Source organism: Panicum virgatum, chromosome 9K (genome assembly GCF_016808335.1).
Source record: "Panicum virgatum strain AP13 chromosome 9K, P.virgatum_v5, whole genome shotgun sequence".
In the NCBI taxonomy this organism is placed as follows: domain Eukaryota; kingdom Viridiplantae; phylum Streptophyta; class Magnoliopsida; order Poales; family Poaceae; genus Panicum; species Panicum virgatum.
Genome location: NC_053144.1, coordinates 69,731,228 through 69,800,908, shown reverse-complemented (window position 1 = coordinate 69,800,908; position 69,681 = coordinate 69,731,228). Strand labels below are relative to the sequence as shown.

At 48.0% G+C, this 69,681-nt stretch overlaps 5 protein-coding genes and 1 long non-coding RNA gene across 9 annotated transcripts; 2 read left to right on the top strand and 4 right to left on the bottom strand.

Moving 5' to 3' along the window:
* Window positions 1-12,573: 12,573 nt before the first annotated feature.
* Window positions 12,574-28,402, bottom strand: LOC120647512 (MADS-box transcription factor 50-like). 3 transcript variants are annotated; one of them, XM_039924328.1, is made up of 8 exons: window positions 28,255-28,402; window positions 27,867-28,148; window positions 14,258-14,336; window positions 13,670-13,731; window positions 13,498-13,597; window positions 13,360-13,401; window positions 13,216-13,257; window positions 12,574-12,977 (listed from the first exon to the last, which is right to left on the bottom strand). In XM_039924328.1, the coding sequence occupies exons 2-8, from the start codon at window positions 28,046-28,048 to the stop codon at window positions 12,804-12,806; spliced, it is 681 nt and encodes a 226-aa protein (XP_039780262.1). In that variant the 5' UTR covers window positions 28,049-28,148; window positions 28,255-28,402; the 3' UTR covers window positions 12,574-12,803. The 3 variants fall into 3 exon arrangements, with proteins under 3 accessions (XP_039780262.1, XP_039780263.1, XP_039780261.1); XM_039924329.1 differs by having other exon boundaries at window positions 27,867-28,169; window positions 28,255-28,372; XM_039924327.1 differs by having other exon boundaries at window positions 27,867-28,383.
* A 7,392-nt stretch (window positions 28,403-35,794) lies between these two features.
* Window positions 35,795-36,505, bottom strand: LOC120647511. Its single transcript, XR_005664826.1, has 2 exons — window positions 36,183-36,505; window positions 35,795-36,108 (listed from the first exon to the last, which is right to left on the bottom strand). It is a non-coding gene; the product is annotated as an uncharacterized LOC120647511 (long non-coding RNA).
* A 13-nt stretch (window positions 36,506-36,518) lies between these two features.
* LOC120647510 lies at window positions 36,519-40,030 on the bottom strand. Its single transcript, XM_039924326.1, has 5 exons — window positions 39,381-40,030; window positions 38,473-39,107; window positions 38,141-38,397; window positions 37,362-38,058; window positions 36,519-36,969 (listed from the first exon to the last, which is right to left on the bottom strand). Exons 2-5 carry the CDS (start codon window positions 39,101-39,103, stop codon window positions 36,956-36,958), a joined length of 1,599 nt encoding a protein of 532 aa, XP_039780260.1. The 5' UTR covers window positions 39,104-39,107; window positions 39,381-40,030; the 3' UTR covers window positions 36,519-36,955.
* A 1,942-nt stretch (window positions 40,031-41,972) lies between these two features.
* Window positions 41,973-44,641, top strand: LOC120647509 (SUMO-conjugating enzyme SCE1-like). Its single transcript, XM_039924325.1, has 5 exons — window positions 41,973-42,158; window positions 42,272-42,355; window positions 43,861-44,013; window positions 44,097-44,210; window positions 44,340-44,641. Exons 1-5 carry the CDS (start codon window positions 42,090-42,092, stop codon window positions 44,400-44,402), a joined length of 483 nt encoding a protein of 160 aa, XP_039780259.1. The 5' UTR covers window positions 41,973-42,089; the 3' UTR covers window positions 44,403-44,641.
* A 426-nt stretch (window positions 44,642-45,067) lies between these two features.
* On the top strand, window positions 45,068-46,983 carry LOC120647508 (nucleolin 1-like). The gene is made up of 3 exons (XM_039924324.1): window positions 45,068-45,554; window positions 46,142-46,188; window positions 46,281-46,983. The coding sequence occupies exons 1-3, from the start codon at window positions 45,198-45,200 to the stop codon at window positions 46,624-46,626; spliced, it is 750 nt and encodes a 249-aa protein (XP_039780258.1). The 5' UTR covers window positions 45,068-45,197; the 3' UTR covers window positions 46,627-46,983.
* Window positions 46,984-51,674: 4,691 nt separating this feature from the next.
* On the bottom strand, window positions 51,675-58,656 carry LOC120647507. 2 transcript variants are annotated; one of them, XM_039924323.1, is made up of 2 exons: window positions 55,811-58,656; window positions 51,675-51,928 (listed from the first exon to the last, which is right to left on the bottom strand). In XM_039924323.1, exons 1-2 carry the CDS (start codon window positions 58,593-58,595, stop codon window positions 51,876-51,878), a joined length of 2,838 nt encoding a protein of 945 aa, XP_039780257.1. In that variant the 5' UTR covers window positions 58,596-58,656; the 3' UTR covers window positions 51,675-51,875. The 2 variants fall into 2 exon arrangements, with proteins under 2 accessions (XP_039780257.1, XP_039780255.1); XM_039924321.1 differs by having other exon boundaries at window positions 51,831-51,917.
* Between the last annotated feature and the right edge of the window lie 11,025 nt (window positions 58,657-69,681).

Genomic DNA, 69,681 nt, shown 5'->3' with positions numbered 1-69,681 from the left:
CGCACCCTAGCTACAGTAATCCCGCGTGATACAGGACCGCGGCCCAACACTATTCATTTTGGCACACTGGGCCACTTAACAAGGCTGGGATGTCACACTCAGCTCCTTTGGTCAACAGCTTTCGTTGATTCATTCATGTTATTACGCCTAATTTGGTCATCGGGTCCTTCATTGTCGTTGAATTTTCATAAGCTGTCAGGAGTTTTCTTCTGTCAGACGGCGGCTCTGAAAGTTTGAATTCAAATCACTCTTGCAGTCTTCCTGTCTGCTAATGAAGGAAGCTTCGTTCTAATTAAATCAAACCGCTCAAGCTGACCTACATGTCCTGCTTCATTCAGTCAAAATGTGTTGCCGTCGGTTAACTTGTCCAGGAACCAACCTTGGCAACTTATAATAATTTAAGGTCAGTCTGATCGCGTCATTACATTGAACTGAAATCTCGTAGTCAGGCGGTTGTAGTTATACTATACGGTCAGCTTTAGCAACTGCATTGCTCAAAATGCAGGAGAAAATGACGGAAAGCATTGGAGAAAGCAGTTTTTGCTGAATGGATCAAGAAACTTTCAGCTGTGTCATTTTCCTATAAAGCCAAGGATGAAACAGAGGAGCGCCGTGCACAGTACTCCTAGGCAGATTTTGCACCAAAGCTGAGTAGGTGGTGGAGTTTTGTGGGGGGGGGGGGGGGGGGGGGATGCCGTATTAAGCAGGATCTCTCGTACTCAGATATGTTATTTGCGAATTTGCCAACAAATTTGTGATGTCCACTCTTCGTTTTTTTTCTAAAACAGTTGAATCTTACTACTGGTGATCCACTGCTAGCTACTGTTCTCTGCAATATGGATGAATCGGCCGCAAAGCAAACAGAGGAATTGGACAGCCGAGCGATAAGGAAGAACCCCTTTGGATATTCACCGCACCGAGTGAACGCACCGGCGGGATTGCTGCGCGCCCCTGTCGCGATCGATCGACAGGAATTGGCCGACCAAACATGGCAGACAGCATCTTTCAGCTAAAAGAAAAGTTAAAAAGGGGAAAAAAAAGATGGCCATCTCTTCTCTGTCTTCCTATCCGATTTGACCTTATTGGCAGGATTATTCACGAGCCTACTATGCTATGCCCCGCGGTATCTACACTCAGACTCACTGTAGAAATCCCGGCTAAATAAAGAAAGGCACAAGCAAAACGTGCGATCGAGGACAAAACGATTGTTCCTTTGGAGAAAAAGGACACAACGAAATGGGCATAGCGTCCTCCTTCACTCTCTGTTCACTGTACGGTGGCCGGTGGCTGGTGCTGATTTTTTGTGAGAAAAATACTGCTGACTGGCTGGTGGCTGCTAACTGGTGTTGATTTGGTGTGAGAGAAATATACTATTGGCTGAACGCAGCGAACAGAGTGGTTGTGTCGGAAACCACCGCCGCCCATTGGGATACTGAAAGCGCACCGGCATCGGCATCGCCAAGCCGGCCGGACTTCGTTTCAAGTGAGATGAACGGGCGGTGGGAGGCGGGAGTGGTGAACCGACGATTGAGACCAAGATTGATTCGCATGGGTCCAGCAGCCTACCGTCCAGGCTCAATGTGCAAGGGACTAATTTTGGGCGGTGATCTCTGTCGATCGGCTGCAGAATTTGCGGTCCTGATGCTGCTGCCGTTGTGGTCGATCTAGGACGCATGGCTTCGTCTGTGACACGTCAAAAGCGCTAATAATGCTACTAGCTGTTAGCTCGAGGGTTACTGAAACTGAACTCGGCCGCCTGCTGCCTGCATTAATTATATTCAGCCGGCCAGCCTAATAATTCGACCATGCGCCGGCCATCTGGAGCATTGTATTTCCGCGTGAAAACGAACAAACCTTTAGTGCCGTCGGCGACCAAGACTCGATGGTATATACTACTGTATGGTAACACGACACGACTCTTATCAAAACGACAAGCATAGCGACTGACAGTCGACGTAGCTTGTAGCTAGGGACTGTCCTGATTCACAGTCGGAAAATTCAGAAACATTCCCGCCGTTTCATATTATTATTCACTTTAATTTTATCTTACGCCAAACATGTATAACTTTGACCAAGTTATTTGTAGAAAAAATAATAACAATTGTCAAATAAATACACTATCTATCAAGACATATATATTTCATGGAAGATCCAATGAAACTAAATTCACCTTGTACATATTCATGCATGTTTTTCCCTTAATTTATTTTAAAGAAAAATTAAAAAGCAGGTGTCATTGTCTTGAGAAGCTTCTGGTTTTCAACTCCCTTGATATTGTTAGCAATGCTTACTACGCAAGTTAACGCCTACTAGCTACTTCCAGCAATCTAATGAATTATTGATGCCATGTTTACGGTACACGAAACGAGCAACTTTGTTAGGCTAATAATATAATACTATGTACAGCCAACCGACGTCTTAGGTAGAAATGTTTATTTATAACACATGATGACGAAGCCTCCAGAGCTGAGATGAGACGACGCTCCACTCCCAGTATGATGTTGGACTGCTCGCTCGAAAGCAAAGACAAATGGTGCTTGTTTTAGGCATGGTTTGGTTGGCCGAGAGCAATCTCCATCGTGCATCACTGGAGCCAGATCAGCTTCGGATCTTCTCACGTCACCAGCGCGTGCAGCGTCGCCACATCCGTACGCAACGAGTGAGGTAAGTGCGCTTACGTGGGCCAATAAGAATATACCGCTTCATGTTTAGGATAGGCAAAATAGGCACTTTAGTCCTTCAACTTTGCTTCAAGGGTCAAGTTGGTCCCTTAACTTTCAAAAAGACCAATTTGGTCCCTCAATTTTTGTTTTTAGGTCAAATTTATCCTTATACTGATTTAAATGCTCAATAATGCCATGAGACTAATGCTAAAATGTCATCTTTACCCTTGGCTTTTTTTTTTCTCTTTCACAATTTGTATGTTTAGCAGTGGTGCAACAAGTTAATTAAACATGTGCATGATATTCTAATATGATGTAAACTAAATTAAATATGAAAGGGCATTTCAACAAATACGAGAGACATTAAACCAGCGAACAGAATAATAGATCTATTGTGATATATTATTAATTAATTACACTTGTACAATAATAGAAATTGAGTATGAAAAAGAGCTTAGGGTAAAAATAATTTTTGCATCTATCTCATGGTATTATGGAGCATTACAACAGTATAGGGATAAATTTGACCTAAAACAGAAGTTAAAGAATCAAATTGGTCTTTTTGAAAGTTAAGGGACCAACTTGATGCTTAGAGTAAAGTTGAAGGATCAAAGTGGCTATTTTGCCTTTAGAATACCAGTCTGATGTGCAAGCGTGTGCGTTGGTCAAAGACGCGTTGACGTCACAATCTTTATCTCTGGTTTGGGGGTCATAATCATGGCGGTGCCATTTCTAGAGAGGTATAGTAAACACCATGACAGCACAGCACAGACACAGCACTTTAATCCAATCTTATACAGGACGGGACTTTTTTTTTGGCGAGTCAAATTAGGGTGCTTTTTCTATGATAAATCAAATCTTTGTTCCGCTTTTTTTCCTTTTTCTTTTTGGAGAGAGGATATGACCCATCAAATCAGGGGCTCCTATCTATCTTTTAGAAGATAGATAAGTCATCCATCTTTAAAGTCCACTGTGGCCCAATTATTTACTACAAATATGTTCAACATTTTGATAAGATTAACGCAACATTTTTATTAAATATGTTCAATATTTGGCTTTCAAAATATTAAAACTGCAAAGACAAAATGTTGCAGCACGCGGCGCGCGACGGCGAGCAGCAGCAGCTCGCAGAGCACGGCGGGCAGGCGGACGTGCGGGCTCAGCGGCGGCGGCGGCACGTGATGAGGAAGGGAGCACAAGGAGAAAGAATGTTAGAGTTGAGAAGATCCAACGGATGAGATAGTTTGGATGAATCTCAAACACCGAAAGGTGGAAAAAAAATCTTTCGGAAAATATATAGGATTCCTGAGGCCCGCCGATCCGCAACAACAATCAAAATCAAATCGACTGCCGGCCCAACCCAACCAATATTGAAGGCCCACAACATCACGGCCCAAGAAAATGCTATACCCCTCGCTGCACGAGTGCAGAACCTCCTAAAAAAACAGCGCAGCGTGCAGAAATCCCTCACCACACGAAGCGGCGACGGCGCCACCGCGCCGGCGTGGGGGAAAACGACGTCTCGACGAGCTGTCAGCCCAAGCGCGAGGTGCCCGCGGCGAGGCTGTTCAGGCAGGGGAGCGGCGAAGGTCAGGCCACCGCGCCGCAAGCCCGCAAGCAGCAACCTCGACAGTCTCAAGTCTCAACACTGACTAGGTTTGCCTCGAATCGATGTGTTTTTATGTGTCAATTCAATCCGAAGCAGAGAACGATTCAAGTGATGGAATGGATTGCCGATTTAACTTCAGCTTCTTAAGTCAGTTAGTCACTAACCCCTAAACCCAGCGATTTTTTTTATGAATGGTTTCTTTCGCTAGCCGCTAGCGTAATGTCAGTACTTTAATACTTGATTAAAAATAAAATAAAAATGAAATGACTCTGAACCTGGAGCTGTGGTGCGGCTTCTGAAATGCACAGCTGACATAGTGAATCTGCAGCACAGCTGTTGGCACACGTGGCTTTTCTTAGACCCCTGATGGCTGATGCTCAATTAGTGAAATGCATTATATGCGCTCGATTCAAGTTCATACCAATTTCATTAGGCTATACACATAGTAAACTAGTAAACGCACCAGATAATTTGCATTTTACATGACCTCTTTTGTGTCCTGCTCTGCATAAGTGTAATTCTGTCTAGCTATAACTTTGCAAAATTTAATCTGTTTTCACCTCGTACCTCCATATGGACAGTGTTATGAAGTTTGCTCCAGCTCGTACACATTCTGTGGCTCTGTGCTGCATGCGTCATGTTTGTAATTTCACTTTGAGGTCCCGTAGTATGCATCATTAAGAGCTAATAGGTAGAACCTATCTCAGCATTATTTGGAGTACCAACTAAGGACTATTGCAGTTTTTCCACCTTACAAGTAGTACCGAGTCAGATATCTTAGAAAAAAAAAGATGGGTAATTGGAGGATCTTATTTATGACTAACTTGTTTTTTTTTACAGTTTAAAGTTGCAGCATTTCTTGAAAACAACTTATGCTTTATTCATGGAAATATGGCCAGGCATCGTATGGGGATTGCAACAACCAAACTGCCAGAGCCCAGAGTTGTCTGCAGAACATCCTGATGGATATATTTGTTCTTCTGGATATCCCATACCTCATGCGCATAGGCTCTTTCTGCACCTCCTGGAACACTGCATATACCAGCCTACGTAGCATTGGGCAATAGAAGCAGCCCCTGCTGGTGAGAATGTTGTTTGCCTCCAGAGCCTCACGGGAAAGATGGCATACAAGTTAACTTTGTTAGAACCACCCATCTGCAGAAGTTATCTGATTGGGTCCTCGCGTGGGTCGCTTCTGTTGATGAGCAGTCTGGAATGCACCCTGTCAATCCAATCACAAGTGAGCTTATAGCTTTCCCATTGGAGATTGCCATGGAGCACGCGAGGCCCATTTTTTGATGGTGCAGGTGAAAATTGTAAATATCATTGCTCAGTTCACAACAGATGTTCAGTTTCTGAATGGCTGCTTAAACCTTGCTCTTAGCAAGCTGCGGTACTATCTCCATCCTAAGACATTTGTGTTTTATGATACATCTGCATAGAGGTATAGTGGGGTTTTCATCCACAATCCATTTGGACAGCTTTCATTTGCTAGTTTAGGGGATGAGAACTGGAGCCGGTTGCCATCTCAAGCACATTTACAGGATTGCAGCTACAAGGATGGCCTATTATACGGTGAAATTATTGCCATCAATCTCTGCAGCACTGTGGTCAGGACTCATGGCAAAGGTAATTGTGGATAGGTTACAATATCGATATGGGAGTAATAAGGTTTACATTGTTCATGCTCCATAGGGCGATCTGCTTCGACTCTGGGTAAAAGAAGAGCCAGCTGGACATGGGCTCCAGTCATCTTTTGGACCAAACTTGGGTGGATGAGGAGAACATATAAAGTTTGCACCATGACCCAAAAAGCTAGTGAAGATAAATAGCCTGGATTACAAAATGTTGTTTTTTGGGAGTAACCAAACACTTTGTTCCTGTTATGGGACTAGTACCACATTAACATTGGAGTCCTCATCTACAGAAACAAGAGGGCGACCTTGGTCTGTTGCTGATCTTTTCGTATCTCAGAAAAATGGATTCGGCACTGAACTGCTAGGTATACTTGGTATTCAAGTATTTGTGAGCGAGATAATTATTCTGTAATGCAATAGTGGCAGGTCCGGAACCATGCATCAAGTGATTGATCCTTTGCAAGCAGAACTGGAAGCATGTCTACATGAAGTTAAAATGGCAGTAGCCCATGCTATGTGAAACATTCAGCTTGGGGTTACGGGTTTGATGCTCACTGCCCACTCCATTTGGGAATTGATGACTATGATCTGACGGACACTATTGTGGACGGGAACTACGGAGGCGGACTTTGGAGTTGTTTGGTTCCAGACACTAAATTTCAGACTATGTCACGTCAAAAAGAATCTTGATATTTATTAGTATTAAATGAAGTCTGATTACAAAATTAACTACAGAACTCTGGGGCTAAACTGGAAGATGAATAAAATGAGGTATATTAATCCATAACTAGCGGATGATTATTGTAGCATTACTGTAACAAATCATGGATTAATTAGGCTCATTTGATTCGTCTCGCAAATTAGCACTCATTTGTCAAAAAAAGTTTTATAAACAAATTTTATTTGATAGTCTTAAATGATAAGATCCCTTTTGATGTGATAGGGGCTAAAAAAAACTGATGGAAACAAACAGGATCTTTGATAAATGGGAACTACAGAACCACGGGAGCTTTCGTTCATGAACTTGTTTGGTTTTTCTGTCATTTATAGCCATTGGGAATGTAATAGGTGTAACTTACATTGGAGAGATCGAAGGAGAGAGCCACCGGGAGCAGAGAGAGAGAGCACTGTCACTTGTAGATATATAGGAGAAGGTAATATGGGCCACATGGGCCTTACACTATGGGCCTTAACACCCCCCTTCAAACTCAAGGTGGAAGCGGAGGATCTGAAGCATTGAGTTTGAGCATGTTAAACCAATGTTGTTCTTGAGTTTGTGCCTTTGTGAAGAAATCTGCCACTTGCAGTTCTGAGGGCACATACTGAAGATCAATTGTTTTCTGATGACAATGAGACCGAGTGAACGAGGCATCAACACCAATATGCTTTGTGAGTTCATGCTTCACGGGATCATGTGCAATCTGTATGGCGCTAGTATTATCACAGAGAAGAGGCGTGGGACCATCACAAGAGATACCAAAGTCAGCTAACAGCCATCGCAACCATATAATCTCCGAAGTAGTGGTGGCCAGAGCTCGAAGCTCTGCCTCTGTACTAGACCGGGATACAGCTGCCTGCTTCTTGGACTTCCACGCAATAGGAGAAGAACCAAGAAAAATACAATAGCCCGTAACCGAATGCCGATTGATGGGGTCACTCGCCCAAGTGGCGTCTGAATAGGCATGAAGGTGAAGTGGACTATCACGAGCATAGAACAAACATTGAGAAGATGTCCCCCTTAGGTATCTCAGCACACGAAGTAAATGGCCATAATGAACCGATGTAGGAGCACTGACAAACTGACTCAAGATATGAACTGCATGAGCAATATCAGGTCTAGTAACAGTGAGATAGACAAGGCTACCAACAATATGCCTATATCGAGAGGGATCCTCCAAAGGTTTACCATCACTAGGATGAAGTTTCAAGTTAAGTTCCATAGGTGTCGCAGCTCTGCGGTAATCACTAAGTCCAGAACGAGCAACAAGATCTAGTATGTACTTAGATTGAGAAAGATAGTAGCCATTTGTAGATTGCAAAACCTCAATCCCTAAGAAATAACTCAGAGGACCCAAGTCTGGCATCTGAAATTGCTCACTGAGTTGCTTCTTCACATGAGAAATATGCTCCGGATCGTCACCTGTAATCAGCATGTCATCAACATATAACAAGAGTAGAGTACGTCCTCGTGGAGAGAGATGAATAAATAAAGCAGGGTCATGCTCACTAGAAGAGAAACCAGCATCCCTGATAACAGAAGCAAATCTCTCAAACCAAGAACGGGGGGCCTGCTTCAAACCATACAAGGCTCGACGAAGACGACAAACATATCCAGAAGGAGCATCAACACCAGGTGGGGGATGCATATAAACTTCTTCATGCAAATCACCATGAAGAAAAGCGTTCTTGACATCCATCTGAGAGATAGTTCAGGAAGAAGAAGCAGCCACAGCAATCAGAGTACGAACAGTAGTCATGTGTGCGACTGGAGCAAAGGTTTCATCATAATCACGACCTTGGGTCTGTTGGAAGCCTCTAGCCACAAGGCGTGCTTTATATCGCTCAATAGACCCATCAGATTTGGTTTTAATTTTGAAGACCCACTTGGATGTAATAGGCACAACCTGTGACGGTAAAGGAACAATATCCCAAGTGCCAGTACAATCAAGGGCAGCCAGCTCCTCAGACATTGCAAGTTGCCACTCTGGAATGAGAGAAGCTTCCTGATAAGTGGATGGTTCGCCAACAACAACATTAGCACGAGGATACCCAAACACGGTGCGATCTCGTAGATTGTATCTTTGACCATCCTGTAACAGATCAGGAGCAACAGGAACTGTATGTGACTCATCAACATTAGTAGAATCATCAACAGCAGGAGCATCAGGACTGGCCGAGGTGGTAGTGCTAGAACGGCGAATGTAGACTTGGGTGACAGGTGGTTTAGAAAAAGAATGGGAAGGAGCAGGAGCAGGAGAAGGTGAGGTATGTGAAGGTGGTGAGATGGAAATAGGAATAGGAGGAATAGTTGAAGAGGATGATGGTGTAGTGAATGGGACAGTGGATGGTGGTGTCACAGGAGCATTAGTAGTGGGTGAAATTGGAGGAAGGCACATAAAGGAGGTAGACTCTATGGGAGAATATGAAGAGTGGGTAGAAGAATTATAAAAGAAAGGACGATTTTCCGCAAAGGTAACATCACGAGAAATACGAATGCGGCGAGAAGAAAGATCATAACACCTATAACCTTTATGCTCAGGACTATAACCTAGAAAAACACACTCAACAGATTGTGCAGTCAGTTTAGTCCGCTCGCGAGGTGCAAGTAAGACATAGCATGTACAACCAAAAACTCGAAGATGGTCATATCTCGGAGGAGTACCAAAAAGTACTTCCCCAGGACATTTACCGGCGAGCTTGGAGGACGGCTGTCTATTAATGAGATAAACTGCAGTGGAAACAGCTTCGCCCCAAAAATGAGAAGGAACAAAAGAAGATATCAAAAGGGTGCGAGCCGTCTCTATAAGATGGCGATGTTTGCGTTCAGCAACACCATTCTGAGCATGAGCGCCAGGACAAGAAAGCTGAGCAAGAGTACCCTCCGAAGCCAAAAACTGACGAAAAGTATCAGATAAATATTCACCACCAGAGTCAGAACGAAACACTTTGATAGGAGCAGAGAACTGAGTGTGAATCATGCAAACAAAAGACTCATAAATGGAGCGCAACTCAGAGCGATGTTTCATTAAATAGATCCAAGTATAACGAGAGTGATCATCAATAAAAATGACATAATATTTATGACCACCCTTTGAAACAAAAGGAGCTGGGCCCCATACATCAGAATGAACAAGATCAAAAGGTCTACTAGAATGAGAAACACTAGATGGATATGGAAGTTGTATTTGTTTTCCAAGTTTGCAACCCTTACAATGAAAACTAGACTCGACAGATGTATGGCCTAAACATCCTGACTTTACTAAGGTGGACAAACGAGATCCACAGAGGTGACCAAGACGATGATGCCATTGGGCAAAAGACGCAGTAGAGACCGATGCAGCGAAAGACACAGGAAGCGGAGCCACGGTGGATGAAGGAAGATGCAAAGTGTCCAAAAGGTAGAGGCTAGGAGCACCTCTACGGCGACGGCCAGTCCCAATCACAGCTCCGCTCCGACGATCCTGAACAAAACATGATGAGTCATCAAATCCAACAAAGCAATTATGGTCTGCAATTTGTCCTACTGAGAGAAGATTCATAGACAGCTGAGGTACAAAAGAAATATTGGGTACAGAAAAATGAGAATTGCAAATTGAACCCTGATGAGTAATATGACAAGATGTACCATCAGCTGTCTGAACTGAAGCACCATCAATGACTGGCTTGCAAGAAGCTAACTCTGACTGATCGGAGGTCACATGAAAGGAAGCCCCTGAGTCAAGAACCCAAGATGGTGATGGAGCAGCAGCAGATGAGGCAGCAGCAACAGACACCGAGCCTCTAGGAGTGGAACCAGTATCACGGCCACGAGCAGCACGACGAGCACGGAAGTCTGCCAACTTCTGCGGATAGTGAGCAAAACAATAATCTGAACTATGATTGGTCTTGCCACAATGTTTACAAGGCTCTAAAGATGAAGCCTTGCGTCCGCCAAACCTCTGGGAAGCAGCCAACACACTGTGAGAGCCTGAACCAGGAGCAATAGACATAGACTTAAGACGGGTCTCTTCTGCAAGTAAGTCAGACAAGGCCTGTGACATAGTGAGAGTAGAAGAACCCTGAAGCAGTCGTGTACGAAGAGAATCGTACTCAGCTCGAACACCCATAACAAATCTATATGTAAGAAACTTCTCAATGAACTGATGTGCTGGACATGGATTAGCGGTGCATTCGGGTACCATGGAGGTCAAGGCACCCATCAGTCGATCAAATGCAGTGTAATACTCATCAATAGACATGTCATTTTGCTCAATGACATGAGTTTGCTGCATGAGCGTGTGTAAGAGGGCACCACTGTCCTGAACATAACGCTCCTTCAAACTGTTCCAAATGCCCTTGGCTGTTTTAAACTTACGAAGGCTCATAATCATGGTTTGTTTAGTACTATTGACCATAGCAGCCATGACTTTCCCATCATTAATCTCCCAGTCCTTAACAGCAGCGGCATTACTACCATCATTGTTAAGCACGGGTTTGTCATCAGTCAAGTGGGAAAGTAAACCATAGCCCCTCAGTGCAGTTTCAACAGAAAAGGACCATTCAGGATAGTTTTGACCATCTAAAATGATATTGATGACTATAGCATTGATCTGAGACATGTTGAAGTGTGCTACCACTGATCAAATCAACAAGGAGTAGCACAAGAAACAGAGACCAAATACCAGACTAGATGTAGCAGCAGCAGAGCAGCAGAGACAGACGGGCGGCAGGAAGCCGCAGGGCATCAGGAGGGCGGACGGACGGGGATGAGGACGGCCGCGGCGCGAAGTGAAGACCCGCCTCCAGCAGAGCCGCAACAGGTGGATCCGCGAGCGGTAGATCTTGGCGAGCGGAGACGAGGCGAAGGCGGAAGTGGAGGTGGCCGCGACGGCGGCCGCGGACGGCGCGCGGGCAGCCGCGGACGGAGCGGACGACGGCGGCCGGCGGCAGCGACGCACGAACGGCGCGGATGGCGCGAAAGTCCACCGGCGGCGCGGAAGTCCACCGACGGCAAGGTGCCGCGACGCGACGGGCGACGGGCGAGGCCGCGACAGGCGGCAAAGGATGAGGACGAGGCAGCGCAGCGCGGGAAGGGTGGTGGCTCAGATCGAAACCCTAAGCTCTGGTGCCATGTAACTTACATTGGAGAGATCGAAGGAGAGAGCCATCGGGAGCAGAGAGAGAGAGCACTGTCACTTGTAGATATATAGGAGAAGGTAATATGGGCCACATGGGCCTTACACTCTGGGCCTTAACAATAGGTTAGCCCATTTGATCTGCATGTTTGATCTGGTGTTTGTGGGGATTATGCTTTCAAAGAAAGCACTCCAACATTGATGCCGATCAGGCAGCCGGTGGAACTTAATTTCATTTTTTTTTCAAAGTAATTAAGTTACTTTTGTACTGAAATTTATATGGTCGGCAGTGAGTAGTGATGGGAGTTTGGTGAAAAAGAATGAACAGTGATGAGCTGAAAGTAAAAGCCAGTTACGATTTTTCCAGATCAGTAAAGCTCGCCGAATGGAAAAGGGTGAGTCGCCGGAGGAGCAGACGCGAGGGAAGCGTCCGTGGAGCATGGGCATGGACGCATGGGGCCGTGGTGGAGGAATGATGCGCTGCCACCAGAATTTCAGGCGCCACGGGCAGGGACGATGGAGACGGAGGAATCGTGGCTCGCACCGAGGAGGACAGAAACGAGAGGGCCCCAGAAGCCTCCGCTTCGCCCCCAGTGGCCGGTGGACACGTCTAGCCCCGCAAAACAGATTAACAGAACCGATCAGTCTTGCAGGATGCCGAAGCGTTGGCCCAATAAACACCTGGTGTGCCACGCGTTCAAACCAAACAACGCCTTCATAAACCACGACGGGCCTGCCTCTCTCCGTTCGTCTTCGACCTGACCTCTTCAGAAGAGGCTCGCCCCTGGACTAGGGTCTAGGGCATGCCGCAAGTCTCAGAGCACCGGCGATTGCGCGAATGGGAGCAGGAGAGTAGTAATACTTCAGATTCGGATCCACGGAACCACATCTACAGACAGGGTAGTACATACACGGATGTTTGGTTGGGTCTGCATCATTGGACAACTAACACAGGTTTGTAAACACAACACCACTGACGGTTTTACCGTTGCTTGGCTTGCTGCATCTCCGCACCAGAGATCTAGATTATTCTCGGCTTGCTTTCGTTGCTTGTCCACAGCTATCCTGACCTGACTTCTGCAACCTTGTTTCGGCGGGGATCCCTGCCAGGCAGCCCTAAGTACAGCTCCGTCTCCACGTCCATGCGGTCGTCGTCGTTCTGCTCCGGGCGATCGTCTTCCACGGTGATGACAGGGCGCGCTGGAGTCAACGGCAGAGGCGGCTGGTTCTTGCACTGCAGAAATGATCACCAGCAGCACATCATATGCATCGTCATGGTACAGAAAACAGTAGCAAATTTGAAAGACTTCCTTTTTTTTAGGTAAATTTGAAAGAAATCCATAATGGTATGCACATAAGATATCACAGGAGTTCGGGGTAAGCAGTATGATTCAGAGTCTGAAGTTGGGTCGTTCCGTTTAAACCGGACCGGCAGCATCTTCGTATCAGAAAAAAAGCTTCACCTCCATTACCTTTTCACGTAACTCTTCATTGTTCTTGCGCAGTGTCATCTCCTGATTGATGTTGACGCAAAAAAAAAACCACAAAGTTAGGAGCTAACTGATCTGATGTTTTTATGTTACTGTAGGCCAACATGTTGGCGAGAACTGAGTTACCATCTCCTTCAGCTTATTGACCTGCTCTTCCAGCAGCTGAGTCTGCCATGTGAGATCACACCATATACAAAGCTGAGTCTACCAATTCTTACAACATTATGTAGTAGACCGTAAAACGACTAGGGGAAAATAACTAACCTTTCTTCCCCTGATGCAATGCAGGCTCTTTTCAAGTTTGACTTCCAAACTGTGCAGTTCTTCAATTGAGCATTCTTCCAACTTCTCACCCAAAAGTTTTCTGCATTTCAACGAAAATTAGCCTTGCCAGATCATACATGGGGAAGCAGTTTTGTGATAGCGAAATAGTGACCTTTTGTAAGCTTCAAGTGCTTCAAGCTTCTTTGCCAGGCCCTCAGCATCAGCTTTTACTTGCTACAATAAATGTCAAATCAAACAGCCTTAGAAATCACTCCCTTATATTTAGCGCATGATACACAAATTGTTATGCCAACAGAACCAACCAAAACCTGTGCACAGCGTTCTAGCTCAAATGGAACATTTTATAACATACATTCAGCATAGTTTCAATTTTAAAGCGAATGAAGGGAAAAAAAATCCCAACGGTTGCATTGCTTTTGTGCATGGTAAATCATATAAGCATCGCATGTTTTAAAATTTCAGCTAATTGAACCCTGCCAAGCTTTGATCCAGTATACTTTTATGCTTCAGGTTTCAACAGAAGCATCATCAGCTGGGAAATGAACATCCGACAAAAGCATATTAAACAATTGAAAAGAGACACATTAATACTGTTAAGCTCACAGATCCACGGGATAGACAAAAGCTCCTGATAAAACATCAACATTCAAGTATCAATTAGACACCCCTAGTAAGCCACTAAAACCTACAGAAACAAGAAATATAACTAAGTGCGCTACTGTTTATTGAGTCTTGTCACCTCAATATCTTGCTGTGCTGTCTTGCTGCTGGCATTATCCTTTGTGTATGTTCTGTAGCGTTCAATTGTTTTCTGCACACTGAGATGGGGACAAAGTAAAATTGTGTCAGAAGTTGGGATGGTGACGATAAATTGTGAAACCCACAGAATAATAGATATGTATTTGAACATTCAAATACTTGGGTTGATCTCAATCTATCATGGATGACAAACGCAACAAAGATTCCACAGATGCAAACATAAATTGAAACCATTCATGATGTTTTGCATTCCTTTTCCAAGCTTTGATCAAACAGGCAGTATTCTAAATAATAAAGATTACACATCAAAATTCTTGTTGAATATTTCTTCGCAGCATATGCCAGAGGTCCTTAATTTCATCCTAAACTTAGTTAGCATGGAGCATAATGTAATTTATTAGGAAAAATACAGACTTATATATGGATATGGGAGCAATTTAGTAATATTAGTGAATAACCTTCTCATTAATCAGCATTTTATTTGAATGAAAAATACAATACTTGATAGCTGCATTATTGTATCAGCCATGTCCTGTCCAATTTGTCCAGAAGCTACAGAGCAACAAGCCGGTAGTTATACGGGAAGCTAGTCCTGATTCCTGACTATATAATGCATTTTTCCTGATATTGTACAATTTAGTGTTTGACATTTCATAACTCTAGTAGGGAACACGGTGGACCTTAACAACCAAGCCCAATTGCCTATTGTAGTAGTTCGATATTGTGAAGAATGTGAGAGAGGAAAATATTTTAGTCACTAAAATAATACTCTAGCCTAATTCACAAAGGCAGTTTCATGTGATATACTTCTAGAAAAGGGTACAAAAAATGTAGGTATTGTTTGCAAAAATTCAAAGAAATGGTACATATTTTGTTAGTTTTTGAAAGTTAGCTAGAAGCAGATTGGTAGATTCTTTATTGAAAACAGAAAAAATTGTGAAATTTGCATTACGTGCGAATTTCTTGCTACACATCAATAAGTAAAGAAAGTTACACTAAAGCAACTAAGATTTTGTGATCTTTTGAAGCAAGATTGTCAGCGCCATGGGAACCGGGTCCCCCTAGCTCTAGAAAAAAGGGTTAGGAGGGCCCAGAAAGCCACCGCCTCGGCGCAATAGCAATTGGTGGGATGGGCGTCGACCCTGACAAAGGGGCCGTGTGGGCAGGAGAGAAGCGCCCAAGTAAAAAGAGCTTCCTTCGAGGAAAAGGAACCCGCTGGCAGGGTATTTACTGTGCCCCGCGTAGGGTATTTACCGCGCCGACCTGACGACAGCATGCGGAACTCAAGGCAGCGCGGCTTCCCGTAAAATGCTATGATTACGGGGGATGTGTGTGCTCAGGCGGCGCGGGGGATGGCTCGGGGGGACGCTCCACCCGCGCCACATCATGTCACTCTGCGATCGACGTTGGGAGCGGACCCCACCAAACGTCGCGTCCAAGCAGTCCCGGGTCAGGCAGTTACAACCCGAGGCTAGCACAGGAGGAGACCCTAGGAGAGTGAAAGTCTCGGGGTAGCGTGAAAGCTGTCCCGGGACCCCTTAAGAGGGGGGAGGGCGACCCCGGGGTGAGACAGGCCTACCCATAGGCCTGGTCCACCTGCCCGGCTTAGGTGACAGGTCCAGGCTCGCAGGCTGACACAACTAATGTTGCCCGCCATGCAGGGCGATGCGTTCGCATCGATGATGGCAGAGGAGTTCTCCTTTCAAAGCCTGGAACGGAAATATCACTATGTAAGAAGAGGCCAATAGTGACAGGCGTCATCTCCCTAAGGTGACGGGCATCGCGCCCGTCAGCTGTACATCGTCACTGATTAGAACAGAAAAGTGACGGGCAAAAGACCGTCACCTATGTACCTAAAAGGTGATGGGCATCAATATGAGCCGTCACCTATGGTATTCTTAGTCCGTCACCTATGTCAACACATAGGTGACACGCATCATTTTTTTGCGTGCTAAAATAAATAAGACACCAGCCACCGGGGTCTGGATATGACCCTGGGACCTTGGTGCCGCCGCGCTGAGATCGGCGTCGAGGTTCCGACCCTCGATGTTGAGCCGTCGTTCACGTGCCCGCTCCATGGAGACGCGGGCGTCCTCTCCCGCATGCTTGCGGTTGAGTTCTGCCCGCAGATTAGCTGTCCGCGCGCTTCCCATTGTAGGAAGGCGCACAGAGGTTGGTGCGCCGCCCTGTCGTCGACGCTGTCCCGACCCAGTCCCCGTGGAGCCGGGGGTGGCCTGGGCCAGGATGATGAGGCGGTCGATGTCGTCACGCCACTGTCTCATCACGTCCGGCGAGACCGCCAGTTCTGGCAGGTTGCGGAGCAGCTCCCTGGCCGCGGCTAACGGCTCGCTCGGAGCGACCTGCGCGGGGGCTCTGGGGGCATGCTCCGCTGCACGCTGCTGCGCGCCGTGGGCAGCAGCCCTCGGCGTTGGACGGCGAGAGTCCTGCGGCGCGGGTGTCGCCGCGCCCTCCCCCATCAGGTGGTCATGGAACTCGACAATCTGAGCCATGGAGATGCCAAGTGGGCGATCAAGCGGAAACCAAGCTAGCCCCTACCTGGCGCGCCAAATGTCGGAGGATTTCTCCAGCCAGGTGGCGGATTGCACCCGCCTAATCTTAAGTGCAGGATGAGCTTGTGGACAGCCAAGGAATGCTCGATCTAGAGGCGTATGAACACGAAAAGCACACAAGGATTTAGAGTAGTTCGGGCCGCCGGAGCGTAATACCCTACGTCTACTGTGAGTTGTATTGCCGGAGCTTAGAGAGTGTTGTATGAGAGCTTTCTAGAGCCCTGGGCTTGAGCGAGAGTGTGGAGGAGGAGAGAGACATGGAAGAAGTCCCGAGAACTTGTGTCTGTGTGAACTTGTCATCCTACCGTGCGTGCTCTCCCTTTTATATGACCAAGGGGAGCACGTACACTGAGCGGGGCCCCGACATGTGGACCCGGCGATATATTATCTTACAACGTACGAATCTTCTGAGCAGGCGTGGTCTTGAGCTGTCCCGTCGGAGTAGAGTCTAGCCTCTGCAGCCGCGCGTCGAGGTCATGATGAAGCGCCGAACTATTGACTCAGTCACTGTAGCAACGTGTACTGTTGCTCCAGTCAGTAGCTGATCATCATGACTCGTCGCCCATGCGCTCGGCACTGAGTCTTTAATGCTTGCCTTGATAACTGACGAGCCGCCTCGGTAACTAGCGGGCTTACCGTGTTATCATGTCACACCTGTCCAACCCGTGAGGGGGCATCCGATGCCCTGCTCTGGCAGCGCACGCCTCAACCACCATCATTTAATGTGGCAGGAGGGCTGGCTTCAGGCGGAAGACTCGCGCCTGTGGGACACGTGGCGGCTCCGGACCCAGGGGTCGGTGGCCGCGCCACAGGGGGACGTGGCGGCTCCGGACCCCTGCCCGAGCAGGGAGCGGAGGTCCGCGCCTGTGGGACACGTGGCGGCACCCGACCCGGGGGTCGGCGGCCGCGCCCACAGGGGCACGTGGCGGATCCGGACCCCTGCTCGAGCGGGGAGCGGAGGTCCCGTGGCTTGCGCCTGGCTGGCTTGATGACTCAGGCCTCTTGGAGGTCCGGCTTCCACTTGTAGAGGCCCAGGTCCGGCCTGCGGAGGTTCGGGACCTGTCCGCGGGGGTCCGGGCCCGTGGTCCGTGGTTGCCGCTCCTGAGCGCCTTCGTCCTTGTCTTGTAGGAGAGGGTACCCCTATATGAGTGTACCGACAGAGGCTCCCGGGCCCACCTGCGGGTGAGGTATGAACCTGTAGTTGGGGCCAAATCCATGTCGTGGTTATCGCCTGCTCGGACGGACCGCGCCGGTGTTCTTCGCGGGGGAATTCGTCCCCTTCAACGCCTGCAACACCAGTAGCTGGTGCTGCCGGTCTCCAGGTACTCTGGCCCTCCGTCCTGTACACAACTTAGGACTGGTGTTTAGTAACTTGCCCACGTGGTCCCGGATCCTGTTGGCAGAGGTCCTTTAAGATACGCAGCCGGTCCTGTGGAACAGAGTTTAGGAGGCCAGCCCTCAAGCTAGAATGAGGTCCGGACCTCTTGGTACGCAGTTCCGAGTACTAGGGCACATGTTACAGAGTGGTGGAGTGCGCAGGCTTAGGGTACGGAACCAGGCTAAGCGGCTGCACAAGGCTCCGGACCACCCCGGGAACAAGTACCTCTTCCCTGAAGCAGGTTCCTAAGGACTCAGACCCCCCTCTAGCAGTGAGGGGGTCCCCATCTGAACCACATGCCGGCCAACTCAATTCGGACACAAGAGTGGGAACCACGCGGGGGTTAGCGCAAACAGAATGCGTAGATTGAAATTGGAATGTAACATCCTTAGAGGCGAACTGAGAATAAATTTTTCCTTTATAACTAGTTGTACATGAGATGTGCGATGTAAGCCAGAACACGGGTTTATGAGGCCGGAGCTGTCCGGACCTCCGGGCCCCCAGTCTTAGGTACTACGGTACTCGCCCTAGGGAGGTAGAGCATGCATGCTTAGGGTGCGGAGCCAGGCTAAGCGGCTACACGACTCCGGACCTCCCCGGAGGGTGAGTACGCTTCCCTGAACCTGGTTTGTAGAGGTCCGGACCCCTCCATTGGGGAGGCTCACCGGACTGGACCACACGGAAGTACTACCTAGTTACAAAGAAAAATGTTATATTCCCCGCTGGGCCTCTAAGGGTAGGACTTAAAGAGATGTAGAGTCGGGGGTGCGACCGGAGTCGGCTTAACATCGGAAAGAGACACCAGAGTCGGCTTAGTGCGACCGTATTGGGCTTTCCGCCGGAGCGGGCTTGGTGCGACCGGAGTCGGCTTTCCGCTGGAGCGAGCTTCCTCACATGAGTGAGGTATGCTGCGAGCTGGGATTTGTTGAAGCTGTGCTCCCCCCAGACCTGCTTGATGACGAGCTGGGAGAGCATGACCCGCTGTCGCCATCCTGCTGACGCGGGCGCTTGCCACGCGAGTTCTGGCCCCCGGGCGTATCTTGAGGGGCCGAGTGCCATGCACGGCCCTCAGCGGCCCTGGCACACTTGTCCACCAAGGCAAACAAGGTGGCCACAGTTTCCACCTGGTGTGTGGCCAGCTTCTCCAGCATCTTCTCGTCACGGACCCCCTGTCGGAAAGCCGTGATAATAGATGCATCAGAAATACTGGGAATGGTTCCACGTACCTTGATGAAGCGGGAGATGAAGACCCGGAGCGACTCCCCGGGTTGCTGCCTCACGGCGTGGAGATGGGTCTCCACACCATGCTGCTGGTACGCGCTGGCGAAGTTCACCGAGAACAGCGCGCACAGCTCGCCCCAGGATTGGATCGACCCGAGGGAGAGGTTCATGAGCCAAGTCCGGGCTGGCCCGGTCAAGGCTACATGGAAGTAACTCGCCATGACGGCGTCGTTACCCCCAGCCGCCATGATGACGGTGATGTAGACCTGCAGGAATTCCGACGGGTTGGTCGTCTCGTCGTACTTCTCCGGCAGGTGCGGCCGGAACTTGGGTGGCCAGGCCACCGCGCGGAGATGCTCTGCGAGCGCAACGCAGCCCACACCAGCCACCGGGGGTCTGGATATGACCCTGGGACCTTGGTGCCGCCGCGCCGAGATCGGCGTCGAGGTTCCGACCCTCGATGTTGAGCCAGCGTTCACGTGCCCGCTCCATGGAGACGCGGGCGTCCTCTCCCACACGCCAGCGGTTGAGTTCTGCCTACAGATCAGCTGTCCGCGCACTTCCCACTGTAGGAAGGCGCGCAGAGGTTGGTGTGCCGCCCTATCGTCGACGCTGTCCCGACCCAGTCCCCGTGGAGCCGGGGGTGGCCTGGGCCAGGATGATGAGGCGGTCGATGTCGTCGCGCCACTACCTCATCACGTCCGGCGAGACCGCCAGTTCTAGCGGATTGCGGAGCAGCTCCCTGGCCACGGCTAACGGCTCGCTCGGAGCGACCTGCGCGGGGGCTCTGGGGGCATGCTCCGCTGCACGCTGCTGCGCACCGTGGGCAGCAGCCCTCGGCGTTGGACGGCAAGAGGCCTGGGGCGCGGGTGTCGCCGCGCCCTCCCCCATTGTGACATCCCGAAAAATTCACTAAAATTAAATCACGCGCTAAAATAATTTTCATCGTTGAGCTCAGACTTTTCCCGACCGATCTCCTGAAAGACCGGTCCCGACATCTGAATCAATCACTGTCTCGTCTCTTTTTTTTTTCCTATTCCGCGCGTCGCGTACCGCCGACCGCCGCATCATGCCCGACCGGCGCGCATGCGCGTCCGGCCGCGGTCGCCGCCGCGAGATCCGCCGGTCGATCTCTCTTTTTCTCTCTCCATCTTTTTCTTTTTCCCTCCCCTTTTCTTTTTCCTTTTTCTTTTCTTTTTGCTTGTCCCTCCCTCCTCCCTTTCCTCCCTGCCGCGCACCGCACGCTGCAGAGCAGCTCGCTGCCCGCAACCAGCCGCTCCCCGCCCTCGCTCCACGCGTGTGCTCTGCCCCGGCCGACCCCACGCGCGGCACACGTGTGCCTGCTGCCCCCGCGCTCGCCTGCTGCCGCTTGCGCGCGCCCCGCCCACGCGCACACGCGACGCACCGAACGCGGCGCGCCGCCCGCTCGCCGCCGACTCATCCCGTCGACGTACCGCACGCGCACAGGCCCGAGCGCATCACGCGTTCCACGCGGCCGTGCCGCTCGCCGTGCCATCCGTCGACCAGAGCATCGCCACCGCCTTCCTGTGCTCGCCTGGCCGACTCGCCACCCGCGCCGCCGTACGCGCACTGCTCGCTCACAGCGCCGCCGCCTCGCCGCTCGAGCCGCGCGGCAACAAGCACAGCAGCAGCAGGTCCCCTCCTCCACGTGCACGTCGACGCCCTCGGCGCTCACGCCGCTCCACGACGGCCGAGCCGGCTCCAACACCATTAAGGACGGCCGCGAAGCTCGCCGGGACGCCACCAACGCGGCCACCGCCCCACAGCCTTACCCCGCCATTAAATAGACCTCCACGCCGCATTCCGCCATCACCACAACCTCCACCGCCATAGCCGCCGAGCACGCCGGCCACCGCGGAGCCGCCTCCTCGCGCTGCCTCTGTCGAAGATAAGGGGTGCATTAGGACCCCCTCGCCTCCCTCTCACTCTCCCTCCTCTCCTTGGCCGCCGTCGAACCCCACCGCGGCGCCACCATGGCCATCGCCGCCTGCTGCCGCCCGCCGCCATGGATTTCCGCCCTGCGGGCCTCCTTCCCCAAAATCGAGGGGGGAATCGACCCCTTGAGACTCTCTCTCTTTTCCCCCTCCTCCCGGCCGCCCCCGAGGCCCAGGCCGCCGGCGAGGGACACCGCCGGCAACCCCGCACCGCTCCCCTGTTTCCCAGCGAGGGGAAAGGGAGAAGAAAGGCATTTTTGCCTTTAGGCCCCTGCCTTTCCCGTTATTTCTTAAAGAACCCTCTCACCTCTCAAGTCCTTTTACAAAAGAAACCCTCCCTTTTATTATATTTCAAAACAGACCCTTCCACTATATAACACATTTATAGACCCCTACCTTTTTCTAGATTGACCCAGACACTCTCTAGAATTCCAATCAGGACCTTTCACTAACTACAAATAAATCCCTGGACCCTTGTTTAGATCCTAAACACCCCGTTAACTTATCATTTCATGCGCAAAACAATCTCCGATCGACCTGAAACTTTACCACACCATTACTAACATAGTTTTGGCCATGCCATTAGGAAATCGCACAAAAATATTACTTCTATCTCCATATCTTAATTGTTTCCGAATCGAGGTCAGCAATAAAACTTTTATTTCTTTTTCTTGATTGTGTGTTTGTTTGTATGCGTCGTAGATCACGGTGTGAACGAGGGAGAACCCGTCGACGAGCAGTACTGCGAGCAAGCGAACGAGGATCAGTTCCGCGACCCGAGCCCGAAGGATAGTACTTCGACCAGGACCTCCCGGAAGGCTTTGAAGACGGCAAGTTCAATCCCGCCCTTTGATGCATGTTTTGTCCTAGTTTTTAAAAACGCAACCTATTGGCCTGTTTTATAAAACTGCATATGTTTTGCCTGCTGAAAACATGGTTGGATAGCCACCCCTTGATTTGTTATAACCATTCCTTGACCACCTGGATTATTGTCTGAATATGTTTGGACGTTAATCGCCGCTAGAACGCTTAGGACCTTAAACACAATACAACTTGTTTTATACAAGGAAAATGTGTGAGTGTGTGGAAAGGGAAAAATGTGGGATTTCGAAAGATGAGATTAGACGAGATGGATGGCACTTCTGTGTGAATTGCCGAATGGTGTGCTCGTGCCTGTGTGGCAGAGCAAGGAAGGGAGATATCCATCTTGTCACAACTAAGGACCGAGTTGGTGTGTCATCTCACCTAACTCCACTATCGTGCAAACCACTCGACCGTTGAATGGGCAACGGCTTAGCATAAACCCCACTAGTTAGTCTGATAGCCATCAGGAGAGTTGAGAGTAACGGGTGATCAAGGAGAAGGGATTAGCTCTGTGTGACTTATGCCCCGGTTAAAACCTCTGTGATAGGTCAATGACCCCTTGGTGGATCCCGTGATGGCTAGTCAGGTCTAGCTAAGGTGGGTAATGACTTTGTTGGGATCTACACCGACACTACGGTGTTCGAGCTGTGGTCACCCGCAGGACGTTTCGTATGGCGCAAGACTCTGATGACCCCCTTTTCGTAGTTAATATCGTTGTGTGGGTGTTAGTTGTTATCCTCGCGATAGTGGCGCTTCACTGCCCACTTCCGCGTAGAGTTGTACGGTGATATACCATCTGATGTAATAAAAGTGTTATCAGCCTCCTGGGACTGATATTGTATCACTTTTAAGTCTTCTCTCATGAGGGGACGCTTCACCCATCGGGTGGTCATGGAACTCGACAATCCGAGCCATGGAGATGCCAAGTGGGCGATCAAGCGGAAACCAAGCTAGTCCCTACCTGGCGCGCCAAATGTCGGAGGATTTCTCCAGCCGGGTGGCGGATTGCACCCGCCTAATCCTAAGTGCAGGATGAGCTTGGGGACAGCCAAGGAATGCTCGATCTAGAGGCGTATGAACACGAAAAGCACACAAGGATTTAGAGTGGTTCGGGCCGCCGGAGCGTAATATCCTACGTCCACTGTGAGTTGTATTGCCAGAGCTTAGAGAGTGCTGTATGAGAGCTTGCTAGAGTCCTGGGCTTGAGCGAGAGTGTGGAGGAGGAGAGAGACCTGGAAGAAGTCCCGAGAACTTGTGTCTGTGTGAACTTGTCATCCTACCGTGCGTGCTCTCCCTTTTATATGATCAAGGGGAGCACGTACACAGAGCGGGCCCCCGACATGTGGACCCGGCGATATATTATCTTACAACGTACGAATCTTCTGACCAGGCGTGGTCTTGAGCTGTCCTGTCGGAGTAGAATCTAGCCTCTGCAGCCGCGCGTCTAGGTCATGATGAAGCGCCGAACTAATAACTCAGTCCACTGTAGCAGCGTACACTGTTGCTCCAGTCAGTAGCTGATCATTATGACTCGTCGCCCATGCGCGCGACGCTGAGTCTTTAATGCTTGCCTTGGTAACTGAGGAGCCGCATCGGTAACTGGCGGGCTTACCGTGTTGTCATGTCACGCCTGTCCATCCCGTGAGTGGGCATCCGATGCCCTGCTCTGGCAGCACACACCTCAACCACCATCATTTAATGCGGCAGGACGGCTGGCTTCAGGCGGAAGACTCGCGCCTGGGGGACACGTGGCGGCGCCGGACCCAGGGGTCGGCGGCCACGCCCACAGGGGGACGTGGCGGCTCCGGACCCCTGCCCGAGCGGGGAGCGGAGGTTCGGAGGTCCGCGCCTGTGGGACATGTGGCGGCACCGGACCCGGGGGTCGGCGGCCGCGCCCACAGGGGCACGTGGTGGCTCCGAACCCCTGCCCGAGCGGGGAGCGGAGGTCCCGAGGCTTGCACCTAGCTGGCTTGATGACTCAGGCCTCCTGGAGGTCCGGCTTCCACTAGGCCCAGGTCCGGCCCGCGGAGGTTCGAGATCTGTCCGCGGGGGTTCGGGCCCGTGGTCCGTGGTTGCCGCTCCTGAGCGCCTTCGTCCTTGTCTTGTAGGAGAGGGTACCCCTATCTGAGTGTACCGACAGGGTCATAAACCAAAATTACATTTGTTGACATGCATATCGGCTATGTGTTGGGTGATTTAGCTCTCTAGGAATGATGTTGTTTTTTTAACTAAGAGTAAATTGCACTCACCATACAACAACATGACAGGTGGGTGCAGATTAGTCCAACAACTTGTAATGTGCTCAATTTAGTACAATAACTTGACGGGTGAGTGCAGATTGATCTAACAACTTTAAAAATACTTAATTTAGTGCAATAACTTGATAAATTGGTGCATTCACAGTCCAACTGTTACACGACAATGTATTTGCTAACGTCATGTCACAATAAAGAGTAAATTCACATAGGAATGTATTATTTGACCATAAATTTTTGTATCGCAATAGATGCCAATAATTTTATTCACAAAATATATTAATTATGGTTTATTACAAAAATATATTATTTAATCACTATTACAACAGCGACATATTAAGCAAAGTAGATGAACATTAATAATTCTTAAATTTTATAAATGAAAATTATTGATGGTGATCCGGTTGTTGTTTTCCAAATATGTATAATTTTTTATTAGTTCAAATTCAATCAAATGTTAGAATTACACCATTAGCATCACTCAAATACTGAAGTCGATAAGAGAGATCCCGAAACTTTAGGTTTCTTCTGCGCTTCTACTCATGTATTCAACGATGTTCATGTTTGTTTATGTTTATTTAGCTCATTTTTCCTTTCTAACACAAATATAGGAGGCTTTAAAAATATATGTACCAAGCTCCTAAAAGGTATCAATAGTTTATATCAATATATTAGCTTTTTTTATCTTAGCAGTGCATATAATCAAACATATCGGAAACAATGAGGGTGAATTTTTCAATATTGAATATCAAATTAAATAGTTTTAGTTAAAAGTAAATCACTATACAAAAATAATTAATGTAAAGACATAACATTAATTTCTAAATACTGAGGGTTCTCATCTTGGCCAAATACATTGCCATGCAGGTGCAACATGGAAATCAATGGTCAAATAATACTTAATAATTTGTCCTAACGTGAATATACTATTTTTTGAGATCTTGCGTTAGTTACATTGTTGTATAATGTTTGGACTGTGAATGCACCTATTTGTCAAGTTATCGCATTAAATTGGGCATCTACAAATTGTTGGACTGATCTGCCTCCTATCAAGTTATTGCACTAAATTGAGCATTTTATAAGTTGTTGAATCAATTTGCACCCACCTAACAAGTTGTACGGTGGGTGCAATTTACTCTTTAACAAATGTCAACCAAAAACTTTTTTGCAGGTTTTATTCAAGGGAACGCATTGGCTATGCCATTGGGTGTTGTTGCAGCATAGTGAGGATCAAACGGATAGATTGATTCAGGCATATCGTTTGCGGGAGATGTTGGCTCTTTGTTTCTTTGCATCCCATGGATGGCCTTTTAGTTTACAGATTGGCTTTCAATAACAATGTTGTATGCTTTAAACTATTGCGAGAACGTGGTGTGGTTGCTACTGCTTGTAATAAGATTGGTCTGATCCCCCCTCGATGAGGAGGGTGAAGCCAAATATTCTTTTCCAGTATCTAAAAAAAATACAACTAAAACCAAACAACTCACAGAATGTAGGGTATTACGCCCCTAGGCGGCCGAACCTGTCTAAACCACTGTGTCCATCTCACCCGCAACGAACGGAATCCTCACGCGTGTTACACCCCCAGGCCGAATCTCTGAATGGGGGTTCTCACGAATCCCTACTTGTGGTACTCACTGACCGTCAAAGATATTTATGAAAAAATCTTATTTTCTAAAGCTAAAGGTCATCCAACCACAGTTCAAATATTATCTCCATTTGGAAAAGTCACCTCCTATGTAATGTAAAAAATTGTGCCTATGTTTAGATTGTTCCTTCTTTGTATTCTTTGTGTCAATGATGTGGATAAAAATTTGGTCATTTAACCCCCAATAAAAAATGATCTAGTTCCATGGTCACCACAAGGTGAACAAAGTCAATGGATGTTTGATTATTTTCTAGTTAAAAAAATAATTTGGCTAAGCCTGCTTAGAGAAACATAACAACCAAATTATCAATTTGGCTACAGTAGCGCGATATAAATTTTTATCTCTAATTGTATATTTGTATCACGCCACAAGTATTTTGGTGTGGTGCTTCTAGACATAGTAGTTCATTACACAAAATGTTTCTCCAGCATAATTATTGTCCTGTCCTTAATTACCTCTCTCGTTGGTCCCCAAATTCTAAAGTCCTTAACATGACTCAATCCTTCCTGGCTTCAAAGTTCAGTTTTTTTGTTTGTTTGTTTTTTTGGTCTGTGATCTGTAGTTCTGGACTTGCTAGGAGAAAAACTGAGCTACGCAGGTAGGTTATGTTACTTGTAGATCTTTGCAATTAAGTTTTTCAAAAAAAAAAAGATCTTTGCACTTAACCAGCATCTAATAAGCCATCATAAGGCAGAAAGGAAATGGGAGAGCCCAAATCTAATTAATAAAGCACGGATAAAATTACAGCCGTTGGTAAACAAGCTAGACAGCAGAACTGACCAACTTGAGAAAGGTCAGAATGTGGTGTGAATACCAAAGACCCTTTTCCGGTTAACCATGTGGCAAAAATAAAACAATAAATGTACAGTAAGAGGCATAGTACACAATATCGCATGCGTTGGTTTTGTGTCTCAGCACCAAAAGAATTCACATAGCGCCAGCCGTACTACAAAAAACACGAGGGCACTGGAAACAACATCCATATCGCCCCATGATTTAATTAAAATGGAGTTAATTGGTCCAAAGAAGCAAAAAAATCGTCCATGCCGGTGGAGGTAGACTACCAATACAGTAGTAGTGTAGCTGTAAATCTTTCTTCAGGCAGCAGCGCCATTTAGTGCGTCAGCCACATGCACCCTGGCTCTATTGCCGTGTGGCACACATTTGCCATCTTTTCAGGCCGATTTTTCCCTATTGGCTATATATCCTACACGTACGCCTATTAGTTTTATCAGAGAAATGAGCTGCGTACATGTACTAACTGTCCTTGGGGCCTGAAACCACGGTAAAGTTGATGCAAAACGTTGCGAGGAGCAGCAAGGAATTGAAACGCACTCCACGGCAGAACCAAGACAAGATTCTCCCTGACGCAAAACTTGAGCCGGCCAATGGATGAGCACGAAGAGGAAGGAGAGATGGGGGAGTGGGCGGCATCTGCGCAGTAACAGATGCTCATCCCCCACGGGCCACAATACGAGAGGTCACGCGGCTGCTGCAGGAGTTGGCGCAGGGAGCGCGCAGAGATCCATCAGATTTTGCAGGCTTTCCCTCCCTCCCTGAGAAAACAGTAAACTAATCCGAGCCCCCCATCCCCCGTTCACCGCAGCAGCAGCGGAGGAACACATCAAGGATTACTGCCAAAAACGATGGCTAAACAAAGACCACCAAAACGAGGGAAGGCGAGTAGGGGTAGGTACCTGGCACTGGCGAATTCGTAGAGCTTGCCGCGGGGGGAGATGACGACGAGGGCGACCTCGGCGTCGCAGAGGACTGAGAGCTCGAAAGCCTTCTTGAGTAGGCCGTTGCGACGCTTGGAGAAGGTGACCTGGCGGCTGGTCGCGTTCTCTATCCGTTTCATCTGCGTCTTCCCCCGCACCATCCTGGACCGGCGGCGAGAGAACCGGCTTCGCTCCAATCGAATTGCAGCCACAACCCCAGGTCGTCGGCCCTCTCCCGGATCGGCTGCCGGCGTCTAGCTCCTGCGGCCGGGAGGAGGAGAGCTTTGTTATCCGAATTGGGGCGGCGGCCGGTGGAAGCAAAAGTAGAAAACGGAGGGGGATCTGGGGAAGGGAAAGGGGGACTCACCAAAAATGGCAAGGGAGGCGGTGGTGGGAGAGAGAGAGAGGGGAAGTGGGGAGGAGGGGCCGCGTAGGGTTTTGGCCGTAGCCGCTGCTGCTCACCTTCCTTCCCTCTCTCTCTCTCCTCCCCTCCTCGGCTTTCCTTTTCCGTCCCTGCCGGTGTTGCTCTGACGAGCAGCGAGGTGGGGCGGGGCGCGCAGCGAGAGCGAGCGCAACGAGGCGGAACGGAAAGAGGAGGGGATTAGGGCCCTACAGTTTTCACCTCATAAACACTGTACAAAAAAAAACATCACATCGAATTTTCAACACATGTATGAACTACTAAATGAAGTTTATTTACAAAACTTTTTATATGGATGGACTGTAAATCGCGAGACGAATCTAATGAGCCTACTTAATCCATGATTTGCAACATTGATGTTACAGTAACCATCCGCTAATTATTAATTAATCATAGATTAATTAGCATCATTATATTCGTCTCGCGATTTACAACCCATCTGTGCAAAAAGTTTTGTAAATAATCTTCATTTAGTACTTCAAATTAGCAAGATTCCATCGCAAATTTTTTTTGCAAAACATCTAAACACGGCCTAGGGATGGCAATGGGTACCCGAAACCCGACGGGTTTTTGCTCCATTAGAGTAGGGTTTGTGTCAACTTTTAGACCCGTGGGTTTGTTAATGGGCACAAAGTCCTACCCGTTGGGTTTATGGGCACAGGTTTGTTCCTACAATACCCGAACCCGTGAACCCATGGGTTTTTTAAACCCGATCCAACAAAGAGCAATTGTCATTTTATTTTGTGAGATTATAACAAATTTAACATCTCTTTCCTTCAATTCTTATTTTAGTGAACTCTTAAGTGGTGGGTATGGGTGTTATCGCTTTGCAGTTGTCGTGTTTATATATGTATATGATGGATTTGTGATATTGTATGGTGTTACGATCATTTAAATATAGAGCTTGTTATTTATATATTTATTTTCTTTTTTAGTTTTTAGTGAACATAGATTTCTTACTCATAATACACTATAATAATATTTACGATATTAAACTTATTGATCATGAGAAAAAATTGTATAGTAAAGTGTAGACCCACGGGTGACCCGTGGGTACCCGCTAACCCGATGGGTTTGAGTTTGGGCAAAATTCTAAACCCGTCATGGGTATGGGTTTTTTAATGGGTTCAAATATTTTTCATGGGTTTGGATTTTGGACGGCAAAACCCGATGGGTTTAGACCCGTTGCCATCCCTAGAGGGGATTTGGTGGGTGCAGGCGGCGCTGCCGTTACGGGGTGTGAGCAGGGTTAAAAATTTCGACCGGAACCGGTCCGGTTACCGCGGTAACCGGTCAAACTTAAATACAATGGTGTCAAACTGGCCCAAATTCAAAATTTAAATTTGAATTTAAAAAATTCTTAAAAAAATTCCTAAAAATACTTCAAGTTTCGACAAATCTAATGGTGTCAAATTTTTTCAAATATTCGTTCATTTAGTATACTTTGCGAGCATTTGAAGTTAAACAAAAAAGCGTGCATACAAAAGTATACAAATACAATGTAAAACATATTATACATTGTATTGGAGGGTTGGAGGATTCATTTAGGCTAAAACATGCTATAAAAACAATCATTTAGTATACTTTGCGGGCATTTGAATTTAAACCAAAAAAGAAAAAAAATTGAAATTGGCCAGTTACCGCTCAAACCGGACCGGTTTACCGGTCTAACCGGTCGGCTAACCGTTCGAAACCGATTGAACTGGTGCTTTTAAATTTGAATTTGACCGGCTTTTTCAATAACCGGTCAAATCGATCGGTAAACCGGAACCGAAATCCGGCGGTTTGAGGCAATCGGTCGGTAACAAAAACCTGGATGTGAGAGGGGCGGACGGGAGCAGGGACGAGGAGACAAGGAAAAGGATCACCACCCCTCCCTCCCTAAATAAACAAGGGCGCGCAGGCGGAGGAAAGCCAAGCCCGGAATTTCCCTTCCGAGGAAATTATCGGCCCCGCCATTGGCCGGGTGCGCACTGTCTGCCTCTTTTCGGGAAGGGGGGACCGCGTCATTAAAGCCCCGATGATGCCTGGCTGCGTACTGGCGAGACCTCCCTATTTGCATTGCGCGTCGCGTCGTCCCCGGCCGAAACCGACGGCGGCGGTGACGACGACGACTTGACTGACCCCCTGAGCGGTGCTGCGCGTCTTCGTGCGTCGGGTCTATTCTGAATCCAACAAATGGCCAAGCCAAGTGTACGTTTCTTTCTTTCCTGGGGTAAATAAAATGGAAATTTCATTTCCCGTCAAAAAATTTCCTTTCCACTGGCGAAAATGTTTACCGGATGAGCGAGCACCTCGACAGCTCTACTACCTTTGAATCGTGCTATTTGCAGAAAAGAGAAAAGTGGGGTTACTCTGCAAATGAATGGAAATGGTTGGCCGGTAAAAGAGGAACGAAAAGGCAGAGCATCCCTTTCAAACCCCCGGGTGAAGGCATCGTTTTCCAGTGCTAGCGGCAGTTCGAAATTTGGCCTTACCGATCCAAAAAAAAAAATCACACCTATCGTTGGCCTTGCATTTGGTTAGATACACGTTTGATTTTTCACGCCAATCCCACCCCTCCTCCCCTGCGATACCATCACGTGGTTTTGGTAAGGACGTGATTGTTACACATAGTAGTACGTACTAATAACAGTTACTAGCGTTGGGGAGATTCTTAATTACTGCTTCGATGATTGTAATTCTTGCCCTTGATCCATCAATGTGGCATACCATCGGACGGTTGTGGTGTGAGATGTTAAATTTTGTTTCAAACGGAACGGCCAAACTGTTTGGAACAACACAAATCTTTCGAAATCTTAAAAACGCAAAAACATATTGAATGCCTTCATCCAGAAGTCCTACACTAGAACGGAACCCAAAATATATAGTACACTCTGTTTGAAACATTGTCAATCATGATCTCTGACATGCACTGAACCCATGACTCGGGTAGGTTTATTCTAATGTTTGTCGTTTGCTTACCAATTCTATAACCTACACCCATCACAAAAATTGGTAAATTTACTTCGGAGCAAGTGGCGTCTTTTGTTTTTAGTCAATTATCAAGTGTGTGCTAATCAACGTCAGAGGAAGACAGTACAATACTGAGTCAAGTGTGTGCTCACGACCATTGTTATATTATTATGATTATGATACAGTTTTTTAGGGCATGATTATGAACAGTTGGGTAGCAACCAAGAGCAGTGCACGAGATAAACTATTGAACTACAATAGAAAAGTGTCCAAAGGAAAAAAGCTACAACTTTCTACAACATAAAAGGATATATAGCATCAAAGCTCAGTCAAAAAAGACCCTAAGAATCATCCTATCCCCTATAAAAACACACCATTGCAAACAAACAAAAAAAACAGAACCCATAAATATCTGGTATGAGCATCTTCGGTTTCAAAACGGGGCGAAGCCATAGTGTGCTAGCCTGGTGCACAGGCACCAGGGTAAAACCAACTTTTACCACTAAATTTACTGATATCTACCGTATATCACATGAAAATTTTGAAAAATTTGTTTGTTACCTAAGAAGTGCACCACATTAACTTTTATGTTAGCTTCGCCCCTAGTTTCAAATGTCTAGTGCCATGTACTGGTATGCACTTCGATTTTTTTTTCAATAATTATAAAAGGAAAAAATATGATTTACACTTCACCTTGGTGGAATGATTGAGAACAGTCTCGGTGGGAGTTTCATGGGCACAGTTACCTAAACTGAGAACTAGGTAACTGTGCCAGATGAGTTTCATGGCAATGAAATTCTCCCCATATCCCATGAACATCCATCCTTCTCTCTCCTTTCCATGTCAGCAAAATTGATGATATTTACTTAATATCATGAAACCTTCCATAAAACTCCCCGCTGAGACTGGCCTGATAAACACAACAACAGTTATTTGGAAAGGACCCATTTGGAGAATGAGTTAAAGTGCTAGGGGCATACTGAAGAAAACCTCAGCAGGCGGTAGCCGTGGGGAACCAAGAACACCGTCAGTGAAACCCCCGTCAAATTGTGAGCCCCACGTCAGTCCTTTTCCATCGACCCACAGCTACCTCACATCGCACCAAGACGCTCAAGACAGTGGGACCAGGAGCGACAATAAAGCCACTTGTCATCCCGTGCAGCGGCGAACAGCCAGCCCATGTGTTTGGGAGTTGGGACCACGCTTTGATGGACCAGGGCCATGTTTGGCTAAGGGTCTAATCAAAATTTCACAAAAAACAAATGCCTGCATGCAGTACTAAATAAAATCTATTTGTAAAACCTTTTTAGAAATGGATGTAAATTTTCGAGACGAATCTAATGAGCCAAGTTTCATCATGATTGGCTACAGTGATGCTACAGTAACCGTGCTCAAACATTCTCTAATCGTACGGCCAATCCCGAGCGAGCGGGACGCATGTGAGTGTACGAGGGTTGCGAATCTGTCGGCGTCCTCGGACCAGGGCCCGTACGGAAAGCCACTCCCCGGATGCAACGTGGAGACCAAGGACGGGCCACTTGGCTACTTGCGTGCTGCTGCTGCCTGCTCCCAGAAATGGGAGGATTCACTGTGGCAACAATTTTTTTAGTACAAGTACGCACGCGCGTGTCTTCCACTCCACCTCCACCACCCTCAAGCCCAATCAAAAAGAAAATATTGATGAGCAGGAACGTGACTTTGGGAATTGTCTCTGCTGTGTAAAAACAATCTCTTAGCAAACTAATCACCTTGTGCAGGTTAAAATAAGATAGTTTAATTTTGCATATAGATGTGAACATTGGCCCATTTTGAATCCCTATGCTATTTTTTAGCCCATTCAAATAGCTCAAATAGTCCTACAGGAGCCAAACATGAGGACTATTTCTAAGCTCTTTGTAAATAGCCCACCACAAAAAACTATCTGCCAAGGGGTGCTATTGGGGGCTATTTCAAGTGGAGCCCACTGATTCTCTCTATTGAAAAAGTGATAGCCAAATGATTAAAAAAAGTGATTTAGGATCCAAATAGCCCTTGGATCCAAACACCACAAGAGCTATTTCATTGAAGGGATACTTTCTTGAGTTCAACTTTAACTCTCAAAATAACCCCTGGCTATTTCTTCAAATAGGATCATTGCGGTTTGCAAACCTGGGTTCGAAAAGTCTGCGCCAATTAACACCCTAGGTCCAGAACATTATTTAATAAAATGTGAAGATTGCACACCATATAATGGAGTACAAAGAAAACAGAGATCAATGACCTAGTGATTAGAATAGAATAGAAGAAAATTATCTGCTAAGGTTGACCATAACTCTGCGAGCCTGCATGGACTTTTTTAGATATAGGCTAGTCTCAATGCACAATTTCATGTAGATCAATCATCCATCGGGTCGGGTTTGAGTCATGTCAATAGAAATCGTCGGGTTAGATTTTTCGGCTTGAGCCCAGCCCAGCCCGTAGTTGGGTCGGGTCGGGTTGTATTTTTTAAAGGTTTTAGGTTAAAAATTCAGCTCATAGTCATCCGGTCGAGTTCGTCGGGTCGGGTGGCCCATGATTATGTCAAGTTTTATGGCACAGTTACCTAGATTAAGAAATAGATAACTGTGGCAAGTGAGTTTTATAGGGTGAAACTTCTCTCTCATGCTATGAAACTCTCTTTTTCTCTCTCCTCGTCATGTCAGCAAAATTGATGATGTGAAATTTAATACCATGAAATCCTTTATAAAACCCCATTGACACTGGCCTAATAATGGTCTAACACACCCATGAATTTTATATTCTTGGTTCCATGTTCCCTTTATGGTTATTATAATCACTCGATGAAACCAACATGAGCCAACTTGTCCAACGTAGCATCATGAGGCGCTAGAGATGCTCTTCGCACAAATTAAACAACTGCAAGTTTGCAACATAGCTCGTCTGTAGAGGAGAATCACATAGGATTGTTCTCAATCATAGAGGCGCCAATTAATGGTTGGGGGAAAAGGTCATGCAAATCACATGTGAAAGATACACACTCACATATGATTTTTTTAATGCAAGAGGGGTCAGTTTTTTTATCAACCAATCATTGGGCACGAAAAAGGACCAATTTATCTTAATTAGGACCAGGCGGTTCCTTGTTTACCGGAGAAGCAAAGGTTGTGTGCGTGATTGTATTTGCACGGACTGGACACGCGCAGATGGCAGCAACCCAAAAAGCTCGGGACAAATGGACAACCACTTTGTGAAATTAATATACCTATACTAAAGTGCCACGAATCGGAGCATTCTCATGAGTCCTGGCCCACATGGGGCCGGCGCACTGTTCACACGTGGGCGGTGCACTGTTCATGCGGGCTCACATGGGCCCGCATACTGTTTATGTGGGACCCACATACTATTTACGTGGGACCCACATGGACCCCTCATGAACAGTATGTGGCCAAGGTCGGCGTCCGCTCAATTACGTTTGACAAATTCGATCACCAGGCCCGGCCGCCGAGTGACGTGCACGGGTCCTCTGCGGCGTCGCGCACGGTGGCGAGCCTGGCGACCGACGACCTCGGCGGCGCATCGGTTGATTAATTGGGAGGTTTCGTAAGGCAACCAAACGATCCCGAATGCATCCAAATAGTACGAAACGCATCAAAACATCAGTTTATGGTGCAATTGTATTCCAAGAGTTAAATATATTCCAAGAGTCAGTCATCACGCCTGTTCAGCTCAGCCCCCGCAGAGATCTCCATTCATTTAACATACTATTTAATTAGGGCTCGCGCATAAAATATATTTAACTATTTTTGTATATGAAAATAATAAAATAATTTTGTATACAATGTACACGTGGTAACTCTACTATTTATTAAATTTTCTTTTCACTTCATAAACTCACAAAATATAATTGAATCCTTCATTCATTTCTAATCTTATTTTTTTCTATAAAAATCAATAATTAGTGTAAGTTAATCCATCAACTATACCTACTAACATAAAAAAAATTCCTACATGTACTATTTATACAAGACCCACGTAGGTTCTGTGTGCTATTCAGGTGGTACCTACGTAATATTCAGTTTGAATCCACCCACAAAATATATTTAATTATTAAACTCGCAAAGTATAATTAAATCATCGTTCATATTATGTAACAGTTATGTTTGCGACTTGAATTCATATGTATCAGTCATGTACTAAACAACTTGAACGGCGCAGCCTAGCACGCCTAACTGTCTAGTACTCCTAAACGAGATGTGCTCAGGGTTCACCTTACCGACGGTAAAGCGATTTTCGCCAACTAGCGGTATCGGTAAACCGGCGGTAAATCGCCGGAAACCGCTAGAAACCGCTCGAAATGACACTTCAAATTCAAAAAAACCGGTAACCGTTGTGTACCGACCGGTAATCGATGTTTACCGACCGGTAACCGTCAGTTTTAACCGGTAAACACCGTATGACTTTGGAAAATTAAAAATTTTGGCAGCATTTCACCGTAATTTTGTAAATATCATTACTGATGGTATATATTAAATAATTATATAACATTTACACATACATAGAATAGAAGTTCATATCCATAAAAATAGAAATTCACATCCATAGTCCATATAGATCATCACAACAATAGTCCATGCAAATCATCACAACTACAGTCCATACAAGTCATCACAATCATAGTCCATACAAATCATCACAACCGTAGTCCTTACAAACCATCATCGTCAATATACATAATACATAGTAATTGACACGATACATACCACATGGAGTTTATTCTTCAGTCTCATCCTGTTGATATGAGCTATTGCCATAGGCTCCATAGGCCCCATATGCGCCATAGGCACCATATGTCGCATATCCTTGAGCCTGCGTATTGAACGTGATGAAATTTTGATGAAACAATAAAAATAATACAAACTAGTTGCTAAACCGCCATTTACCTGCACATTGTAAGCATCTTGCATGTTGGTGCTTGTATAGCCAACATAGGGGGGGTGGCAAATAGGGTACTCGATGTGATGATGGATATGCATATGGTTGGTCATATGGATAGTGTGGATAAGTATAGTCTGTGTTCACTGAGCTAGAGCTATCATCATCATGGGGAATAGAATGACGTGCACTGCTTCTAGTCTGTCGTTGTGAGCTAGGTGCACCATGATCCGTATCTTGTGTGGCATGAGTGAACTGGCTCTCCCCGGTAAACCTCATACCCTCTCCACCTCCAACTACATCATCACCCCCGCCACCTCCGCCTACATATCCCCCATTGCCAATCCCATCATCACTAGCATCGGTGCTGCTGTCGTCACCCCCATCATCATGATCATCATCATCACCGACACTAGGATCAGGTGTGCTGTCATCTGTTCTAAATTCTTCCTCTTCAATGTCATCCTGTCTTTTTCCTTTCTTCCTTTGCCGATCCGATGGTCCAACACGTGTCTTTCTCTTACCAACATGTGTGTCACCAACAGTCTCTTCTGCCCATTCACGTACATCCAAATTCCGTAGCTCTGGAATATCACGTGCAATATCTGTAACGATGGTGCTAGGAACTGGGGTGTCACTTAAATCAGAATCCTCATCCAAAGCCGGCGCTGCATTGGACCTCCCTAGCTCCATCCACTTGCGAATAGCTGATTGTTGCCTATACAATGAGAGGTCCATCATACCGGCAATAGGATCGAAGTCACTTGGCTCAGGTGTGGCTTTAGCACGCTGGATAAGAAGCCGAAGGTTGTAGTTGACAAACACCAATTTGTGGAGCTTCTTGTGACCCATCCTATTGCGTAGCTTTGTATGGATGAAGGCAAACGTACTCCAATTTCTTTCACATCCACTTGAGGACACACATTGTGAGAGTAGATGCATCGCTGCCCTCTGAAGTGTTGGTGTATCTGATCCAAACATAGACCACCAACTAGCTGGCGAGGTGGAGCGATCCATTGCCATCCTAATAGCTAAGTCGCTCCCAAATTCTCCATACTTCCTCCTGAAGTACTCATACTCCTGAAGTGCTTTGGTCGCTCTGGTTGTGTCAAACATCATTTCCATCCCCCTCTTCATATCTCCCAGTACACCGTCCGTCACTCCACTTACATAATTGACATATGGATGGAGTGTACAAGCAGCTTGCACATATGTGCCCATCATCACAGTAACCAGCCTTCGAGCGATGATATCATTTGTGATCTTTCGAAAACGGGCCTCATCATGAGCAAATTTGCTTGCATATGTTTGCCTTGTGTTTTGATATTCCATGAGCACTTCTCCCAAAGTTGGAGTCTTGTCATGATCAGCAAATCTCAAAAAAATGTATAGAGGCTCAACATCATCAATAACACTCTGCATGGCATTCCACCAGTCAAGTGCTGTGACAGACCGAAATACATACTGACCTTCAGGTGACTTGAAATGGCGTGAATTTCTGAATTCTGGAGACACCATCCATGCCATGAATTGATCCTTCTTCCTCAAAAAGGTCTCTAGAAACATGTAATTGGTGCCAAATCTAGTTGCATTCCATTTAACCAACTCACCTCCTATGGCTTTACTCATCATGGCATGTAGACTGTTTGAATTGTACATCCAGCTGCATATCCTCTGGGCACTTTTGATCATTGCATCGTGCTCAGGCCATTTCCCTATATCCTTCAACATGAGGTTGATGGTGTGTGCAAGACATGGCTGCCACACGATATGGTTGTACTCCTCATGCAACAACGCACATGCCTTCTTGAAGTTTGAGCCATTATCTGTGACAATCTGCACAACATTTTCGGGCCCAACATCACGTACAATTTTTTTGATCTCCTGCATGTGATAGCAAAATATAAGATTCAAGCATTATGAAGAAATGTACATCATCCCATGGTCTTGTGAGTTGTGAACATACCGTTAGCAAGAATGCATGGTTTTGAACCACACCAGTTGCATCGACAGACTTCCAAAAGTACATCATCCCATTGCTATAAATTAAGAAGTTGACGACACTGTTACGACTTACACCGGTCCAAGAATCACACATAATTGTCAGACCATGTTGTGGCCACTCTTCCTTCCACTTCTCTATCTCCTTTTCAATCTCAGTTATAGTAGCGTCCAAGTACTTGCCATCTATCTCCTTGCCAGTTGGCAGCTGGACACCAACTCCTGCATTAGAACAACGTATTAGCTCAATATTTTGATTTATGTATACTCCTGCATTACAACAACACATTAGCTCACCTTGGTTTTGTGTCTCTATGATGGCTGCCCTGAAATAGGGGTCATCCACTTTCCTACCAGGTATACCAAGTGCATGCAGTGCCTTTGCCCAAGCTTTTCCCACCCTTTCCTTCGCACTCCTACCCTTGTTGGTCCATGGTCCAGTATCTATCCTTGACTGCCGCGGTCCAGAGACGGTCGCTAGGTGGAAATATCTAAGTCTTTGAGGGATCTGTGTCTGACTCCTCGTCAATCTTGGGCCACCTCCTGAACCAGAGCCACCACCCCTCTCATACCGTGGACCGGCCTTCTGCTGAAATTGAAACTCCTGACGTGATTGATGTAGGGCCTCTTGCATATCTGGATCATCTTCCTCATCTTCCAAGTGCACATAACTACTTCTAGCTGCCTCATCGGCCCTCATCTTTGACCGCTCCCTTTCCATCCTTTTGCCTCTGATCCTGTCAAGCTCACGGTTAAAAAACGTCTTCACTTCAAGAGGGACCGAAGGACAGTCCTTCGCATCCTTCCCACGTTGCGCCAAATGCTCCTTAAGCCTTGTTGCTCCTCCCCCATTCCTCTGTTGATGGCAATAGTTGCACTTCCATCCATTACCTCTCTTCTCTCCATGCTCCCACACCGGATCCACCATTTGCCTACAACCACGATACAACAAATATTAACACAACTACATATATAAAACTAACATGAAAATATATGTACATATTGCAAACATGAACACACATCTTTTTTATTATAGCTACCATGAACAAATTAACATCTAAATAACATGTATAAAATAACATCTACATATATATGCATAACACAGTTATTAGTCCCCACTAAACCAACGCACAAACACATATCTACACAACAAACATCTAAAAATCAATGTTAAATCAATAAATACTCGGCAAACCATTGCTTACCGGTCCAAAAGCGACGAAAACCGCTCGGGAATCTCCAAATACCGCTCGGTATTAGCGGATCCCGCTCCACGACGGCCACACCGGTTTCTCTACCGACACCGTACCGTCGGTAATCGCCGCCTTACCGCCGGAAACCACCGATTTACCGACGTTTACCGACGTCCGCGGCAGGCCGGCGGCCGAGCGAGCGATTCCCGCTCCTACCTCCCGGCTTCCGCCGCCTTACCGGCGATAAATATCGTCTTGAAGCCGAAATCGACGGGGATCGCCTTGATATCGCCGGAGCTCGGGCGAAAGGGGTGGAGGGGGAGGGGAAAGTGACTCACGGGTTAGATGGGGACATGGGGGTGTCGGTGGGGTAGTAAAAAAAAGCTAATGGGTTAACGGGTTAATGGGTCTTAACGGGTTCCGAATGTTTTTTTATTTTTTTCGGTGCCCAAATGGTCAAATATTTGAACATGTTCTATATCAGAATGATGTATGTGATCTCTACTTTCTTACCATATTTTTGCGTAATTTATTTCAAATTTTTTTGAAAATTTTAAACTTTGGCGAAATTTTTCATAATTTACCGCCGGTTTGTGTTATCGCCTTTCACCGGTATCGGTAAAAATCGGCGGTAACCGCCGGTTACCGATCGGTAAGGAAAACCCTGGATGTGCTTTGTCGCGCGTCACATGCCCCAGGGTGTGTGATGCAATGCAGTGCAGCTAGTGACGCCGTGGGCCACTGGCGGTCCATGCATGCGCGCGCGGCAGGTGCAAAGGTTCGTCTGTGGTGTACGTGTGGTCTCGCTCGCTGCTGCGAATAATTTTAGGTGCGGTGTCTCGGCACGATGGCCGGCCCGGCCGCCTCACTGTTCTTTTTTAAATGATTTTTTCCCCTCACGATCTCACTCAGGCGACGCCCGGTAGCCCAGGTACCGGTCCAGAAAGGGTTGGAGGGCATGCACATGGCCTGTTTTGCCGGCAGGCGTACTATCACTGGCGAATTGAGCCGGCCAGGGCGATGGAGCCGGTTTGGGAAATGCTGGGCCCAGAATTAACAACCACGCCTGAGCTGAGGAGGCTGTGGCCGTGAATAATCCACCAACACGGTTTTGGCGGCGGTGCGGTGCGGTGCCGGCAGGACGACAGCCAGACGAGAGCGTGGATGGGTCCAGCCAGACCAGACGGGAGAGGTGCAGGCCCATGCTCGCGGCGCCTGATTGGTTTGTGGTCATCGCTGGTGGCAGACGAGTCCCAGTCTCGGGCAGGCGCCCCGGCGGCAAAGCGCATCCGGGGACCAGCAGCAGTTGGACGCCGACTTGGCTGGCTCTGCGCCGCGTATTCGACTCGCCAGCCTGCGGCCTCCTAGGAATCAATCAATCGCAGTCGGGCAGGAATTAAACGTGGGCGTCCCTTGTCTTGTGTACAAATACACCCACTGTAGCAAATAAGTTGTGTCCGTACGTGGAGATAACATATCTCCAGTGATTGCATCTATAGCTGTGACATGGGCTGTCCGGGGCTCTGGAGAGAGAGAGGTACGGGCCAAGTTTGACAGACGGCCCACTCCGTTCCATACTCCACTCCGTTCCAGACTCCAGAGCGTCAAGCTATGCAAATCTTGGGCCTATACATCACTAGGCTTGTGTTTACAAGTACGCTCTTTTTGGGCCATGATTTGGCCCACGTACTGGTTAGCTTGCTTCAGAATAGCTTTTCAACAACCACTCGTCAAAAAAAAAACTTTTCAACCTCCAAATGCAACGTGTGTCAGGCTTATCACTTGCCCGATTGGACTAAATTCGCAGTATCAACCCAGAGTCCATCATTTTTTGGGGGAGCAAATACATTTTTCCTCAAAAAGAATATGGCAAGTCACTATATGCACAAAAAAAAAGATTATAGCAAAAAACATGTATAACGTCTTTGCCATAAAAAGATATTCATCAGATACTAGGAAAAATGAAAAATCGCACTGGAATCTCAAAGTGGCAGCAAACCAAGAGCCCGTTTGTTTGAGCTCCGGCTCCAGCTCCGCGCCTCGCTTCCGTACCGGAGAAGCCGGAGCCGCGCCAAACGGTGATTTCGGTGGAACCACTCCAGAGCATTTACAAGAGAAACAGGAGCTGTTTTTGTACTGTTTTAGTGGAGCCACCAATAACAGCTCCGTCGCTCCGGCTCCGGCTCCGCGTGCGGAGCTCTCCGTGAGGAGCCCAAACAAACGGGGCCCAAGTCCAAGTTCGTCTCCTCCCCCGCCGCTATCGATCGATTCCTCCTTTGCCTGGGCGGTTGGGCCATTTGCAAGTTCCAAAGCACAGGAAAATGGCGTGGAAAAGCTGGAGCCCACCGTCTCCGGGTCGGGTCCACCCAACGTTGACCGCCACGGAAGCGACGCCCAAAAGGAAGAAACGTAATCGTCCTGCAGGTGGGCCCCAGCGTAACCTCGAAGCAAGGAAGAACCTCCCGTCCCCGTCGAGATCGTCACCCGCTCCCCGACAAGCTGACCCCACAATCATCCTTCCCACTTGGAGCCCACTTGCCAGAAAAAAAAGTAAAGAAAATGCAAAAGAAAACCGGAAGGAAAAAGGAGAAAAGGGCGTGGTTAAATAGGAACGGCCGCAGCGGCACATCGTTGGCGCAATCGCGGAAAAGTCCAACCCCAAAACTCCCCAGCCGGAGGGGAGGCGAGGCGATCTGGGGGTGAGGGGAAGCAGCCGCAGTCATGTCGGGGGGAATCGCTCGCGGCCGCCTCGCCGAGGAGCGCAAGGCCTGGCGCAAGAACCACCCGCATGTACGCCCCCGATTCTCCCTCTCCCCCCATGACTACTCTGAATCTTGTGTTTTTCCTCGGCGTGTATCGCCGCAGGCCGGAGTGTCTCATCTGTTCCTGCTGTTGTTGCGCAGGGTTTCGTGGCGAAGCCGGAGACGCTGCCCGACGGGACGGTGAACCTGATGACCTGGCACTGCACCATCCCCGGCAAGCAAGGGGTAAGCGACCATAGATAATAGGTAGTGGATGCTACTGGAAACCAAAACCCTAGCTCTGTGTAGGCCTCACATTAACCGCTAGATCGGGCCAGTTTGATGGCGTCCCCTACAACTGCGCTGTGTTTCATCAGATCCCTCGTCTGTTGATCATGCCAGATTCGTGCATTAGGTTTGTTTATGGGGGAGTAGCCTTCAGTCTGCGTGCCTTGAGTTTTAGAGTTCAATTGTGATTGGGATCTTAGTTCTTACTTTCTTACAAAGTTGCTCGCTTGGTTCTGGCATCCAGTATTCCCCAATTCCACTCTGTATTGTATATGAGGGACGCTGGATTGTTTTTGCTTTATTGGATGGATTCTGTGATGGTTGCTGGTTGCTAGAGCAGGGTGCCTATGTTTTAGTTTGACTACTGGCATGGCCCTATTTAAGTTGTGTCATCCTTTTGGCCTCGCTATATTAAAAGATGGTTTATTTGGCAGGAGATGGACTGTCAACACCCAACTTGCTCCTATAAATCTGTGTATTCTAGTTCTTTATGAACAAATCTCTGGATGAGTTATCTAGATGCTTTATTTGTAATGACCATTTTGGTAACTACAACATATCCTGGTAGACTGGACACACTTTTTTAAATAATAATCAGAAGTTAATTTGGCTCCCATTGTGCACCAAATAATTCATCTTGAATATGTGGACCAGTACATCTTACTTTTAGTTTGCAAATTTGTCTTTATTTCTGTAGAAGGAATACGTGGAGAAAAATAACACCTTAGCTTTAATCTAATAGAAATGATATGTGGATTTAAACTTAGCCGCTCAAGAAAGTTTGCTTGAAGGTTCTCGTCGGGTTTACGGCATAAATGATGAGCATTTAGGATCTTTGGATGCTTATCAAATGGCAGCTAGAATTTTAGATTGTTGGATGCTTTCTAGTTCTATTTTATTTACTTTTTATTAAAAAAGCTTTACTGGATCAGATACTCAGTAAGAACTGTTGAACCGATGATATGTTGAAGTAACATACTATCCTGTTTGAATCATTAGCATGCTTCCCACGAACACATAAGCACGTTTTAGTTAACAGAGGGTTTTCTTACGTGCATATTATATCTCGCTGCATTCATGCTTACAAATTCTAAAAAATCATTGAGTTTCTGCCGGCCAGCTTCTAGTGAACCTGAAATCTGGTTATAGCAATCCAATTTGCCTTTTCCACTCTTGAAGTATGAACAATGAACATACAGCTAGGTCGAAATAGGTTCACGTCTTTCAGTGAATTAAATTGTTTGAATTACTTGTTATCTGTGCTTTCAATTCTTTGTTTCAGGTTTTGTAATTGAATTATTGTGCAAGGCTAGCAGTTTGATAAACTTTATTTGTCCCAATCTAATGATAATCATGAACTTGTAGTTGTCTTCTTATTTTGTTCCAATATGTTTGTGCAAGATGTCTGCAACAAGACCATGTAGTTTTAATTTTTGATTGGTTCCCGTCTATTTCTTTGGCAGACTGATTGGGAAGGTGGATACTTCCCTCTTACCCTTCATTTCAGTGAGGATTACCCTAGCAAGCCTCCAAAGTGCAAGTTCCCACAGGGCTTCTTCCACCCCAATGTCTATCCTTCGGGAACAGTCTGCCTTTCTATTCTTAACGAGGACAGCGTAAGCTTTGCATATAATTTCTTGGGTCTGTGTGATGCCATAGTCGATTTCATCGTCTTACTTTTCCAAATTTCTCCTGTCAGGGTTGGAGACCAGCTATTACTGTCAAGCAGATTCTTGTTGGGATTCAGGACTTGCTTGATCAGCCAAATCCCGCTGATCCTGCACAGACAGATGGTTATCACCTTTTTATCCAGGTTAGTAAAAAATGATCGACTGCAGCTAAGCTGTTGTTGGGGACATATGCTCGTCCAAAATCGGTCTGCTTAGTTTTGAAAGCCCAGATATTCACTCCTGTGTTTGTTACATTCCAATTGGGATTGCAGGATCAAACAGAATATAAGAGGCGTGTTAAGCTGCAGGCTAAGCAGTATCCCGCATTGGTCTGAGAACAATTGCGCATCTAGGGATCCATGCTGCACATCCGCATAGTTGTTGCTAGTGTCTTGAAAGAAAGACCAAATGTAACATGGTGCTTTAAGACGTAAAGCTATCGCCATTGTGAACCAACTGTGTCTGTTAACGGTGCCATTAACTGTTTGAGTGCGTGTTTTGTGGGATAATGTCAAAACCTTTGCAGTGTCTGGTTTATCTTAAGATTTGCTATGTGTTGTCTGACTGATCTAAATGGGACGGAACACTTCAGTTTGCCTGAGGCTTGCCCAAACGGCGCAGTCAATCATGGAAACGTGATCTAAAGATTTGCAGGGATGACAAGTATGTACAGCCATGCGTCTTAAGCGCAGTCAATCATGGAAACGTGTGGCGATGCATCAGCTATACTGTGTTTGCCTGCACGGTCATGCTTTTAGCATTAAGCAAGCATGCTAAGTTATTCTGAAAATCAGCGTATTCACTTGTGCCTGAAGAATCACTGTCACGCTTCCATTGGCACGGAAAAACAGCACGATTCCTTCAGAAGAATAAAATAAATTCTTTTGGTATATTGGCGGCAGGACAAAAAATTATTTTAGTTAGAAAAAGAAATTGGAAAGTATTCCTTTTGAATTGGCAGCATCATATAATAGTCTACGGGCTCTACGCTCTACGGAACACTCACCCACACAGGGAGCAAAACCTTGTTGCGGGCTTGCGGCGCTTTCCCGAGAAAAAAAAAACCCCCTTGTTGCGGCTGCGGCGTAACGGAAGGGGAAGGCCGCCGGGACCTAGGGTTTAGTTTAGCCATGGCGGCGGAGGACCAGGCTCCTCGTACTGAGCCCCGCCCTGACAAGAAGAGGAAGAAGCTCAAGAAGGACAAATGGGGCCAGCCTCTCTCCGCCGCCGCGGCCGAGGTAGAGCCGTCGGTGGAGCCGGCGCAAGATCCACCGGCGGAGGGCGTCGCGCCTGCGGCAGGTGCGGTGGCGGCGGCAGCGGTGGAGGGCTACGAGCCCAGCAAGGTGGTGGCGAGCGGCTTGCCCTACACGACCACCGAGGCGGACATCCGGAAGCTGTTCGAGTTCTACGGCCCCCTCGGGTCGGTGCAGCTCTCTCGCTTCCCGGACTCCGGCAACTTCCGCGGCCTCGCCTTCGTCTGCTTCGAGGTCCATACCCACCACACTTCCTTTCTGTAGCCATTACGTTACATCACTTGTCGCAGTATTGCTCTCCTTGATGCTGATGTGGTAATTTCCGTGGTGATGAGTAGGAAACTAAGATTATGTTCGAGTTGCCATTGAAACGATGTGGTAATTACAACATTTCGTTGTTTCTATGAATTGCTTTGCTGCAAATGTCAACCTGGTTGTTGCTGAGAGTCAGAAAATATACATATTGAAATGAGACAAAATACAAAAATAACATTTATATCATTGTATAACGATTTTAAGCACTAAGCAGTTGATTTATGTGTGAACGCATGGGGTACATGGAGTATCTTGGGTGCCAGATCTACAGGCTACAGCCCCTGCTTAGGTCGCTGACTCACTGTTGGTCTTATTGGGACTGCCTTTTAGATCGCATAGTCACATAGATGACATGCTTGATCGTTCGTTTACTCTTATTGGCATTGACTTGATTGGTAGGATCTATTAAGAATTCTGAAGAAATTTCAGTTGTTGGATCATGCAACCTGATGGTATTTCTTGTTTATCTTTGGCAAATCTGATTTTATTCCACTCTGTTGTTGCAGTCAGATGAAGATGCAGTGAAGTCTCTTGAGCTTGATGGATTCAAAATGTATGTTTGAAAGCATCTATCCATTTCTTTTTAACTCATGACAGCATGCTCACCAAAAATCATATCTTACTAACATATGCATACCTGTACAGTGGTAACAGATATATGAGGGTTGAAAGATGCAGAGTTACTGCTAGCTCAAATAAGAAAAGGAAGACAGAATTCCAAACAGACCCTGAAAAATCTCTGGGTTGCCTATCCGCATATGTAGGCAATCTCTCATGGAATGTTACAGAAAAGGACTTGCGAGACTTCTTCAAATCATCGAAGATCTCCTCGATAAGATTTGCCATCGATAAAAGAACTGGAGGTTCTCGTGGCTTCTGTCATGTTGATTTTCAAGATGACGTTTCGCTTGAGAAAGCTGTAGCGATGAATCAGTCTGAACTGCAAGGCAGACCCATCAAAGTTGCGTATTCAGTCAGTAACAGGGGCTGAAAGTGAAGAGAATCCATCGTCAATATTTTTTATTTTTTTACTTGTGAGCTTGTAGTGTTATGGTTCTGATCCATGGTTGCGGTTAAGCTTTTGATTCGATGGAATGAATGTTTTGGAGTAAAATCCACGGTGCCAATTCTTGCACCAAACATGTGGCAAATGTAATCCTTATGTAAGAAATACTTGGCGGTTGTACCACCTCAACGTCTGTCTGCTGGCTGGCCTAGTGGCCTTCCTCTCTGCTGGAAGTACTGAAGAAATATTGTACTGCATAAGGATGATTGACAGTGGGAAACTATTGGTAAGACAGTTCTGAGTTCAGTAAACATGCATCACATGCTTTTACCCCCGAATGAATTATTTCGTCTGGTGCTCTACTTGTTTGCAGGACATGTTATTTCCAGTCATTTGAACAGTTTTCCTCAGTCTCTTAACATCTTGCCTTGCTCTGAGAATGAATCCAATCCAAATGAAGCATATGAATAAATCCTACTGTTGGTCGGTTCCGAAGGCCAATAACGCGTGCTTCCATTATATGAATTCGGATCACTAATGCCGCTTGCTGCTCTGCAAGGCCTTACTCTGGATGTCGGCCTTCCTGAAGCGTTGTGACTGAATCTCCACTGCTTTCTGGCTAAAAGAGATGTTGCTGCCAATTGGTTGCCGCAGTCAACTTCACCTGCATGTCATGACGCGATCGGCCGATGGCTTCATTGAATCGTAACTGGCCACTTTATATATTCCTTGTAATCCTCCGTTGCCAGAAGCGTGTATCTCAGCCATGACCTCCGAGCTTCTGGAAGCAATGAAAACTTTCGAATATAAACACTGAAGCTCTTCCTGCGATGCTTTCCATGTTTCATTCGATTAAACTTGAACGTGGATATTGCAACCCTGCTGATTGCTAAAGCACTAATGGTGACATGACAACTCGCAGCTTATGTCGTGTACATTGCTCATTGCTGCTGGAGCTGTGATCTCCATTGAGGAGCTGGCGTTGAAATAACTGTGCAGCACCTCAAAATCATGTGAACGCGTCATCCAGCATCACCTTGCACTCTGTTGCGAGGGATTTGGCAAATGTACAATAGGCCCCGTTGCATCTAGCCATCTAGCAGCGCGCAAACTATTCGCGAGGCGAAGGCATCCAGTCTCAGTGGGGGGTTTGTTTCGTGGGGGAGTTTCACACGTCACACTTACAGTCTTGGTTTGCATGATGAAACCCCCTCTCTCAATACACATGCACAGTTCATGGTTCAATTTCATAGGCTAGTCCGGACATTTAATTGTTGCATGGTGTTGAGATCAACTGTGTAATACAAACTATGTAGCCACAATATGGTTCACTGGAGACACAACGACGAGAAAACTGGTTGTGTGAGACAGATAGGACATCTCTAAAGTCTGAAGCATATACCAAATGGACATATGAAAAGAAATTCCCAGATTCAGGAAAGAAAGCCTCATTCCGTGCTTTCTCAAAAATCTGACGAGCAAACCTTCCCACTTGATCTGATTATCATTCATATACCAAGAAAAGAATAGATCATCGAAGAGCAAACAATTCTGAATGTACGCCCAGCCCCGCGTCCTGCCGCTGCTGGCAAGTGAGAGTACGAGCGCCATCGACGCCTCCGGCGTGCCCAGCGCGGCCATCTCCTCATGGGCCCGCTCCAGCTGCGCGTAGGGGCAGACGGCGACGGGCGCCCCCGCTCCTGTGGCAGACTCCGCTCGCGCAGCGACCTCCACGGCGCCGCTCCCCATGAGGCCGTGGGAGAAGGAGCGCGTCCACGCCCTGGCCCGCATACTCATTGACATCATCCGCCACACCCAGGATGCCGGCGCAGGAGGGCGGGATGGTGGGAGATGCGGCGTGCGGCGGCACGAATGCGCGAGGGAGGGAAGGAGGGGCAGCGACGGCAGCACGAGCATGCGAGGGAGGAGCGAGCGCTGGAGGGAGGGAGGGGCGGGCGCGGGAGCGGGAAGGAAAGGCGGCAGGCGGATGGAAGAAGATGGAGGCGCATCCGATCCCAGGATGAAACATTGAAACGGAGGCTCTCTGTGCGAGTTTCCTTCAGGTTTCATCCGCTGGAAACGCCGCCAGAGCAGTTTCGTGGGGATGAAACTCGTTTTTTCACAATCATATTAAATCTCCTGCCATGTCATCAATTTTGCTTACGTGACATCTTATTTAATACAGATGAAACTCCTATAAAATCTACTCCCTCCGTCTTGAAATTTAAGTCATCCTAGGAGTATTTTACTGTGTCCAGATTCATATTCAATAAATCTGGACATACAGTTTGTCTAGATTCAGAGATTGTTTAATGAATCTGGTAAAATGTCAAAATGACTTACATTTCAGGACAGAGAAAGTACAGACTAACGTGGCACCGCGCCGGTGTCTGGGGCAGACATTCAGGGGCCAGGGATGGCCGTTTGCCGGCGCCATACAGGGGGCGCGGAGATGCGTCCCCCACAAAAGTACAAACGGGGCTTGGCGGACCGTCCATGGCGGGCAGCGGCGCAGCAGGACGCGGTAGGCAATGGTCAGGGCAGGGTTCTCGAGTCACGACGGCCACCGCGACGTCCCTAATCCTGCCGCCTGCCAGCCAACTAGGCGCGCACGAATTTGGAGGCGGCCGAGGAAGTGGCGGCCGCTGCAGAGCGCGTCGCAGGGAACGGGGTGTGCTTCTGGCGGCGCGCGACGGCGTGCTCGCAGTGGCAGCGAAAGGCGAACTCTAGTGCGGATGCGTCGCCCACATCGTGTTTGACATGTAGCGACGCTGGCGAAGTGGGGGAGCACGCCGACGTGGAGCTAGTGCGCGATCGCCGGATGGTGGGGGTGGACGGTATTTCATTCGCTGTCCACCCCGGACGTTATTTCATTCACCGTCCGGGTCAAGGTCCGCATAACGTTGGATATAGAGATCGCGGTTAGGATTCCACCCATGACCGGCATCAAAGCATGTAGGGGCGTACTTACGCCTCGATCAATAAAAAGTAGGTGGGGACCTCCCCCGCCCCGAAGTTGCTCGAAAAAAAAAGCAAGCAGGAGCGTTCCAGCGGAGGCCCAGTTACTGGAGCCTGGCTTTGGGCCGCCGAGGCCCATTCGCAAATCGTGAGGTTTGTCCTGGGCTCTGGTGGAAGTAACAACAACAGAAGGGGTTGGCCTTTGGTCGGTCGTCGGCGCTCGTCGCCGGCGGCAGACCGCTGACATCTCTACCATTTGGACAGCTCCACTTGTCTGCAGGGGATGCCAACCTGGTACCCTCGTGGCATTGCCTGCTTGCTTGATGTCTCTGTGTGCGTGTTGTTAGGCCATCATTGCGGATGCTCGCTCGCCCTGGGCAAGAGAAGAGACCAAAGGTGTGCGACGCCGGACCATAATAATGCCGGATCGGAGCTGGAGGTGGAGGGCACGACCGGCAACCGTCGTTCCACGATCAGGTTATTTATGCCGGGGCGTGCTCTGCCGTCTGCTGTGGCCCCATTCTCAAAACCTCTTCTTAGTGGCAGCGTCGATCGATCTCTTGTTTCTTCTTCTTCTCCTCCCTTTTCTTTTAGGGACCGAGTGCTGTTCTCTTGGTTGGCGATCGTGTTGTTTGTTCTCTATGGTGGTGGTGGTGGTGGTCTGTAATAACAAGCACCTTCTCCTTCCCATTTCTTACTTGCATTACAGAACATCGCTGAAAATCTGATTTTTTTTAGATAATGGATAATAAACACTACTCCAGCGCCCCTCATCACCGCCGGTTCAAAATGGCCATCACCGCCGGTTTTGAGGGGCGTTGGATTTAACTCGACAGTGATAAGGAGGGCCATCACCGCCGGTTCCACAACCGGCGGTGTTGAACCTGTCCCAAAACAAAAAAAAACCCTCCTGCTGCTCGCTGCCCGCCGACGCAGAGAGGAGGTGGCGGTCCCCTGCTGCTCGCCGCCCGCCGCCGTAGAGAGGAGGCGGCGGCCCTCCTGCTGCTCGCTGCCCGCCACCGCAGAGAGGAGGCGCCGACCCTCCTGCTACTCCCAGCCCGTCGCCGCCCCACGAGCCCTCCTGCAGTGGACTCTCCTCGCCGCCGCCGCCCTGGGCCCGCTCCGTGCCGCCCCCGGACCCTGCTCCGTGCCGCCGCTGCGTGCTCGCCGCTTCCCTACCTGCAGGGGAAGAGAGGGGAGGCGAGGTTAGGGAAGGGGAAGGGTCGGCGGAGGCGCTCTGTGTGACGGGGGAGATGAATGGGGAACGGACGGAGCGAAGAATGGATGCAACGACGATCCGGCGGCGGGCGGCCAAATCCGGCCAGGTGGGAGCGGCGGCCGGGTGACCACGGCCAGATCTAGTGGCGGGCGGCCAAATCCGGCCAGGTAGGCGCGGCCTCCGGGCGCGCAGCTGCCGACGAGGGCTAGGGTGACGTGACCGGCGAAGCAAGGCAGGGTCCTCGCAGCGGCGGCCCACACCCACACCGAAGCTCGCCCAGCTGCGACGGGGCTGGGTCCTCAGGACAGCGGCCCGCGCCCGAGATGGCTCGCGCCGGTGGTGAAGCTCGCCCTCGCCGGAGCGCGCCGAGGTTGGGGCCCGTGCGCCGGAGCATGGCCTGGGCGCATCCTGTCGCTGACCATAGCGGGTCATGGGAGGAGGCGGAGCAGAAGGGCAGGCAGGCGAGCAGAGCAGAAGGGCAGGCAGGCGAGCAGAGCGGGCAAAGGAGCGGTAGGAGGGAGCGGAGGGGCGGGCTGGATGGCGAGAGAAGAAGAGAGGGAGCCTCGGGGGAGATGAGTGAAAGAGAGGTTTAGAGAAATTAAAATAGGTGGATAACACATCACCGCCGGGTCATATTACAACCCGGCGGTGATGCTAACATATCACCGCCGGTTCGTAATACGACCCGGCGGTGATACTCTCGAGAGCATCACCGCCGGGTCGTATTACGAACCGGCGGTGATACGTTAGCATCACCGCCGGGTTCATTTGGAACCGGCGGTGATAGACTATCACCGCCGGTTCGAAACAAACCGGCGGTGATGATGCGTTTGCGATGATGTATTCTGTAGTAGTGAAAATCCGGCCTCTACATCCGAGGATGTACCCAGCCAAGTAATACAGAGTTCGAAAAAATAAACAGCAAGCCGATAGTCTTTAACATAGACAAGAGATCTAAAGCAAACGTAAAAAATGCTTCCACCCTCTATTGGTAATTTCTAAAGCAATCATATCTAATTTCTTGCTCATCTCAACGAGGGTGTCCTTGGCCTGCTCATCACGCTGCAACTGGGCCCAGAAGCGTAGCCAATAAGCTCCCCTGAAAATAACCTGCATAATAGAATTAGATTTCATTCTTTTAAAAATTATGTCATTCCGGCATCTCCAGATAGCCCAGCATAAGGCAGCCAAACCAACCCAAATCAAGGGCTTAATTTTTTTGTGTTGATTATTAAGCCAAGTACCGAACATGTGGTCAATAGATCTAGGTTGGTCCAGGTTAGTAGCATAGAAAATAATCCTCCAAATCATTTTCGCAAAAGGACAGTCAAAAAAGAGGTGTTGTATTGTTTCATTCATGTTACAACACAAGCATTTCTCACTCCCTTTCCAGTTTTTCCTAGCAAGGTTGTCTTTTGTCAGAATGACACCCCTTTGCAGAAACCAGAGAAAGATTTTAATTTTTAGAGGTATTTTCCATTTCCAAATCCTCCTATGTCGGAAAGGTGGATTTGTATCTATAGCATCAAGATACATAGACCGGACTGAGAAAAGTCCAGAATTTGTTAAAAGCCATTTAAAATAGTCCTTACCATCCACCAAGACAACATTGGAGACCTGGGCTACAAGATTTAGCCACTCCATTAAGTTATTGTCCACTAAAGACCTCCTGAAGGAAATATTAAGAGGTCTAGAGGACATAACTTTGGAAACAGTTACATGATGATCCCGTGCTATATTATATAAGCTCGGGTATCTATGTTTGAGGGGCTTATCACCGACCCAAGTATCGTCCCAGAATCTCGTATTGGTTCCATCTTTAATTATGAAACAACCTCTAGTGAGTACTTCCTCTTTAATATGCATGAGGCCTCTCCAAAAATGAGAATCTGTGGGTTTGGCTGATACCTGGGTTAGGGTCTTGGATCTCAAATATTTATTCCTTAGCAAGGATTGCCAGGTGCCATCTGTGTTCATAAGATTAACTATCCATTTGGCCAATAAACATTTGTTTTGTAGATATAAATCTAAGATGCCAAGACCACCTTGATCCTTAGGGCGACAAAGGATGTCCCACCTCGCAAGTCTATATTTGTGTTTATCAGTAGACCCTTGCCAGAAAAACCTTGATCTGAAGTGATCGAGATTTTTGAGAACTCCTTTTGGAATCTCAAAGAAGGACATCATAAACATTGGGAGACTGCTCAAGACAGAGTTGAGCAAAACAAGTCTTCCCCCATAGGATAGGTATTTAGCTTTCCAGCAAGAGAGCTTTTGTTCAAAGCGTTCTTCTACTTTTCTCCAATCAGAATTCAGGAGTTGTCTATGGTGCATTGGGATCCCTAAATATCTGAATGGATAAACCCCTGCATTACATCCAAAAAGTGTAGTATAATATTGTTCCATCTCTTTGGCTGTACCATAGCAAAAAATTTCACTCTTGTGAAAATTTATCTTAAGACCCGATAATTGCTCAAAAGCGCAAAGCAAAAGTTTGAGATTTTTTGCTTGCTCCGGGTCATGGTCCAGAAAGATAATAGTGTCATCTGCATATTGTAATATTGATAGACCATCATCCACTAGATGGGGGATAACCCCTCTTATTTGTCCATCAGCTTTTGCTCTATCAATAAGGAGAGCTAGCATATCAGCGACGATGTTAAATAAGATAGGCGACATGGGATCCCCCTGCCTGAGTCCACGTCTTGTTTGGAAGAATGGACCAACGTCATCATTGACTTTGATTCCGACACTTCCTCCTGTAACCATATTTTGAACCCAACGGCACCACTTCGGGGAGAAACCTTTCATTCGTAAAGTTTGCTGCAGGAAAGACCACTTAACCTTATCATATGCTTTTTCAAAGTCAATTTTGAAAATGACACCACTTCTTTTTTTGGTATGTAACTCATGGATAGTTTCATGTAGAATAACTACTCCCTCCATGATATTCCTCCCCGGCATAAAAGCCGTCTGAGTTGGACTCACGACTGACTTAGCTACTTTATTCAGTCTGTTAGTTCCCACTTTCGTGAAAATTTTGAAACTAACATTAAGGACACAAATCGGTCTATATTGCTGAATTGTAGTAGCATTTTGAGTTTTTGGAATTAAAGAAATAATTCCAAAGTTGAGACTAAAAAGATCTAGAGCCTCCTTATGGAATTCGTAAAAGAGAGGCAAAAGATCATCCTTAATCACTCCCCAAAAAACCTGATAGAATTCAGCAGGAAAGCCATCAGGACCTGGAGCTTTATTATGCTCCATTTGGAAGATTGCTTCCCTCACTTCAGATTCAGTGAAGTTAGCTACGAGGATATCATTTTCCTCTGGGGATACTTGTGGAATATCTAAAATTTGATCTTCCATCAGAGAGATCTCAGATTGTTCTGGTGATCCAAAAAGACTTTTATAATAGTTTGTAATGTGTCTTTTGAGACGATCATCACCAACAACAACACCTTGATCATCTTCAAGTCTATAAATATGTTGTTTTCGATGTTTACCATTAGCCACTAAATGAAAGAACCTAGTGTTTGCATCACCCTCTAATAAGGATTTGACTTTGGCTCTCTCATACCATTTTAGTTCCTCTTCTCTCAAAAGAGTAACTAAACGCTCCTTTAGGTATTGCTTGAGATTGATCTCTTGATCAGATAGACAAACAATCTCTGCTTTTTTATCAAGATCATGTAAAAGAGCTAAAAGAGTCTTTTTCTCTTTCTTATAAGACCCAGCAGTACTTGCAGCCCAACCTCTGAGATACTGTCTGAGCCTACGAATTTTGGCTTGCCAACGTTCTAGAGGGTTGGACCCCGAGGTTTCAGATTGCCAAACATTTGCAACCAAGTCATAAAAACCATCCCTTATAAGCCAGCCCCTTTCAAATTTGAAGGGTCTATTCCTGATCTGGTGGGTAGAGGTACCAGTGCTAACCACAAGGGGAGTATGGTCGGAAATATTCCGATCTCTCGGTTCAACCAACATTCGGGGGAATTGATTTTCCCACTCCGTACTAACTAAAACTCTATCAAGTTTTTCGAAAGTTGGATTATCACCAGGTCCTGCCCAAGTAAACTGGTGGCCTGACATGACAATCTCTCTAAGATCAAGAGATTCAATAACAGCATTAAAGAGGGATGGCCATTTAGGGTCAAAATCCCCAGAACTTTTATCCTCTGGGTTTCGCATTATGTTAAAATCCCCACCAATAAGATAAGGAAGGTGTTCTTTAGAGCAAGTGTTAGCTAGCTCAGAGAGGAAAGCACTCTTGTTTTGAGGTTGTGCAGGTCCATATATTGAATATAGGACGAATTTGAAGTCATTTAATTTATATCTTAGGGTGAATTTCACATAGAAATCTCCTTCGTCAATGGCTCCAATGTAAAAAATGGTAAGATCGACCCCTAGTAAAATACCCCCTGATCTTCCATGAGGAGCCATAGCATGCCAAATAAAGTCACGCCCTCCACATAGATTTTTGAGAACATGATCAGGGAAAGAGTCACGACCAGTTTCAGAGAGAGCAATAAAATTAATCTGCTCCTCCTTAACTAATTCAGCCAAAAATTTGTGTTTAGCCAAGTCCGCAAGACCTCTGCTATTCCAGAAAACTCCTTTCATTTTATAACTATCTTTGAGGGAGTTTTTGGCTTTTTGGGAAGCTTGCCATGTTTTGCATTTTTGGCTTTATTATATTTTTTCTTACGATGGATAGGAGAGAGATCTATAATTTGTCATTCTCCGCCTCTAGCACGTTCTCATTTAAATTTCCACAAACGTGGTCGAGAACTGCTTCCAGTCGTTCTTCCCTTTCATCGTCGCTAGCAAAATTATTACCAACAGATTTTGGCTTCTTTAAATTAGTACCAAGGACCAATCTATCAACCTCTAAATTTTTAATAACAACTACATCAGAAGAAGCTATGTTGATGCCTATCCTACCAAGGTTTGAAATAATAACAGAATCTGGAAAGTTGGAGAAAGAGGTACCTGAAGATTCAAGGTTCTTTTTCAACGCCAATCGTTCTACCTTGTGTAGGGTGTGCTCATCCGCCTTTCCCACATTCCTGCTACTTCGGCGGAGTTTGGTAAACGCAGGAGCAGTGGCCTTCCCCATAGCTGCCACCTCATCCTCGGCTGCTGGCGGTGGCAATGGTCCAGTACCCCCGCCGATGGTCTGCTGCCCCTCCAACAGCAAGGCGTGCGTGGCCGGCCGCTCAGGCAGCCCCGCGGGTAGCGGACCAGCCCCGATGGGCTGTTCCCCGAGCGTCCCTGGCTGCCCCATCAGCAGCGAGGGCAGCGGCGCAGCCCCGATCGGCTGCCCTACCATGGGCAGCGGTCCGCTGACCCCACCCAACCCCTCCTCAACCGAAAGTGATGGCGGTGTTGGAGGGTGAAGTGTGACATCTTCTTCAACATCTGCAACTGGCGACGCGGGGTAAGAGAGCAAAGGAAGCCCCCCGTCAAACCCAAGAGAGGGGTTCAATTCCCCTCCCGCTTCGACAACTTCATCTGCAAACATGAAAGGATGAGGTTTGATGGGAGGTGTTATCATAGAATTATATGTTGCTAGCTCTTCCTCTGTCAAGGGTGAGTATCGTTTCCATTCTTCTCCACCCTCCTTCTCAACCATGACTTTAATACTTATTTCCTCAAAAAGCTGCTCACAAGCCAAGTCTATAGCTTCTTGAATTAAAGCCGCCTGTTTATGATAAGCCCCACTTTGAGAATGAGAAGGTAAAGTGCCATCCGAAGCAGAAGTAGATTTGCCCTTCTCAAAGTCCTGTGGTTTTGGAGCATCATCTGCTTCTTCCATCTCCCTGTCACCATCACCATCAAGGTCTTTGTCATCATCTCCCAGGAGGTCATCATCTTCTGGATTAAAGATTTTAGGAGCCACTTCATCTGGCTTAAAATAAAGCCGGTACATACTCCCTTTGACACAGACATCAGCATATTTTGGGATTTTCTGAACATCGAAAACAGCCACCAAAATGCGGACCTCTCCTGTCTGACGAAGGTGATAGATATCAACTTTTTGGGTCTCACCGATTATAGTACCAACCGCCCAAAGTGGTAGGAAGGAGCGAAGCAGACGAGGTACCTTGGTGACCGTCACCCACACCTTATCCAGGACTTTGATGGGTTGCACATCATCAACAAATTCTTCAAACAAGAGAGTGCCTTCCTTGTTCTTGGTCGTAACCGTCCCAACAGCTACCAAGCGATCCAATTCCTCCTTACTGGGAAAAGGAACCACGAAAACGTGGCTATCCAACTCCTGTACCTCCCACTTCCAGTGAACAGGAACAAGTCTTGAAAGCTCTGTCACCAGCAAACGCGAAGAGACTTCACCCGATTCCACAGTAATTTGTGCCGCCGCAGAGTTCAGGTCCGAAGCAACAATGTCATTGAGGTTGGCCGCTTGAATTTGGAAAAACCCCATGCCATCCTCCGCTGCCCCACAATAAGTGACCGAAGGTTTAGGGCCTCGCAACAAATGGCATTGGTTAGTGAAGTGATCCTCTAGACAGATCGTGCATTCCAGGTTTCCTGATCTCTTCCGCTTGGACTTGCCACGCTCTTCAGCAGTTGGTTCACTGGCCTCTCGTCCCTGATCCGGACCATGGCGCTGGTTTCCTTCTCCTGAACCCGAGCCACTTGAAGGTTGATCCCCTGCTGCTGGTGCTTGAGGAGGGAGAGGTGCGCCGCCCCTAACCCCAGCCGTACCCCTGCCAGTAGGGGCGTTAGGGCCTCCGTTGCCCCCTGCGGCATGGGGAGCGCCACGGCCACGGCCACGGTCGGGACGTACACCTCGGTCCCGATCGGCCTGGAGGTCGCACGCCCGCTCCACCTGATCCACCCTGCCACTCCTGGCTTGATTGCCACGCCCACGACCCGGTTGTCCTCCATTGCGACCAGGCGCAGCGCTGTTCGCCACTTGCCGATCAGCTGGCGCCTGCCGGTCCGCTGAGCCGCGACCTGGGCTGTTCCGGCGGCGGAACCACCGACCTCGACCGGCCATGAGAACGTCGCGGTAGGTTGGTTTCGGAGGAAGAAGGTGTGGTGGCACCGTGGGAGAGATGAGCCGCCGTCTAGGGTTTCCCTTGGCCAAAGCAGACGTCGCGGCGGACGAAGAGACCAGTACCGCGCCCGACCCCAACCTGGGAAAGGCCTGATGTGGACCCGGGTTTGGCACTGACGGGTTGGAAGATTGCTTCGCATTTGCAAAAGTCGGACCCGTTAAGTTTGGAATTCGAACTGGCGCGATTATCGGATCAGCTCGACGTTTCCCCGTCTTCTTCATCTCCGGGAGAAACTGGCCGAGCGTCACCGGCGGCGTAATCCTCGGCGGTGGCAGCGGCCCTTTCCATAGCTGCTTCCAAGGAGGTCTCACTGGACGCGCCACCTCCATCTTGTTCGTCCCCGGTTGCTTGGCAGTCTCACCCGCCGCCGATCGACATATGGCAGCAGGCCTAGGCTGGTGTGGAGGTGGTGTCGGGACAAGCACCTTGGCCGGGTCTTGAGAGGATTTTTGCGCGGCGAGGTTCATGGCGAGCGAATCAGCATCGCCCAGATCCTCATAATCGGACTCAGAGTCGGAGTCCCAGAACTTGCCGGCCATTGATCTTGGCTTTGCCGAGGAGAAAAGATGAAATTCCCCCAAATTGAATCGACGGTGCACCACATCTGGATCTTGAGGCCGAGGAGAATCTTTAGCAGTAATTCTACGAAGAGCTTGCTTGATCGAAGGGGCGACGGCGACCGCTGGCATCACCCATAGAAAGGGGCGCCGGCGATCTCCGGAGATCGCCTCTCACGGATTTGCGTTCCACTCGAACAGATGACCCACGGAGTATGAGGCCCTAAGATCTAGTATGATGACCCACGGATTTCTTCCTGAACTAGTATGATGCATCAGTTTCTGATGGCAAGCACACTCCAAGTCCATCATTTTTCTCACACCACGACCAGTCGACCACAATGAAAGTAAACCGCACATGCAGACATGTAGGACACGATCGTTTTCTTACAATTTTCGGTGGCTGAGGCATCCAATTCCAGTATTCCACCGCCACCGGCTCCATCGCCCTGACAAGCTCATGTGGGCACAAGTAAGCGAGATGCCCGTGACGTTTTTATTTATGGCCTCTTCCTGCTGCAGTGCTCCCTGCGGCGAACGACACCTGCACTCGCCGTCGCCACGTCGTGCGGCGCCGCACCGTACCCACCACACCACGTTCCAGAATCGCAAGTAGTGAACCCAAGTTGCTGCTGCTAGAGCCTAGAATTCACAGTAGTGGCAGGTCGTTGTGCTTGTAAAAAAAGCCCCCAGGCTAGGCAGGAATGTTCCTCTACACGCAGAGCAGTAACCGATGGAGCATGTCAATTCGCAGTCCGGAAACTATTGCCAGGAACGAAGAAACAAGCAAGCCGTGGGGATGGATGGAAATGGAATCAATGGCCATGTATGGTGTGGATCTATCTACTGAAGTGTACTAGCTAGTTGTGGGCCTCCGGGCTAGTAAATACCCAGATTCTCGTTGTGCTTTATTGTATTTGTCCCATAATCAGTCCGTAAGTACGCACAACAGCACCGGTACCACAACTGCACTTAAAAACTTATTAGTAACATTAAAATTTAATCAGAGTATATATAATATGCAGCAGAAGCAAATAGAAATATAGGACTTCCATCCTACAGTAGCGTGCCTCACCATTCCCACAGACAACTGACTGGGAGTTAGTCCTAGAAAGAACCAACGTAGAAAACCCGCATCCTTCGGCAAGGAAATGAACAGAGACGGTTCATCTTTGAACTCTGGATTTTAAAATTTTAGCAACAAGGGTGAGTACAATTTTGTACTCGCAAGACTTCGGGTGTATATCAAAAATTTTATAATACATGCATGGTTAATCAATGAAGGCTGACAGGTTCACTAGCACTAAACTGCATTTTATTTGGGTGTATCATTATACGCATAATTTTAAAAATATTTTGTTTTATATAAAATAGACCGACTTTACCAATCATTACTCCCTATTTCCCATTTCGCGGTCCCTTGACCATCTATATCGGCCCACAACCTTTGAACCGGTGCAAGTGTTATCAAACAATTCCCCCACCAAGTTTTCAAATCAAAAGTTCTAAAATCGGCGACTAGCTCAAGCGTTCATAACTGTGAGCACAGCTATTCGAATAGTTTTTCACTCTACAGAGGTTGTACACTTTACCCATACGTCGTGTTTCGCTTTGATGCCAGCGCGTGATCAGCGCGCATATACACAATTCCTTAGATGTGTCGGCAAGCTAACATGACAAAGCCGTTACATCAACCGGACCCAAGAATATGCTACACGACAGACTGTAGGAGTATCGCAGCTCCGTACATCTGACCGGGTTAGCTACCCCGACACCGACGAGCTCCTCGAGCACTCGGGCGGTAGCATCCTCTCAGACCGATTGACTTAATAAGCTAAGGCCAGTGCCCATTTAGCCATATGGTTGCACTGTAATACTTGGCTAGAATAGTGCCAATTACCGGTCCTTAATTTGACTCGGGTGATAAATCCCTAAAATGCGCCGGAAACGCATCCAGAACCAAGCCATATCCATCATCCATTTTTTTCCATCCATATTCTTTTCCTTCATCCTCATACCATCATATCCACTAGACCATATATTCACCCGCATCTACCATAGAGTTTTTATCCTTTAAAAAAACAGCCATATAAATGTATATTTTCTTTAAAAGAAACCAACCCATGTGATGCTACTTGACTATTGCGCAAAAACTAAGCCAACTAAGCATGTGACTCTGAACTACGCGAATAACCCATAACCTTAGGGTAACAAGGTATAAAAGGGGTACAAAATAACAAGAGAGGTAAATGCATTAAGGTAGGACGTGTCTACCTGACATAAAATGACATTTGGACTCATAAAATCATCATCGCATGCATATATTTGTAGGCTTAGGAATTCATATAGGAGCAAAAATGATCAAGGAGGTGCTTGCCTTGTTGCTGATCGTTCATACTCTCAAGTATTAGCTCGTCGTCTCGCTCGGCGTCTGGCGCAGTTACAAACGTCTCGTCGTCTACGCGAATCGGATGAACGATAACACATGCAAAACAACCAAATAAACAGCAATGAACAACCAAATAAATACCATGAGATGATAAGGCATGATTTTAGAAAATTTAGGGAAAAAGACTCACTCAGTTTGGAGTTAAAATGAGGAAGATATGGCTAAAACAAGGTTCCAGGGGTTTATCTGCGAGAATCTTGAAAGTTACAGGGGGCTAACAGGAGAAAACTAAGGGCTAAAACAGAAATAAACTAAAGATACAAGGGTTAGATTGGAAAATAGTGAAGGCTGGACGGCGGGGGGGGGGGGGGGGAATTTATAAAAGGTCAGGGGCTAGAACATAAAGAAAAGGACCTAAAACTAATTATTTTTTAGCTGATAAGGACTGCGGGTTGATTACAACAAAACTCGGGAGCTCTTTTGCAAAAATCTCAGGGTTGACCGGTATATTGAATCGGTTGAACGGATTTGACCCGTCAGATCTGGATCCGACGGCTCCTGCTGTTTGGGGGAAATTGGCGGCGGCGCTGGCGGGGGCTGACGGCGGCGCGCGACGGCGAGACCGCCGGAGTTGGCCGGAGGGCTCCATTTGGACTGGGCTTTGGCGCGAAAGAGAGAGTAGGTGATGGCGAACTCGATGAGGGGCTCTGGACGGCGAGGTGGTGTGGCAGAGGGGGTGCTCGGCGGCGAGGGCGGATGGGGTCGCCGGAGACGGCCAAATCCAGCCGACTCACGTGCTCGAGCCGCTTTCGCGCCGAGCCAACGGCGTGTGCTCGTGCGTGCGCACGCGCAGCAGGACGGGTCGTGGCTCGGGAACCGACGGTCGCTAGAGCCATGCTGGCAGCGAGCCGCGCGGCGGCCAGGGGTGGGGCAGCGTGGCCAGGCCGATTCGCCCACTACCAAGCCCAGAGGAGGCGTCGGGGAGACTCGCCGTGGTGGGAGGAAGGCCGTGGAGTAGATGGATTGGGCGGAGAGCGCCCCGAGTGGGCCGTGGACGCAGTGCTTAGTGGCGAGCAGCGGCGAGCATGGCAGCTTGGGGAAAAAATTTGTTTCCCGCACCAGCCGATGATGAAGCTCGTGAAGTAGTAGCTGAGGAGAGTTCCTGGGACTTTGTTGAGCCATAGGTGCAACGGATTTGAGAATCGTGGAGTGAGAAGGACAGATTTGGCCGACGGCCATGGCTCTGTTCAGAAGAGCTGTGCCGGTTTAGAGGAAGAAGAAAAGAGGTGGCCGGGCTCGCGAGAGGGATGAGAGATGTTGGTGGCTCAGGACAGAGACCGGGTCATCCACGAGATTGGCTGGCAAGCAAGGAAAGGCTAGCCAGGAGGACCATGGCGGGGCCCGGCGGCGAGCTCCGCCTTGACTGGGAACAAAAGGGAGTAAAGAAGGAGGAAAAGAGATGGCCATGAGCTAGTCATGGAGGAGCAGTGCGCGGGCGGTGTGCAGCGCTGGGGCGTCCCCAGGATTTGAATGCCCTCTTCTAGCTCGCGTCCTCGCACCCGGGCGGTGCGGTTGGACGGCGCGGCGCTGGCCGTTTCCACTGCGGCACAGGGAATAGGAGGGACCCGAGGTGGCGGCCACAGGGCGATGGAGAAGCTATGCTGCACTGTGCATGGGGTGACGAGGCGTGGAGGAGCAGTGCAGAGCTGTGCGGCGAAGCAGCGGCGGCGCGGACGCTGCGACACGTGGCGGAGGGAGGAAGATGACAGCTGACGGGTGGGCCCCAGGCGGCAGCGACACGGGGAGGAGTGAGGGGCGCGCGCGGACTGGAGTGGGCCGCGCGGCCGGCGGTCGGCCCAAACGGGGAGGGAAGAAAAAGAAAGGGGGAGAGAAAGGGAGTTGGGCCGGCTGGGCTGGGTTTCGGCCCAGGCCAAGCTGTGCTCTTTGTTTGTTTTTTTCCTTTTGAAATCAAACCAAGGTTCAAATTCAAATAGAATTTATTCAAAAACATGGAGAAGCTTAACAAGATTGGTTTAGCACTTTTAGCATGGTGTTACTCATCTTCTTACTAGCATTTTTTTTACAAAAGGATTTTTATGCACAAAAACATGAGAAAAGCCAAATAAAAACCAAAACAAATATTGATTTATTTATTTGTCTTAATTTTATTTATATTTGAAATTTGGGCTGTTACAGATCCACCCCTTTAACAGAATCTCGTCCTTGAGATTCGGACAGACTTAATCTTTATGTACTGCAAGAAGCTTCATGTATCACTCTAGTCGAAACACTTCTGATAAACGCGTTGCTTTTTATAACCTCGAGCGATTCTTCCGTTGTCATTCTTGAGTGTTGAATGTTCTTGATGCTTCAGCTGTGTTTATTGTTGTAGTGCTGTTGTTGGTAACAGTTGAGCGCGACGACTTGAGCAGCTTGATTCTTGCGCTTCATTTCTTTTTGAAGTCACTCCATTTATGCTCAGTGACCTTGATCTTCAGATTCTACTAGGACGCTCAAATTCTACTAGGAGAGCAGAAAAGAGCACTCAAAGCAGAAGAAGCAACTGGAACAATCAAACACTCATTACTAACTCACAAAAACAAGAGTTTTTTTCTTCTAGTTTTTCCTAGTAGCCTAACCGCGAGGAGATCATGAATGAGTTTGAAACAAGAATTTCCAGAGAATACCTTTCGGTGGAACATGGCCGCGTAAAGGTTGCGAACCATGCAAGAGAAAGCAGTGGTCACCCGTTATCAAGGTGGAAGTGACTTGCTCAGATTAACTTGTCATTTGCGTCAAGGATGCCAACGACAGGAGGAAAGAAAAATAAGGGAGTTGAATAGACGATGAGTCTGAATCACAAGGTAGGTGAATAATGGAAATAAAAGTGTTTAAGAAGTCCATGTAATCATGGATATTACATGGGAAGAGCTCAAGAGTATAACTTACCGAGAATGGATAACTACATTCTAATGTCACAACATTAGGATAGCCCTGCTAGTGGGTCGGGTTGAAACGGGTTGTATGGGTCGGGTTTTTATATGGGGTCTATCTGGATGGGTTCAAATGAGTTTTAGACTTTTGTGGGGCGGGCTGGGCGGGTTTTCTAAAAAACCGGGTAGGGATGGGTCCTCGTGCGAGCAGCCGAGCACACGGGCGCCGCCACCCTCGCCGTCCCGCATCGCCGCAAGATGAGGAAGCGCCGCCACCCTCGCCGTCCCGCATCACCATGAGACGAGGGACCTTCTTGTCCTTGCGCACACCGCCGGCCACATCCGCCGCGCAGAACACGAGACCGGTGAAGCCGACATAGTCCATGGGCCGGCGCCGGGGCCGCCCTGCATGCGGCGGAAGAGGAAGAAGAGCCCCACGAATTCGAGGAAGGGGAAGAGGAGGTTGCCGACGAAGGCGAGGAAGCCACCGGGCCCTGCGGCCTCGCCCTTGGAGACGGAGATGTCGACGCCGTTGGTGGCGAGGACGTTGATGAGGTCGAGGTCGTTGGGGACGACGACGGTGGTGCGGCGGACGTCGACGGCGGTGAGCTGCAGCAGGCCGCCATCCTTGGAGAAGTGGACGCGCTCCACCTTGCCGCGCTCGACGGCGGAGCTCGCTGTAGCGCCACTGCGCGCCCTCGAGGAGGTCGGAGGAGGAGGGCTTGGAGGCCAGCACAAGCACGGCGGCACAGGTGCGGCCAGGGGGTGCGGGGACGACCTGGAGCATGAGCGCGGACACCGCTGCCACCGCCGGACTCGTGCCGCCACCGCCGCCACGGACTCGCGTCGCCACCGCCGGCCGAGCGGAGGTGCGTCGGGGACGGGAGGCGGCCTGGCGGAGGCGCGTCAAGGTCTCGGAGATGGGGCGCACTGGCGGACGGGGCTTTGGCTGCTGGCCCCCTTGCAGACGGGGCGGTCGGGGATGGGGACGACTCCCGAATCGGGAGGGTGGCCGCTGGCCGGCGGCGTAGGGGCGGGTTGGGGCGGGCGGTAGCTGCGTCGGGGGAGGGTTGGGGCGGGTTGAGGAATTGCCCGGACAGCTGCGGGTTGGGGTGGGTTAGGGGTGGGTTTTGCCCCATTAGCAGGGCTACATTATGATGTGCTGATAATAGTTCAAGGAATTAACAGAGGATCAAATGTGTTACAGGTACTAGTCCAAACATGCTAGTATACACATTTATTCATTTGAATTCATGTGGAATAGATCGATCGAAAAGAAACAAATTTTGGAATAGAACATAAACAAGGATAGCGATCCAAAAGAGATAGATGATCCTGATTTTGTTCAATTATAGATAAAGGAGCTCAAGCCGATTAATATTAGAAGTAATGCTGGGAATGGATTTTGAATTCAGATATACTTTTTTTTGTTACAACACAAGGATGGAGTGTGAAAAAATTGGGCATTACTCAAAATTGCAAGGATAAATAGGATGGATAGAATATTTAAGAAAATATCTCAATAGAGATACAAAAGGATGAGGAGCATCATTGACTATCAAGGACAATTGGGTTCTCATCCTTCCAAATGAAGATGAGGAGCTTAAGAAATATGATGCCCTTAGAATAAAATCATGATCAAAGAAAGTTTACGAAAGTAGTATTTCAATTTAGAAAACGTCAAGGTGTAGGGTAAAAATTGGAGTACGGGCCATGGGGTCAATTTGAAGAGAACAATGTGTAAAGATAAATGATTAAAGAATTTGGATAGATCCGATGATTACCCGAGTCAGGTCAGATGGCCAATGATTAGATATAGATTCGAGTATCAAATGGTAAGATTCTAAAGTTTGAAAACAATTAGTAAATACGCAGAAAATAGAAATTGAAGAGAGAGAGATAGAATATCAAGGAGGGGATAAGAAAAATTATAGAAGTTTAACACAAAATAGTTTTTATAACTTTTCTTTTATTCTTAGGCTGACGTAGGTCCTTTCTAAGTCTAACCTACAGTACATCTCTGATACCAGTCTTGTGGGCCCCCGGGCTAGCAAATACTCAGGTTCCCGTTGTGCTTTACTGTACTTGTCCCATGATCAGTCCGCAAGTACGCACAACAGCACCGGTACCACAACTGCACTTAAAAACTTGTTAGTAACATTAAAATTTAATCAGAGCATATATAATCTGTAGCAGAAGCAAATAGAAATATAGGACTTCCATCCTACAGTAGTGTGCCTCACCATTTGAAGCGTCCCCTCATAAGAGAAGACTTAAATGTGATACAAACATCAGTCCCAGGAGGCTGATGACACATTTATTACATCAGATAGTACATCACCGTACAACTCTACGTGGTAATGGGTAGTGAATCGCCTCTATCGCGAGGATTACAACTAAAACCAACACAACTACATTAACTACGAAGAGGGGGTCATCAGAGTCTTGCGCCATGCGGAACCCCCTGCGGGTGACCCTAATCCACAGGCAAGGTTGGGTGCAGGACGGTACCCCTACTCAACGTCGTCAGGAACGAAGTCTGGATCTTCCTCTGTAAAAATTAAGAATGGGGTGAGTACAAACGTACTCAGCAAGTCCAACCACATCCACGGAGGGGGTGTAAACAGAATATAATGCACAGGGTAAATCAAGGATAAGGCTAGGGTTTAATTTGCGGAAAGCAAATTTTTATGCAGGGGTTCATTTGAAAGAAATGATTTTTCAAAGCAAGTTTTCTTTGTACCGAATAACACATAATGTTGGCCCACACAGGACCCAAATTTTAAGCTGCTACCGGACTCCTCATCCGCCGTACAACACAGCACAACTGCCGGACTCAATTCCAAAACAACTCACGCCAACCCATCCCAAAATAAACACTAGTTATGTGACCACACCGTAACTCGCCCAGTACCGTGGGCACGGCTATTCGAATAGATTTTAACTCTGCAAAGGTGTGCAACTTTACCCACAAGTGGGGTACCGCAACTCGATCACCGTAGTGTCGGTGCAGATCCCAACAAAGCCATTACCCACCTTAGCTAGACCTGACTAGCCATCACGGGATCCACCAAGGGGTCATTGACCTATCACAGAGGTTTTAACTGGGGCATAAGTCACACAGAGCTAATCCCTTCTCCTTGATCACCCGTTGCTCTCAGCTCTCCTGATGGCTATCAAACTAACTAGTGGGGTTTATGCTAAGCCGTTGCCCATTCAACGGTCGTGTGGTTTGCACGATAGTGGAGTTAGGTGAGATGACACACCAACTCGGTCCTTAATTGTGACAAGATGGATATCTCCCTTCCTTGCTCTGCCATACAGGCACGAGCACACCAGTCGGCAAATCACACAGAAATGCCATCCATGCCGTCTAAACTCATCTTTCGAAATTTCACATTTTCCCCTTCCCACACACTCACACATTTTCTTTACAAAACAAGTTGTATTGTGTATAAGGTCCTAAGCGTTCTAGCAACGATTAATGTCCAAACAAAACACATTCAGACATTAATCTAGGTGGTCAAGGAATGGTTATAACAAATCAAGGGGTGGCTATCCAACCGTGTTTTCAGCAGGCAAAACATATTTAATTTTGTAAAACATGCCAATAGGTTGTGTTTATAAAAACTAGGGCAAAACATGCATCAAAGGGCGGGATTGAACTTGCCGTCTTCGAAACTTTCCGGGAGGTCCTGATCGAAGTACTGTCCTTTGGGTTCGGGGTCGCGGAACTGGTCCTCGTTTGCTTGCTCGCAGTATTGCTCGTCGACGGGCTCTCCTTCGTTCACACCGTGATCTAAGACGTATACAAACAAACACAGAATCAAGAAAAAGAAATAAAATCTTTATCGTTGAGCTCGAATCGGAAACAATTAAGATATGGATATAGGAGTAATATTTTAGGGCAGTTTCCTAATGGCATGGCCAAAACTATGTTAGGAATGGCATGGTAAAGTTTCAGATCGATCGGGAGTTGTTTAGCGCATGAAATGATAGGTCAGAGAGGGGTTTAAGGTTAAACCGGGATTCAAGGGCCTCTTTGTAATTAGTTTTGTAAGGGGAAGGACTAGATTGTAATTTCTAGGAAATATCTGGGGCATACTAGAAAGGGCAAGGGCTTATTTATAAATGTTTTCATAAGGTGGGAGGGTTGGTTTCGAATAAAAGGAAGGGTTTCTTTTGTAAAAGGGCTTGAGGGGTGAGAGGGTTCTTTAAGAAATAACAGGAAAGGCAGGGGCCTAAAGGCAAAAATGCCTTTCTTCTCCCTTTCCCCTCGCTGGGAAACAGGGGAGCGGCGCGGGGTTGCCGGCGGCAGCCCTCGCCGGCAGCCTGGGCCTCAAGGGCGGCCGGGAGGAGAGGGAAAAGAGAGAGAGGGACTCAAGGGGTCGTTTCCTCCCTCAATTTTGGGGAAGGAGGCCCACAGGGCGGAGATTCATGGCGGCGGGCGGCAGCAGGCGGCGGCGGCCATGGTGGCACCGCAGTAGGGCTCGACGGCGGCCAGGGAGAGGAAGGAGAGTGAGAGGGAGGTGAGGAGGTCCTAATGCACCCCTTACCCTGGGCAGAGGCAGCGCGGGGAGGCGACTGTGCGGTGGCCCACGTGCTCGGCGGCTATGGCGGTGGTGGCTGCACTGAGAGCTCGGGGAGGAGGCTAGGGATGGCGGTGGAGGTCGGGGTGATGGCGGAACGTGGCGTGGGGGGTCTATTTAAGGGCGGGGTAAGGCGGTGGGGCGGTGGCCGTGTTGGTGGCGACCCGGCGAGCTTCGCGGCCGGCCTTAATGGCGCTTGGCCGCTACCACGATGTCGTGGAGCGGCGGCGGGGGTGGCGAGGCGGCCACAGGATGACGCAACAGCTCCGGCAAGCGGCGAGCGGGGTAGGCGGCACTGTGCAGCTTGACGGCGGAGGGCGCGGCGAGCAGTGCCGCGCGTGTCGCGCGTGGGCGTGCACAGGGCGGTCGGTGGCGAGGGCGGGGCGGCGCACGTGGCTCCGCTCGCGGAGCTCGGGCGTCGAGGCATGCAAGCGGCGAGCGGCGCGGCGGTGATGGTGGCCCTGTGGCGCATGGCGGAATGAGGGGAACAGAGTGATGGGGTGGGGACTGGATTCGGGTGTCGGGACAGGGGAAGATTTCGGGGAATTAGGGGTTTGAACAGGAAGGGTCGAGCTCAAAGAATTTTTAAAAATTAATTTTTAGCATGTGATTTATTTGGTAAATTTTTCGGGATGTCACACCATTCCCACAGGCAACTGACTGGGAGTTAGTCCTAGAAAGAACCAACGTAGAAAACCCGCATCCTTCGGCAAGGAACTGAACAGACACGGTTCATCTTTGAATTCTGGATTTTAAAATTTTAGCAACAAGGGTGAGTACAATTTTGTACTCGCAAGACTTCGGGTGTATATCAAAAATTCTATAATACATGCATGGTTAATCAATGAAGGCTGACAGGTTCACTAGCACTAGGTTGCATTTTATTTGGGTGTATCATTATACACATAATTTCAATTTTTTTTGTTTTATATAAAATAGACCGACTTTACCAATCATGACTCCCCATTTCAATCCCTTGACCATCTATATCGGTCCACAACCTTTGAACCGATGCAAGTGTTATCAAACAATTCCCCCACCAAGTTTTCAAATCAAAAGTTCTAAAATCGGCGACTAGCTCAAGCGCTCATGACCGTGAGCACGGCTATTCGAATAGTTTTTCACTCTGCAGAGGTTGTACACTTTACCCATACGTCGTGTTTCGCTTTGATGCCAGCGTGTGATCAGCGCGCATATACACAATTCTTTATGTGTGTCGGCAAGCTAACATGACAAAGCCATTACATCAACCGGACCCAAGAATATGCTACACGACAGACTGTAGGAGTATCGCGGCTCCGTACATC

Excerpts from the sequence above, each read along its gene's own strand:
- LOC120647507 (XM_039924321.1), bottom strand. The coding sequence starts at position 58,595 with ATGCCAGCGGTCGCCGTCGCCCCTTCGATCAAGCAAGCTCTTCGTAGA. Across the intron at positions 51,918-55,810 it reads AAAGAACCTTGAATCTTCAG|GGGAGCTTATTGGCTACGCT; the intron begins GTACCTCTTTCT and ends GGTTATTTTCAG.
- LOC120647508 (XM_039924324.1), top strand. The coding sequence starts at position 45,198 with ATGGCGGCGGAGGACCAGGCTCCTCGTACTGAGCCCCGCCCTGACAAG. Across the intron at positions 45,555-46,141 it reads TCGCCTTCGTCTGCTTCGAG|TCAGATGAAGATGCAGTGAA; the intron begins GTCCATACCCAC and ends CTGTTGTTGCAG. Across the intron at positions 46,189-46,280 it reads GAGCTTGATGGATTCAAAAT|TGGTAACAGATATATGAGGG; the intron begins GTATGTTTGAAA and ends ATACCTGTACAG.
- LOC120647509 (XM_039924325.1), top strand. The coding sequence starts at position 42,090 with ATGTCGGGGGGAATCGCTCGCGGCCGCCTCGCCGAGGAGCGCAAGGCC. Across the intron at positions 42,356-43,860 it reads CCATCCCCGGCAAGCAAGGG|ACTGATTGGGAAGGTGGATA; the intron begins GTAAGCGACCAT and ends TTTCTTTGGCAG. Across the intron at positions 44,014-44,096 it reads CTATTCTTAACGAGGACAGC|GGTTGGAGACCAGCTATTAC; the intron begins GTAAGCTTTGCA and ends TTCTCCTGTCAG.
- LOC120647512 (XM_039924328.1), bottom strand. The coding sequence starts at position 28,048 with ATGGTGCGGGGGAAGACGCAGATGAAACGGATAGAGAACGCGACCAGC. Across the intron at positions 13,258-13,359 it reads TCAATAAGCTGAAGGAGATG|GAGATGACACTGCGCAAGAA; the intron begins GTAACTCAGTTC and ends AACATCAATCAG. Across the intron at positions 12,978-13,215 it reads ATGAAGAGTTACGTGAAAAG|TGCAAGAACCAGCCGCCTCT; the intron begins GTAATGGAGGTG and ends TCATTTCTGCAG.
- LOC120647510 (XM_039924326.1), bottom strand. The coding sequence starts at position 39,103 with ATGGTGGATCCGGTGTGGGAGCATGGAGAGAAGAGAGGTAATGGATGG. Across the intron at positions 38,398-38,472 it reads CATAGAGACACAAAACCAAG|GAGTTGGTGTCCAGCTGCCA; the intron begins GTGAGCTAATGT and ends GTTCTAATGCAG. Across the intron at positions 38,059-38,140 it reads ACCATGCATTCTTGCTAACG|GAGATCAAAAAAATTGTACG; the intron begins GTATGTTCACAA and ends TATCACATGCAG.